Source organism: Kogia breviceps, chromosome 11 (genome assembly GCF_026419965.1).
Source record: "Kogia breviceps isolate mKogBre1 chromosome 11, mKogBre1 haplotype 1, whole genome shotgun sequence".
Taxonomy (NCBI): domain Eukaryota; kingdom Metazoa; phylum Chordata; class Mammalia; order Artiodactyla; family Physeteridae; genus Kogia; species Kogia breviceps.
The window spans coordinates 55247372-55319460 of record NC_081320.1 but is presented as its reverse complement, the minus strand read 5'-3'; the positions used below and the strand labels follow the sequence as shown (position 1 = coordinate 55319460).

At 37.8% G+C, this 72089-nt stretch overlaps 1 pseudogene; it reads left to right on the top strand.

The window, feature by feature from the left end:
• The first annotated feature begins 30531 nt into the window (after positions 1-30531).
• LOC131765197 (lethal(2) giant larvae protein homolog 1-like) lies at positions 30532-48252 on the top strand (annotated as a pseudogene).
• The last annotated feature ends 23837 nt before the right edge of the window (positions 48253-72089 follow it).

The window sequence follows — 72089 nt, the reverse complement described above, 5'->3', positions numbered from 1 at the left end:
GTCACTTTTTTCAGATGAAATATTATACTTAGAAAACTCTAAAGATTCCATCAAAAAACTGTTAAAATAAATGAATTCAGTAAATTTTCAGGATACAAAATTAATATACAGAAATCTGTTGTTTCTATACACTGACAACAAGCTATCAGAAACAGAAATTAAGAAAACAATCCCCCTTACAATTACATTGATAAGAATAAAATACACAGGAATAACCTAACCAAGAGAGTAAAAGGCCTATATTCTGAAAACTATAAGACACTGATGAAAGAAACTGAAAACAACACAAATAGAAAGATATACCATGCTCATAGAATAGAAGAATTAATATTATTAAAATATGCATGCTACTCAAGGTGATTTACAGATTCAGTACAATCCTTATCAAAATACCAATAGCATTTGTCACAGAACTAGAACAAATAATCCTAAAATTTGTATGGAACCACAAAAGACCCCACATAGCCAAAGAAATCTTAAAAAGAACAAAGCTAGAAGTATTACACTCCCTAACGTCAAACTGTAATACAAAGTTACATTCATCAAAATAGTATGGTACTGGCACAAAAACAGACACGGACACACAGATCAATGGAACAGAATAGAAAGCCCAGAAATAAACCCACTCTTATATGGTCAATTAATCTATCACAAAGGAGACAAGAATACACAATGAAGAAAAGACAGCCTCTTCAACAAATGATGGTGAAAAAACCTGGACAGCTACATGCAAAAGAATGAACCTGGACCACTTTCTCACATCATATATGAAAATAAACTCAAAATGGATTAAAGATTTTAATGTGAGACCTGATACCTTAAAACTCCTAGGAAAAATCATAAGCAGTACGCTCTTTGACATTGCTCCTAGCAATATTTTTTTGGATCTGTCTCCAAAGGCATGGGAAACAAAAGCAAGAATGAATAAATGGGACTACATCAAAATAAAACACCTTTGCACAGTGAAGAAAACCATCAACAAAATGTAGAGTCAGCCTACTGAATAGGACAAGATATTTGCAAACAACATACCTGATAAGCGGTTAATATCCAAACTATATAAAAAACTCATATAACTCAATGTTTAAAAAACAAATCTGATTAAAAAATAGACATAGGACCTAAACAGACATTTTTCCAAAGAAGATATGCAAATGGGCAACAGACACATGATAAGAAGCTCAACATCACTAATCATCAGGGAAATGCAAATCAAAACCACAATGAGATTGCACCTTATACCTATCAGAATAGCGATCCTCAAAAAGACAACAAATAAACGTGGGAAAAGATGTGGCAAAATGGGAACACCAACATCTGTGCACTGTTGGTGAGACTATAAATTGGTGCAACCACTATGGAAACCAGGATGAAGTTTCCTCAAAAGCTTAAAAATATAACTACCATATGATCCAGCAATTTCACTTCTGGTTATTTACCCAAAGAAAACAAAAACACAAATTCAAAAAGATATATGCACCCCTATGCTGACTGAGCATAATTTACAACAGCCAAGCTATGGAAGCAACCTAAGTGTCCATTGATAGATGAATGGATAAAGAAGATGTGGACTATATATGCAATGGAATATTACTCAGCCATAAAAAGAACTAAATCTTGCCATTTGCAACAACATGGGTGGACCTGGAGGGAATTAAGCTAAGTGAAATAAGTCATACAGAGAAAGACAAATACTGTATGATCTCACTTGCATGTGGAACCTTAAAAAACAAAACAAAATGAAAACAGACTCATAAATACAGAGAAAGAAAGGGTGGTTGCCAGAGGGGAGAAGCAGGGGGCATGGGCAAAATAGGTACAGGGAATTAAGAGGTACAAACTTCCAGTTATGAAACAGTCACAGGGATGTAATTACAGCACAGATGATATGGTCAATAACACTGTAATAACTGTGTATGGGGACACATGGTTACTAAACTTATCATGGTGATCATTTTGTAATGTATTTAAATGTCAAAATCACTATGTAGTACATCTGAAACTAAGAGAATATTGCTTGCCAACTATATTTCAATTTTAAAAACAAAGGAACTTACAGAAAATAAAGAAATGGGCAAAAGACCTGAAAAGGTACTGCACAGAAGAGTTTGTCCAACTGGCTAAGAAGAAAATGAAAGGGTATTCAAAATGATTAGTTATCAGAGAAACGCCAATTAAAGCCACATGCTATATAATTACACACCTATGAAAATGGCTAAAATCAAAAGGATTAGCAATATCAAGTGTTGACAGGTATGCTAAACAACTGGAACACTCAAGAACGGCAGATGGTTACATGAATATGTTCAATTTATAAAAATCTTTTGAACTATGTATTTAAGATTTATGTACTTTAACATACATATTTAAGTTATACTTAATTATAAAGGCTTATAACAATTACTTATCCATTCTCAAGTGGTTGTTTTTTAATATTAATATTTCCCATCCAAAGCATCATAAATATTTCCATTTGTTGCAAAGCTGTTTCACAATTAAGATTTTTTTCTTTCCCACAAAGGTCCTATATATTACTTACAACATTAATTTAATATAGGACACTTGCCTGAATGGAAGAGTGTCACCCCACCACAAGATGGGTTGTGGGGATCAGCATGCACCTTTAATTCATCAAATTGGTCTTCTCCTCACTTTTTCTATTTTATGCAAAAAGTAGTATAAATAACATGTAAATTTCTCACTTGAGACAATGAACAAATTTTAACATGACCTAAAAGCTGATAAAGTCCTGAATTCAGAAAACATCAATACAACTCTGATGTAATTAAATGAATTTCAAAATAGATTTAAAGCAATTAGTTTGCTCATAAACTTGATAAACAGCATTATAAATTTCCAGAAATGACTATGGGGGAGCTAATTAATTTTAGATGGTGTAGAAGCCCAAAAGTATAAAGAAAATCACCTGAGTAAAACTCCATTATGTTAAAACAGAAACAGTTAAATGACAGAGAGTGCTATTCATGTCCAACTCTAATAAACATTGAGAAGGGAAGGAAGAGAAGAGAGTTGAAGCAGCTGAATTTGACCTTGTTGTTCTGAGGGTGGAAATGTGAAAAGAGATAATATATACAGCTTAAAAAAGTGGTGCACACACAACACCATTTAAACAAGAACTTAAATTTCCAAAAGATATTTCATTAACATAAACATTACTAGAATGCTATAGACAAATACAGAAGTCAAACATGCAATAATTTTTTAATTCAAATAATTTTTTAATCAGTGGAAAAAATGCCATGTATTTCAAAGCTGATAGCTTCCCACCAAAATTTAGAAGAATCTATATATTCTATGAAGCATAATAACTGAGACCAATTCAAGAAATAGGAGATGTCACTGGGAGCTCCTCAAGGGCAAGGACCCAGTGCACACTGTAGCATATGGCACACACTAGCTGAATGAGTAAAAGGTGAGATCATAAGAAAGCAACTAAAAATGCTATGCTGGAGATGAGAAACTGTCTTCTACTGGGTAAGTTTACTACTTCCATTATTAGGCTGGAGTCCTTCCACTACTTAGGCTACCTCTTTAATCCTGCTTTTAAGAACAGGAAATCAAAACATCAAACATTGGCAAACTGATCATTCACTCAGTTCAGAGTGAATTTTTAAACATTTGTAAAAAAATTGATTTCCTTCAAATAACAACACAGAGCATAATGTGTCCCTTCCTCATGGACAAATAGGCGCCTATTAAAAGATCATGTATAGTTTGACCAGGTTTTGATTTTTAAAATCTACAATATCAGAGTTAGAGGTCTGCTTTAACATTCAGGGCTCCAAGCCCCCTTTCTTTATAGTTTACAAGATGTTCAAGTAAGAACCTTACTGAATAAAGGAATAAAATAGGAGGAAACATCCCACAGAAGCTAGTTCTCATGAAAATGCCTCAAATACCATTAACGGATTTACTGCACTAATCCCATAAACTGATTTGGGATTAGTTTTTTGGAAGGTGAATAGGGCAGATTCATATCCCAGTTGAAAGCTTCAAGCTAGGAATCCATTTGGACATACTCTGTTCTTTATTCTTTCTGAGTGTCGCAGCCACTTGAACTTGGCTCAGTGAGGATCTAGAAGAGTTGTCTTGAGTCCATGTCTCCTCCACTTGCTCTTATCTTCATATAGAAGCCACCCTCCAGGACCTCTGGTGAGCTCTGGAGATGAAGTTAGGCCACAACAGCAGCCTAAACATTCAAGATGCAATCTGCCAGGATAATTGAAGTATGTGCTTCTTTTAAGGACAACTTTTCCCTTCTTTGATATATACTATTATTCTAGGAACCAGCAAATTTGAAAAATATGAAAGTTTCAAACTTTTCTTAGCACTATAAAGTAGTGAACCCAGGCATCTCATATGTGGAAAAAGCAAAGAGAATCTCTGCAGCATTGTGGTCTGCAGGTTGCATATTTTTGTACATACATGTTCAAAAATACCAACTTGTACATTTTGCTCTTATATTTTCACCTTCTTGAGTCTGAAAGTTTCCTGATTTTTAAGACTCCTCTATGAAAATGTAAAAAATTCACTTGAATAGCAAATTTAACGCCCTTGTCAGCTAACTTCCAGGTATCATATCAGAACGCCACAGACACAGACGCAAGGAGTGTTATGTCAAGAACAAAGGAAACAAGGGGCTGGAATAAACCTGTTTATATAAATTGGAAAATAAGGTCTAATTTTTTTCTCTCCTTTACTTGAAACTGAAGTCATGTTAACGTTGATGCCAGTGAAAAGTTGGTCGCAAATACACTAATCTAGAGGTAAGGAAATAACTTTCAAAACTGGCCTTTTCCATGTTCTGCCCCCTTTCTGACTGTCTAACCTTAATGACTGCTCCATAAGAATAATGAGAAATAGCCCTATCTTACTGTTGAATAGTACATATTTGTTTATAAAAGGTTCATTTTTTTATGCTGTATGGGGAAGAAGCTCTAGTATAAAAACAAAATTCTCAAGAATTAGCATCACAAATAGTAGAACACTTCTCAATATAAAGTGAAATAAATTCAAGACTGGGGTGGTGTTATATACTCACAGTTCAAAACATAGCTGAATCACTCTATCTTCACAATTAATGAATACCTGAGGATAGAAGAGCCTTTGCAGGGATTTGCGGATAACCTCATTCAAATATGAAAATAATTTCTGCATCTTATTTAAAATAACCATTCCCATCAAACTTAAACTGTATTTCCAAATGTATATTATCTGATAGGCTGGCAATGTCTTCTCTTACGTATTGCTGCAGTAAGAATATTGGCAGGGGAAAACTATTTTGGAGGTTGTAATAGTCCTACAGGGGAAACTATCAAATACTATTTCCACACTCTATTATTTTTTGTAATGAATTCAGCCTCTTATTTAACCTATTAGTTCTTCATTCCTCATCTTTCAAGCTCTACTAATAAGAAGGCTGATGCACATTAACCACTTGAAGAACTGTTTTTAACCTATTCTTTGCTCTCTATACTCAATACCTGGATATTCTGAATTAAAGTGCAAAAGAAAACCAATCAGCAAATACTTACACTATTGTCTCCATGACCTCAGAAACCAAATAAAACACCAACTCTACACTTTAGCACTCATGGTTTATGCATTTGTGCCATGCAAAATAATTTTAACAGAGAATTTTATGGTAAACCAAAGGAGCTACAAATAGAGATAGGGAAGGCGGTCAATGATAGAAACATGAAAAGGAAACCTATGACTCAGACCTTAGAAACACATAAAAACTAAGCTAGGCAGCCACAGGACGGTTTTGTGTGGGATTATTTTTACAACAGTGATGAATTAGTATACCAAATATTCAAGTATGTCTCTACATCTTCAATTAAAGTAAACGTTTTGGAGTCCATTCTCCTATTTCTAAATGTAATTTTTTTGATATTTACAGTGCTTAATATTTACTTGGGTTAAAAATATTTATCCCTGGGCTTCCCTGGTGGCGCAGTGGTTGCCTGCCTGCCGATGCAGGGGACGTGGGTTCGTGCCCCGGTCCAGAAAGATCCCACATGCTGTGGGGCGGCTAGGCCCGTGAGCCATGGCCGCTGAGCCTGCACGTCTGGAGCCTGTGCTCGGCAACGGGAGAGGCCACAGCAGTGAGAGGCCCGCGTATCGCAAAAAAAAAAAAAAAAAAAATATATATATATATATATATATATTATCCCAAGTTAAATTGTTTTCTAATATTTTAATACATGATAACTAATTCTCATATTACTTATTATAAATTATTTTTAGATTTTGAATAATCAAAAATAAAAATAAATGTTGGCCGACATAAATTTAGGAGTCACAGTTCCGTGATTCTTATAAATCCATTCATTGTTGCTATGGAAACTGTTTACTTACTAGAGTATTCAGTTAGCTCAAACAAGGGTCAGGAAACCATGGTTCACAGGCCAAATGCAGCCTGTGGCATTTTTCTGTATGGCCTGTGAACTAAGAATGGTTTTTACATTCTTAAACAGGAAGGAGGAAAAGGTAGAGCAGTAGAAAGATGAGCAGGATGAGGAAGAGAAAAAAAAAGGAGGCAAATATTGTATGTGGCCCATAAAACCTAAAATATTTACAGAATAATGTCCTGTACAGAAAATGTAAATGTACCAAAAAATGTACCAAACCTAGATTATCACCTTCACGCAATAATCCAGAAGAAAAACAAGTCTCTGTGCTAATAACTATGAACATAACATATCCCTTTAATGTTATGTTTATGTAATACATATGTAATCTGTGTTCTCAAGGCTTTCCCATACTATTATCTCCACTCTTGCTCTCTCATGTAAATTTGTCAAACTGAATTTGTGAATGATCAGTTCTCGAGCTCCTTACTAAGTCTCCACTATTCACCCAGTTGGGTCAAAACGGTGCTGGAGAATGTGGCACCTGTAAGTCGTGCTTGGACTCGGTCACTCTCTGCCTCTCTGCTCCAGTGTCCTCTATTGGAACATCTGGTTTCAATGACTTAAGCATAAGGCTTAAAGCCTCTTGCTACCGAGAGCATCTGCAATCAACCATAGCTTTTCCCAACCCTTTGTTTAGTGGTATGTTAAACCTCTGAACCTGTCATTAAAGAACTTCCATTCTTTGTAACGCTATTTAAAACCAGATAAATTCACTTTCAGCTGCAAGTTGGTGAGATAGCAGTGTCATCCAATAGCTTGCCAGGTTACTCCCACAGATCTCATCTCTACAGATTGGTGAGCCAAGTGTCCCAATATTTAGTTCTCTTATTGAAAGGCCATTTGAATTCAAGGGAACCTAAGTTATTACTTATACTTCTTAAATTGTCAGCATACTGTCCCTTTCTTTTGCTAAAGCATATCTTAAAGTAACTTATCTTTCACTCTGGGGCCCAAGATTCAAATCTAATTCAAGTCACCATATGCATTACCCCTGACAGTTAACAGTCGAGATTCAAAACATCACAGAGATGTTTGGGACTCAAAGTCCACCCACATTATCAATTTTGATTTGCCTGTAAGCTTGTTGGAGAGGCATGAAACCAAAGTTGTCCTAAAGCCTAGGATAATGGGAAAATGGCCACCAAGTAAAAGTTTAAATATACCAATATGGACAAGTTTTTAGATGTGTAGTTGCTGTTGATTATTAGGACTTGAGGCTCTGCCAGTAATTCACTTGGGGCATCAAAAATACCATGTTTAAAGATATTTAGATATCCATTCCACCTGGCATAACAAAGATGTCTTCTCTAAAACTTTCTAAATTGATCTTTATTCATTCAAGATCTGGGCATAATGTAGAGTCATAAGTATGGTTGGTTGGAAATACATCTTTAAACCTTTTAAACATATTTTATGCATATACTATTTTATCAAATTTTCTCACACTGAATTTCTGACAAGTGACATATTCAGTAAGTTGTTATGTATCTTCTATATGCAAGTCACTCTTGTAGATATACAGAAATTCCAAATATGAGTAAAACATGACACTGTTATTAATAGATTTAAAATGTGGGCCAAATTATATATGAGCACGACTATACACAATAGAAACAATAAAACTAGTAGCTTAAAGATGATATGAAGTTCTATAACAGTTCTGAAAATAAATCAGACTTTGAACAGGAAAAGAATAGGAAATCCCTCACAGAAATGTGAAATCTGTGTTAAGGCCTGATAGACCAGTAATATTCAATAATAAACTGGATCAGAAAGAATTCTTAGACCAAGAGAATAGCGAAAAAAAGGAAGTTGAATAAGCAAAAAGCATATCTGGGAAAGTATACTTGACTACAACACAGGAAACATTAGATAAGGAAAAGAGGGATCAAATCTAATATGGAAGCTTGAATGACTCACTAAGCAGCTTAGAAATTACTCAGCGGCCAATATGATATCACTAAAGTTACCTCATAATGTAAACATATTATTTCTTCAAAATATTTGTTGGGGGCTTCCCTGGTGGCGCAGTGGTTGAGAATCCGCCTGCCGATGCAGGAGACACAGGTTCATGCCCGGGTCCGGGATGATCCCACATGCCGCGGAGCGGCTGGGCCCGTGAGCCATGGCCTCTGAGCCTGCGTGTCGGGAGCCTGTGCTCCGCAACGGGAGAGGCCACAACAGTGAGAGGCCCGCGTACCACAAAAAAAAAAAAAAAAAAATTGTTGGGTTCTTCCTCTACATCAGGGCAGACATAGCCCATGAATTTAAGGATTTTGTGGTCTAATGGAAAGACAGAAAAAACAAATACAGTGTAAGGTGATATAATTTATTATACACCCATTTATGATAAAATCTCTCCAGAAAGTGGGCATAGAGGGAACCTACCTCAACATCATAGAGGCCATATATGAGAAGCCCACAGTAAACATCATTCTCAATGGTGAAAAACTGAAAGCATTTCCTCTAAGATCAGGAACAAGACAAGGATGCCCACTCTCACCACTATTATTCAACATAGATTTTGCAAGTCCTAGCATGCAATCAGAGAAGAAAAAGAAACAAAAGGAATCCAAATTGGAAAAGAAAAAGCTATCACTGTTTGCAGATAACATGATACTATACATAGAAAATCCTAAAGATGCCACCAGAAAACTACTAGAGCTAGTCAATGAATTTGGTAAAGTTGAAGGACACAAAATAAATGCACAGAAATCTCTTGCATTCCTATACACTAACAATGAAAGATCAGAAGGAAAATTAAGGAAACAATCCCATTTGCCATGGCAACAGAAAGAATAAAATACCTAGGAAGAAACCTACCTAAGGAAACAAAAGACCTGTATGCAGAAAACTATAAGACACTGATGAAAGAAATTAAAAGTGATACAAACAGATGGAAGATATACCATGTTCTTGTATTGGAAGAATCAACATTGTGAAAATGACTGTACTACCCAAAGCAATCTACAGATTCAATGCAATCCCTATCAAACTACCAATGGTATTTTTCACACAACTAGAACAAAAAATTTCACAATTAGTATGGAAACACAAAAGACCCCAAACAGCCAAAGCAATCAAGAAAAAAAAAAAAAAAAAAAAAAACCGGAGCTGGAGGAATCAGACTCCCTGACTTCAGACTATACTACAAAGCTACAGTAATCAAGACATGGCACTGGCACAAAAACAGAAATACAGACCAAAGGAACAGGCTAGAAAACCCATAAACCCATGCACCTACAGTCAACTAATCTATGACAAAGGAGGCAAGGATATACAATGGAGAAAAGACAGTCTCTTCAATAAGTGGTGCTGAGAAAACTGGACAGCTACATATAAAAGAATGAAATTAGAACACTCGCTAACACCATCCATATACAAAAATAACTCCAAATGGATTAAAGATAAAAATGTAAGACCAGAGACTATAAAACTCTTAGAGGAAAACATAGGAATCTGACCCACCTCCTAGAGTAATGAAAATAAAAACAAAAATAAACACATGGGACCTAATGAAACTTAAAAGCTTTTGCACATGGGCTTCCCTGGTGACACAGTGATTGAGAGTCTGCTTGCCGATGCATGGAACACGGGTTCGTGCCCTGGTCCAGGAAGATCCCACATGCCTCAGAGCGGCTAGGCCCGTGAGCCATGGCCGCTGAGCCTGCGTGTCCGGAGCCTGTGCTCTGCAACAGGAGAGGCTACAACAGTGAGAGGCCCACGTACCGAAAAAAAGAAAAGAAAAAGCTTTTGCACAGCAAAGGAAACCATAAACAAGATGAAAAGACAACCCTCAGGATAGGAGAAAATATTTGCAAATGGATCAACAGACAAAGGATTCATTTCCAAAATATATGAACAGCTCATGCAACTCAATATCAAAAAAACAAACAACCCAATCCAAAAATGGGCAGAAGACCTAGATAGACATTTCTCCAAAAAAGACATACAGATGGCCAAGAGGCACTTGAAAAGAGGCTCAAAATCACTAATTATTAGAGAAATGCAAATCAAAACTACAATGAGGTATCACCTCATAACAGTCAGAATGGTCATCATCAAAAATTCTACAAACAATAAATGCTAGAGAGGGTGTGGAGAAAAGGGAACCCTCTTGCACTGTTGGTGGGACTGTAAACTGATAGAGGCACTACAGAGAACAGTATGGAGGTTCCTTAAGAAACTAAAAATAAAATTACCACATGACCCAGCAATCCCACTACTGGGCATATACCCAGAGAAAAGCATAATTCAAAAAGACACATGCATCAGAATGTTCACTGCAGCACTATCTACAATAGCCAGGACATGGAAGCAAACTAAATGCCCATCAACAGATGAATGGACAAAGAAGATGTGGTACACATATACAATGGAATATTACTCAACCATAAAAAGAAATGAAATTGGGTCATCTGTAGAGACGTGGATGAACCTAGAGATTGTCATACAGAGTGAAGTAAGTCAGAAAAATAAAAACGAATATCGTATATTAATGCATATATGTAGAATCTAGAAAAATGGTACAGATGAACCAGTTCGCAAGGCAGAAATAGAGACACAGACGTAGAGAACAAACGTATGGACCCCAAGGGGGGAAAGGAGGGGTTGGGATGAATTGGGAGATTGGGATTGACATATATATACACTAATATGTATAAAATAGATAACTAATGAGAACCTGCTGTATAGCACAGGGAACTCCACTTCACTTCGCTGTACAGTAGAAACTAACACAACATTGTAAAACAACTATACCCCAAGTTAAAAAAAAAAATTATTATTGAAGTTGGCAGAAATTGTCTTCAGTAAAATAAATCTGAAAACAACTAATTAATTATGCAGAGACAGATAAAAGGGAGAGAGGCTACAGGAATGAGAGACAATGGGGTGCCCTAGAGAAGCATCCAAAGTTTGGAACTCAATAACTCTAGATCTGAATTGCAGCACAACCACTTACTAGCTGTGTAACTTTGAACAACTTGCTTAACCTTTCTTAGGTTGATTTTCCACAACTACAGGATGAGTTAATAGTGCTTACCTCCTAGGGACTTTTGACCATTAAATGAGATAATGCATGAAAAGCACTTGGCACTAAGTAGGCAATCAGTAGTGGTAGTAATTATTACAACATCCCAGTTGAAAGGTAATGAAAGCGGCAGTGGGGTGTTGTCAATGAGAACATAAAGGTAAGAGTGGAAGGAAAGTGCACTAGAAAAGCACACTGTAGCAGTGGATCCCAGACTAGGTTGTGCCTATTTTAAACAGCACATGTTTCCTTGTCTCATCCAAATAGATTCTGATTCAAGGAGGGAAGGTTGAGAAAAACCAAGCGATTCTTGGTTTACAGTCCAGCTTATGAGAAACACTACGCTACAGGACGTGGTCGCTGGCTGGCTGAAGGAGAAAAATAAAAGGATTCAAAGATGCTCAGAGCAGGTGTTATTAATCCAAAGATAGTGATTCCTCAAAATGCTAAGGGATAGAATTCAAACAGTTTAGGAACCACCCTTGTATATATGTTTGTATAAATGTTTGCTGAGAAGAAAATCCACAGCCTTTATCAGATACTCAAAGGGATTTCTATTCCAAAAAGTTTTGTTTCATGATTTAGAGATTGTGGTTTATCCGGGATAATGTTTAGCAATAGAAATGGAAAAGTCAGAACAATTTGGTCAGTCTGGGATGCATCTTGCTGGCAATTGATTATGTGACCAGGTATTAGGTATAGACTTTGTTCTGGAAGGTAAATTAGGAAGCATCTGTGGAAGAAGGAGGAGGAACACCATAGGAATGGGGGGAAATCTTCAGAAGTTAAAATGAGGGGAGAAAATAGAAGGTGTCCAGACCTAAGAATCTGGATAACGGCTACACAGAGTAGATAAAGAATGAGTCGCCAGTGGAGGAGACCAAGAAGTAGAGATCTGAGTTCAATCCAGAAAGCCAAGGGAAGTGTAAGTTTCAAAAAATGAGAGAAAGGTCAACAGTGTTAAACTGCGCAGAAAGCAGATACTGAGAGCCAAGAGAACAGTATTAGAGTTGCTTATTCAGTCATTAGCAACATCAGGAGCACAATTTCCCAAGAGGAGACTGGGGTTGGGTTGCAAAGGGTTAATGAAGGAATGAGCGAGTATTAATTAAAATACTTGTTCTAAGTTCATAAATTACAACATTTTCTCTGAATAAGACAGGACGTAAAAGCCTCTTTGAATTCTCATCCCACTGAAATTCTGTTTAAATAGCTTACTCTAGCAGCTAAAGAACCACAACCCGGGGTGGGGGAGGGAGAAGAAAGACCACTCGGGAGCAGCCTTAGGCTTAACAACTTGAGTTTTCCATTTCCAAATGACGACTATCCCCAGTAGCCACAGAGAGTGATTCAAAAGCCAATTACTTCTGTGTGCCTCTATCCCCTTCCTGGTCTGATTTGTGGTGAAGGCTAAGCACAGAGGGAAAACGTCAAATAAAACATTTGCCGTCTCCATAAAATACCCTCACATTACAGGAGGATCATCCTGCTTCTTTGAACTAGCTAAAAACTGACCTTCCCTAGCTCAGAACTGCCTGTAAGAGTCCCAGGACAGGTTGTTCTGACATTCTTTTAACATCATCTCATCATCACAGCCAAAACTAATCACAAGAATATTACCCGTTGACAGGTGCATTTATTCTGTCAATTAAATCAGATGGTTAAATCAAAATGTGCCCCAAATCTCTCTTGTTTGCATTATCCATATTGGCGTTTCTTGGCCATGGTTCATTGCTGGCTGGAAGTCATCCAGCCCCCACAGAGTCACTTCGCAATATTGTGCCAGCAAGTTTCCATGCTCTGCAGCAGCAACTCCGGTGAGGCCAGAACAGCACTACAGGACTGACCTGGAATGTTACATTGCTTCACTAAGATTTATTAAAAAATGGAAGGAGGAAGACTTAGATCAATGTTTTTGGAATGGAAGAGGATATATCACCTCATGGCTAAGCACAGGCGACACGTGGGCAATGAAGCGAAGATGCTAAAGACAGGCAGTGAAAAAGGCTCAAGGAAGGACAAAACCAGCTGCATGCCTCCAGCTTTCAGCCACTTTTCTAAAACTCCCCTCCACCAAAGTGACCAAAGAAAAGCCTGAGGACTGACTCTTTCTGTTTTTAAGACCATTTCCCCAAGAAGACATGCAAATATACCCATGATGAGCAACGGAGCCTAAATTCCAAAACATGTTCCCATATTCCTAGAACAGGGAGTGAGTTTATGCAACATTTTGGCCACAGTCACCAATCACAATGTGGCATATGAAGGACAGGTCTAGGATTTTAGTCCCTGGTGTACAGTTGAAGTGCCAGGATATTTTGGTTCCCATTTCAAAATCCTTTGCTTTTTTCAGCCAGTGTCACCAGTGAAGCATAGCTATAAAGATGCTTGCTTTTTTGTAGGATGCATTTGAAAAGCAAATAGTTCTGCTTTGGAGAATATGAAAAGAAAACACAAAACTGAAATGGAGAGGTAACGAGTGAAAACAATCTAGGATGTGAATAAGAGGTGACCTGTCAGACTATAACAGTAGAGTCACTGGAGAATGTCATGTCTTCTAAAGGCATGTTTGGGCAAAACTGCAAATTTCATTCTGTGCATTATCTACCTGAAAGGCCCTAATGGCCTCTTGGAAACATTTCAGATTGTCAAACAAACATACATGTAGACTACCGTTTTAAAGCTCACAATTGCATTATCTCGCTGAAATGTCAGAAAGTTCTCAAGTTCCGTGAACTGTATTTAGCTTTTATGTCAACGCACATTATCTACCAAAGGACCTGAGATGATTTTCCACAATGTTTGGGCTAAATACATTCAGTGGCTTTGGGGAGGTTTGGGGGGTGTTTTGGACAAGCTTTTTAGCTTTAAAGCATGGCATGAGATTTTAGTAACTCAACTCTCATTGATTCTAACGGTTCAGTTCCTATATACCACTTAAAGAGTTTAGATCTATGATTTATTTATTTATTTATTTATTTATTTATTTATTTATTTATTTATTTATTTATTTATTGCAGCACGCGGGCCTCTCACTGTTGTGGCCTCTCCCGTTGCAGAGCACAGGCTCTGGACGCACAGGCTCCGCGGCATGTGGGATCTTCCCGGACCGGGGCACGAACCCGCGTTCCCTGCATTGGCAGGCGGACTCTTAACCACTGCACCACCAGGGAAGCCCTATGATTTATTTTTGAGGACAGTTACAGTTAATCAGATAAATATCTATTCTGGCCAATCCGTAAGGCAGTATTCTACCCACTTGACAGACGCTGTTTTGTAGATCTTTACTTGAGCACTTCTTAAAGAAAAATGTATGTTTTACACCCAAGAGAATTATTTGATCTCCAACTTAGCTAATCAGCATTTAGGACATGGATTGCATATATTAAAAACAGATATTAAGATTGTCGGGGGGGGAAAAAGCCACCAAATATGCACTCTAACCAATTTGAAGTATTTATCATCCAGGAGTTCTGTAATATCACTACAAATTCAGCAATACTAAGGTGCTCCCTGCTGAAGAGGAGAAATAGGAGAAGGATTCTAAAGGACCAGGTACAACAGGCTTCTCTGGTGGTGCAGTGGTTGAGAGTCCGCCTGCCGATGCGGGGGACACGGGTTCGTGCCCCGGTCCGGGAGGATCCCACATGCCGCGGAGCGGCTGGGCCCATGAGCCGTGGCCGCTGAGCCTGCGCGTCCGGAGCCTGTGCTCCGCAACGGGAGGGGCCACAACAGTGACAGGCCCGCATACCGTAAAAAAATAATAAATAAAGGACCAGCTGCAGAGCAAGGCTGAGTCTACATTTTACATAATTATTTCTCAAGGATGTAGTCAATAATCAAATAGGATTTATTTCCTAAAGTCTAGTATACAATTTTTTAATGTGAAAGTGATGGTAAAATTTCTCTCAGATGTTCCACTGGCCAGGCTAATATAACAGCCACAACTGAAGAACCAAATAAAGTCAGATGTGAGTGCTGTATCAAAAGGTACCATTTACTGTAGGCTTTTTGTGTTCCAGGCATTGTACGAAGTGCTCTGCATATGTTATCTTATTTAATATTTGCAACAAATTTGTGAAGTATGATAACACCCATTTAACAGATGAGGAAACTGGGACTCCAAGAGTTTCAGTAATCTGACCATAACATGTAAGTAAAGAAGCCAGGATTCAAGTTCAAGTTCTTCTGACTCCAAAGCCTAAACACTGAACCTCTATATTCTACTGTTATCCTTGACTATGCTTGGTGTATCCAGATAGGATGGAGATCAATGATTTTATAATAAATTGCCTAAAATTTTACATCCTACTAAAAGGCAGAAAGGTATAGTCCCCTTGCATGAGGAAACGATTCCTGATAATTCAAGAATTCAAATTCTAACTCTGAAAGAATCAGAAGAGGAGGGAGTAGGGGAAAGAAAAAGGAAAGAAATTAATGTTACAGTAAATTGAGACTCTTAAACTTAGCCACAGTTCTGATTTTGATCATTTTGTAGAAGACTGAGATCTACCTAATTCCTTTCTTTTTGCCATTAAAACCTTGATAATTTTCAAGATGTGTCACACATTCAAGTGGGAAAAAATGGTTGGACATGATTTCAAATCAATTAAAAATTCAGACTCTAATAAATAGTTTAATCTTTCACAAGTTCTTGGTTACTAATTTTGGGGTATTCTACTAGCATATATGTTCTACTTTATCCTACCATACTTTAATCTTTCTATATATACATTGTAATATGTTTAATTAACCGTATATAAATAATATATCTGTTAGTTGAGATGAAAATAAGAAATCCCAGGGTTGTCTCAATCTTTTAAAAGTCAACCAAAGCTACTCATTGAGAGAATCTTCTTGTTCTGGGTTCCCAGTCCTGGGTACTCCTTCATGAATATGTTCTGCTTAAGTGGATTCTAGCACTGAAGTGGATCTATCTCTAATACAACTCTCAAGAGCATTTGACTGCTGCCCTTTCCAGTTCTCACTCTTGGTGGAAACATTTTCAATTCCTCAAGGTTGACTGCATTACTTTGTAGCACACCCTTAGTTTTAAAAGGAAAAAATTCAATTCCTTTCTTCTGCTTCATTTTTTTTTTTTTTTTTTTTGGTCCATCTCCCGTGTGGAAGCCACTAACCTATTTTTTAAAGGACTCACAAATAAAACTTGCCTTATACTCATTCTAATGGTGATGGTATGATCTCATTACCAGCCAACACCATTAAGTGCTCTCCCAATTCTACACATCTAAATCTTCTCTACAGTTTAGAACTTATTTCAATTCCTACCTCTTCCATCAGTATCCTTTATAGAGACTTTCCATAATGACCTCTTTAGGTAAGTGATCTTCCATAACCTCTCCTTTTTCTAACTAGTTACGGCCATCTCTGTCTATATCAAATATTCTATTAGGACATTCAACTGGGTACAATTCAACGTCTGAAACTGCTCCTTGTTTGCATGGCTCCCCAAAATACAAATCTCTCCATGACAATCATAAACTGAGAACAGACTTTGTTTTGTATTTCTTTCTTATGCTGAATTCAATATCCTAAGGAAAAAAAAAATGTAAGTCCTTAAAAATTTACCAAATATGTTTCTGGCATGTTGTGAATACAGCAGTGACACAAAAATAGTCATTGAATTCAAATACAATCCTATCACTTTGGGTGACTTCAATTTTCAAGATTCAGCTTCTTGAAGAAATCTCTTCCATCTTCAGATTATTGGCCAACAGGGAAGAAAAATTTGTTGAAAGCAACACCTTCACATTCAAATGACCACTTTATGTAGGTATTCACACTATCAAAACCCTCTAAGAACACTGCATCCCTAGAGGTTAAGCTGTCACTAAAGAAGGTGCAGAAATGTGAGACTGGACCACTTGAAATGGGCTTCTATGTTCTGGCTCTGGTTTATCCAGTATTAGTTTCGAATGTGGTTGACAACAGACATTGGAAGCTGACTTAACTGAGTATTTATAAAACCCTTACCAGTGGTTCTAATGCTTTTGTGAGGGTTATCAGTCCCATTAAGAATTTGATGAAAGCTCATACTGACTGAAGTCAGACAGAGAAAGACAAATATCATATGATATCACTTATATGTGGAATCTAAAAAAAGGTTACAAATGAACTTATCTACAAAACAGAAATAGAGTTACAGATGTATAAAATAAACTTATGGTTACCAGGGGGTAAGGGAGCAGGGGTAGAGGGATAAGTTGGGAGATTGGGATTGACATATATACACACTACTATACATAAAATAGAAAACTAATAAGGACCTACTGTAAAGCACAGAGAACTCTACTCAATACTCTGTAATGGCCTATAGGGGAAAAGAATCTAAGAAAGAGTGGACATATGTATAACAGATTCACTTTGCTGTACACCTGAAACTAACACAACACTGTAAATCCACTATACCACAATAAAAAATTTTTTTAAAAAAACTGCATCAGCAAACCCTAAAATTCCTAAAACATGGCCCATGCTTTAATCAGTTTACATAAACCTACTCAACTCAGACTTGACTTTTATTCCTAAGGTCAACTAGGCATCACATCAATGTCAACGAACATGAAAAGAGAGAAGAGGCCCCTGGAATACAGCCAGATATTTCAGATTCCATCCCATTTGAGTCTTTTTCTTTGGGTTGAGCCTCGTTACCATTAATTAGTGACTTCACTTGGGAGTAAATGGGTATCAACCATCTGACTTCCATTTGTCAGAAGATTCCTGATAAGAGCAAAAAAAGGAATGCATGGTAAATTCTGGACTACCTGCACTCCCCCAAGGGCTTGGCATATGACTAAGCAAATATACTAGCCCAATGAATCCACCTTTCCAAATGAATGGGCCTGGGTCCAGAAAACACAAATTTTATAAGGTTGCCTGGACTGCCAGCTGCCTCAATTTTAGCACAACGATTTAATGTATTTTAAATAAATGTAACATAAGGAAAAAATGCTTTGTACAAATTGGTCATCTGTTGTTTTTCTGGCTGGCACCATGATTTATGTAATATATCAGTAGAATGACATCTCTCTATCTGTGTCTTGGATAACAAAGTACATATGCAAGTTTCTTTATAGTGCTTTAACCCTCTGATGACTAGAAAGGTCCTACTGACAATTTATTTCTTACATAGCATCTAAGTAAGTTAAAGATGCTGTCGAATATTTGAGTATTTTATTCTTTGCCTGTTCTACTCTCCTTTTCCTGGATACCATCATGTTCCCCACACTCCAGGCTGCAGAATTATTTTTCTCCTTGTGTACAGAAGTCAGCACTCAAGACTTGGGTGATATCCATCTCTACTCAAACTAGCATTAACTAAATTTTCATAATATCCCAAATTAGTCTTTATTGATTTAGTGCTAATTATAAGGGCCCCATGTGTATATTTACTTTCTGTTCCTTCTCTTCTCCTCAAGGAAAAAAGAGAAATAATATATTCCTCCAGTTTAACAAAGCATAATGCAATTCTTGTGTGTTTGGTAGAGTACCAACACCAGGGATGACATCAGCACAAATCACTGGAGCATGAACAATTGTTTTTAACCTATTTTGGATCACACATACATATTGTGAAAATCTTACGGAAACTTGGAACCCTCTCCCAAGAGCAATGTATATTTGCTCTTACATAAAATTTTGCATAAAATTTCAAGAGGTTCACAAGCCAGAAGAACATAACAATATGATTTTGTATGTCTTTCAATGATAAAGCATTGTTTTAGCTCTCTAATTAATCCCACAGGAATAACATGGTGAATTTGTGTTGTAGCTTGCTTGTAACAATTGTTTCTGGGCTAGTTAGCTTTTTTGGAGCTAATGAGGAAGGGGGTCATAGGTTCAATTCATTTAAGGGTCAGTTGGTTGTCATACAGAGAAAACGTCTTTGCCATATTGGTGGCCCACCATCTTGCAAATTTATACATTTTTCTCACCAATGAGAGAATGGATGGCTAAGAACAAATCATCATTTCTTCTGGAAGGAAAACTCACAAGTGTTCTTCCTTGCTTTGGGGATATTAATAATTATATAATTATTGAAAGCAGTAATGTGTTATAGAAAGAAGATGAGGGCCAAGGGACCAGAACCAAAGTCTGCCATGAACTAGCTGACTGTGTGACTTTAAGCAAGTTCTTTGGCTTCCCTGGGTCTGTTTTCTCCTTAAATAAGAGGGCCAGACTAGGTAATTAGAAAGATTTTGACTCAAAAATTCTAATATGAAGGATCAACGTATAAGAAAAGGATTGCATATAGTAGCAAAAATGAAAGTACATACAACATGGGGAACCCGTACCAGTATTCAAATGATTCACCAGTAAAACAAGTTTCCCAGAGTAAAGCACTCTTATCCCTGTCATTGATTATAGAGAAACTAAATTCACAACAATGCTACTTACTGATTTACTTTTATAGTTGACCTACATGAATTTACACTAATAGATACATATATTTTGTGTTGAAATCTATACTCCTTAGTGCCTAAGGAAAAAAAAAAATACACATCACCAGGAAGTTAACAAAAGAGGAGAACATGATTTTTTATGTATTTAAAACCTTCTTAGTTCAGCAGAAAGGGACAGAAGGAGATCCTGAAAGGAACCAGTCTCTTCCATCAGTCAGAAAAATCAGATGGTGTCTCTGTATAGACTGATTAAGCAAAGTACAGATTAAAGCATATATCATTTTTTATATGCAACATACCACACACACACACACACACACACACACACACACACACACACACACACACACACACCTGATAGACACTGTTAAGTCATGTTCCATGGTTTTGGAGTGGGGGAGCTTTGTAATACCAAAAAATGCCTCTATTTTCATTTGTTTTATAGTCTGCTAATTTGGCTACAGAGTTAATGCCCATTTAAGGGAATATGGTGTGGAACAACTGTGCAGCAATATTAAGTGAGGAAGCCATATGTTTCTTAGCCCCACCATACTGTCTGTGACTGCCCCTCACCCCTTGTGGATTAGCTTTTTCATCAGATAGGCCTGCAGTGGGTGGAATGCCTTTTTTTTTTTTTTTTTTTTACAGGTGTTTGGAGGAGATCACATGCAAAATAAAGATTTCTAAGGGGAGTGGGGCTGTGTAAAAACATCCAGAAATAGCAACTTGTTTTCACTTAAGATGCAATTCACAGAGGTCTGCTTCAGACTCTTAATTTATAGTATTATCTTTATATATCATAAGTGACTGCCTGCCCCTGGAGAGCTGACACAGTGTCCAGAATATTCAGAGCTGTCTGGTTTTGATCATGCTATAGTTTGTCTAGAAAAGTATTAGAAGCAAACTTATTACACCACTAGATTGTAACCAAAACTGAAAGTGTATTCCATCAAAGAGACTGCTTCACGTTAAATTCCAAGAAAGGGTACAATTTCTGGTGAAAAGATTAAAACATAATGAATTGTTAAATACACCCACAATACAAAACCACTTTTTGCAAGTTGTCACTGTAGTCTCCTGTAATCTGCTATGTTTTGGTACCATCTGAAATACTGAAGCAATAGGCAGAAACATACAATAAAGTCAAGAGGGTCCTCAACTAAGCAGAAGGTTAAACATGGACACGGACAACTCCCGCCATCTGAGATTACATTATCGTGGTTTCCTTGAGCTTGAGAGAATTCTCTTCCACTGACTCATTCGCTTCCCAAATTAAAGTGTAGGTGTGCACAGCCTCCAAGAGAAAATCAAACAAGAGAGACCGGTATAAAAACAATACAAGTGGAGAAGCATGAGGTTTATATTTTTATGCTAATATGCTGATAAGAAAAGGGCTCCATTTAGGGAGCAATAAAGAAGGGGGTGCGGGGGGGAGGCTGTGAGCAGATCTCAGTGAAAAACACAGAGGCTTTCTATGCAGATGGGGGATTTAAAAGAAGTAAAATGATAACCACATAGTCAAGAGACTAGAAAAGAGACCTTGATGTTTGATAGTTGTAATAACCTGCAGAGTGCTCTAATGGCTCGGGGATCAGGTGCAGAGCTACAGCAATAACGAGAACTGAATAATTATCTCGGCCGTATCTGTATCACCAAAGTCCCAGCGTATGAGCTATATAAGGAGGCTTCTGCTGCCTCTCCAAGATGTCCTGAAATGTTAAATCACTGATTTGGGAGCACTTCCAGCATTAGTACTGCCCAGTTAGAAAGAAATAAAGCCCAGAATTCTCCTGTGGCAGTTCTAATGTCTTTGTTAATTATGAATTATGGGTAAACATGCAGACTCACAGAGGTCACGGCTGTCAGCAACAATAGTTTTCAAGAAGGATTTTTACGAGGGTCTTTTTCACTCCACCATAATGTCCATTTTATATACATAAACAGAGCCAGGCATACAAAAAATGGTGTTTGCTTTTTAGGGGAGTTGTATTTTTTTTTTCTCTTTTTCTCCCTCCCCTCCCCTTGTGTAGAGGCATGTAAACGCAGCCAAAGCAAAGCAGTGCCTAACTAGAGTTCTCCTCTGTGACTGACAACAGCTGTACCATTCCAAGGACTAGGCAGCAAGAGTCGCTGGGGCTGAGGCTGGGCTAATGATCAGACACTGAAAACCACCTCTTCTTGTTAAGAGAGTAAGCGGCCAGTTGGGTAACCCATCTACAGTGGTCACCTTTCACATACAATGGAAAAACAAAAGCTGAATACAGTATGCTTGATTAACCTCACTTAAATGGCAATGCTGATCTCAAATCTATCCCAAGAGTGTATATAAACAGGATTAAAATTATATTGTGTGTGGATCCTGCCCAACAAAAGCAACTGGCACAAAATCATTTTAATTAGGTGGCAATGGCTGTAACTCATTCAACTTTGGCATTAATCCTTTTTGTCCCAAAGAACTTCTGGGCCTTTCTATTGACACTGTCAGTGTGGAATAAAGGAGATGATCAGTGGATAGCATATCACTCTTGTGCCTCAGCTTCGCACAGTGTGTGTCGGCATGTTGACGGTGGGTTTAAACAGTTCAACCAGATCAAAATTTGATTAGAATATTCAGAAAATCTATGACAATCTTTGTACTTGACTTTTTCCAGGTAGACAATATATCTAGAAAACTGGCTTGACAAATTTTACCATGCTGACCTTCAAACCATCAAATAATGTTAGCATTAGTGCTCACTTAGGAGGTGATTTTCTTTGCACGTGGCAAACTTAGGAAATACATGAACCTCTGGATATAGGAAAACTAGATTTCAGTGCCAGGCCCACTTCATTTCTCTTTCTGCCCTTTCTTCTCCTGGTCCCTTTAAATGACATTTTCTCATCATGGGGCCTATGAGTCCTTTCCAGGTTCTAGCTCAGAACAGATGTCATAGTGCAGCCCCCTACTGACATTTCTTGGTAAAGGTCCTTTGTTACTTGAATCGACTTTTAAGATGAAGGCCAAAGCAAGGTTAATCACACCTCAGATCACATAGAGAAGGCTCATGGTAAAAAAAAAAAAAAAAAAAAAAAACTTTTCCTCTTCAGTTTTACAGAGACCACAGAAATGAGATGAAATCAAAGGCTCAGAAAACACACTGGTAACTCCAACATCCAGAAGAGGGTTCCGCCCAGCCCAAGTGCTTACCAACAATGCAGTCTCACTGTATACACCTGAGTTACTTGCTAGCCCTTCCATTTTAAGGAACATCATCCTATTTTCAAATCTGTTTCCTAGTAGAAATACCACCCAAGAGACCCTTCTCAGTCCATTCAGAAGGGTACATAAAGAAAAGACCCACAGACATTGCTGCCAGTCGCCAGCTCCCCCTCTAAGGCCTAGATGAGCCCAACATTTCTCTCCGCCCTGCTAAAGAGAAAGGGCAACTAGAGGCACGGCACTTTTTTTTTTCTTTTTTTTTTTTTTTACGAGAACTCATAAGAAATTTATGAAACTAATGCATATTGAATATCTATCATGGAATAAGCAGTGCCTTCCCAATCACCCCATGAACCTACTACACCACAGAGTTCCTCAACCCTGGGGAGCTTTGAGATAGTACCTCTACCTGGGCCTCACCCCCAAGGATACTGATACAACTGGATATGCAGTCAACACATATCTGTCATTATTGTTATTAACAACACTATGTAGATAACAAAGTAATTAACCAATCAGTAAAAAAAAAAGGAATCTGTTCCTGGCTTTAACCGGAAATTCCTAAAATATATAGAGAGATAAATAGGTAGTTCTATTTCACTTAGAGGATAATGACCTATAGAAAATCTGACCATAAATATCTTCAAGTTCTGGGGAAGCTTAGTGAATACAAACCAGATTATTCTAAATAATAGGCAAAAATGCAGAAGTGGGAACACAGAGAAAGTCAAATTCAACGTGGAGGCCAGGGGAATGTTAAGGCAAAGTCTCTTTAAGTGACACAGGAGAAAGATGGCTTGGCTTTCTTGAAAAGCCACGTGGACAATAAAGAAGGTGGTAATGAGAGAAAGAAATCCAGTGTACTAGATAAAATGAGCTACTCTGCTAGCTGACTTTGAATAGGGAAAAAGAAACTGTTTAATAGAGTCCATAAACCAATTCTCACTTAATAATTTCTTAATTCTGTTTGGATTAAGAAACCAAACCATGTCTCCTAAGAGCAGAATAAATTTTGCAGTGTGCTAACAATAAATCTTTGCTGTATTTTTTTTTTAATTTTAACTTTAAAAAACAGCTTACGCACCAGATTACCAGGACTCAGAGAACCTCAGGAGTTAGGAGGAGAAACGTGGGGTTGATATCGAGCTTGGCAATGGCTATTGTGCAGGAGGCAGTTTGATCCACTCAAATATCTCCTTGAATCAGCTTCTATTTTCTCTCAACTCTCATTTTCACTTTTGCCTTTTAATGTTGCCTGAATCTGTTCCAAGTGTCCTTTGCCATGGCAACACCTGCAGGTGAAGTCCCTGCTCCTCCCTGCCAGCCTCACCAGTGATGAAGAGGCAACTAATCACTGCATGAGGAGAGGAATGCAATCTCCAAGACACCCATGAACAATTTACGTACGAGAGTGTCCCTGAAGCACCCTCTTCTCACAGGTGTTTAACCTCTTTAGCCATACACCAGGAAAAGGGAAAGTAAACAAAGACTCCTTCTCTCTTTGTGGTTTGCATTTCATCACTCACCTCCCCAAGACTGATGCACTACCTAAATTCGTATGAACAGTCCGAAGGTATCAAAGTTATTTCAGCAGCATGTCATAGGGTCCCAACAGTGGAGAGGGAGCTCTCTGCTTGCTCTCCTCCTCTGACAGCTCCAAGCCCACAAGGATCTGAGGTCAGCTCCAGTGCTGTCCCTTAGATGCCAAGTGACCATGGCCAGGGCCAAGATGTATGACATCCCTTTCTTCTGGGCCTCTGCCAATCATCCCCCATTTCTGAAAAGACTCTTATTCAGAGGTATTTTCAGTCACATCACCTCTGCTTCTTATTCATGCTGTCCATAAAAAATAGAATCCCAGGCACTTCTGTTTGACGTTACAGCCTTTCAATTCAGGCTCTTTAAACACTTCGTGAACCCTGTCTGGGTGCCAAGTACTGCCTTTCTCCCCCTTCTCCCAATGGACAAACAGGCAGGCATACAAGAGTCAAGAATCTGACCCAATGTCTGCTTCAAATGAGTCAACACCAAGGCTAGAAAGAGCCCTGAAGAGCCCTGAAGAGCTAATGTTCTAACCACCCACTCACCCAGCCTCTCTTTGTTGGTGATTATTTCTATAAATCTTTATACACCTTGGCAGGTCAAGGAGACCATGTGTGGCACAGCAGTACTGTTACCTGTTGAGACTTGTTGCAAAGTATGCAGGGTGAGTTAAAGTCTTTGTAAACTTGCTATTTCTTCTCTTTTACAAAGTTGACATATTATTCTCTAAAGTTTGCAATAAATGGGCCTGACTCTTACTGATTGGGAAAGACAATCAAAGGACAATTTTCAGGCCTTATGTAAGGCCTGAAAATATAAACTCCCAGCATAAAACCTCTATGTCCAATTATTCTGCTTTCAGGAAGTCCCTTCCATGAACATAGCTGTCAGTGACATTATATTAATTCCTCCATCAAATGGCAAATCAAATATTTCAAGAGGAAGTTTTGCTTTGGAAACCCCTGGGGTTGAAGGTCAGGAGTAGTAGCAGGCAATTGGCAATCATCAGTCTCATGAACCATCCTGATAGCCCAGGAAGGTTTCCAATGGCCACCGACCCCTCCCCACTCCATCCCCTGTGCCCATTAAATCAGTTTAACTATGTTCCCTCAGCTTTCTTAAGCGGTCAATTCCCTTCTTAGTTGTTGGGATGATTTTCTGTTAATGCAGGATTGATACTCCATGGGTTTTCAGATCTTATTTTAAGAATCCACGATTCCGGGCTTCCCTGGTGGCGCAGTGGTTGAGAATCTGCCTGCCCATGCAGGGGACACAGGTTCGAGCCCTGGTCTGGGAAGATCCTACATGCCGCGGAGCAACTAGGCCTGTGAGCCACAACTACTGAGCCTTCGCGTCTGGAGCCCGTGCTCCGCAACGGGAGAAGCCGCGACACTGAGAGGCCCGCGCACCGCGATGAAGAGTGGCCCTCGCTCACCGCAACTAGAGAAAGCCCTCGCACAGAAACGAAGACCCAACACAGCCATAAATAGATAAAAATAAAGTTGCTAAAAGTATAAACTTTGATGATCTAATAAATGAATTTGAGAAAACATGAACCAGGAAAAAAAAAAAAAAGAATCCACGATTCAGTCCTAACCACTAGTCCTATCAGTTCTCCTAAATATCTCACAAACCCATCAAATCCTTCCTTGTAATTATACCTGAGCTACACTAGACTTTAATCTCAAGGGCAAAGATTTTTGCCTGTTTTCTTCACTCATATTGTTGAGGCACTGAGAACAGTATCTGGTACATGGTGAGCACACAAAGACAGGTTAATGAAGAAACTAATCGAATTTCATAAATGAATGCGTGAACTAACAATTTCCATACTCTTAAAGCTGGACTCCCAGACCTCAGCTTCACAACCCTTCTCTCCAATCTCCACACCAGAGCCAGAATACAACTTCTAAAGTACACATCTGACTGTATCATCCCATCCCTTAAAGTCTCTCAGTAGCTCATTATCCTCTAGGAGTTAAAATCCACACCAAGAGGCTACTCAGGATCCTGACTCTGTTTCATTTCTTGCCTTCTATATTTCCCCAAACACAACGTGCTGAGACACTTTCAGTTTTTCAAATACATTCTCTCTCTCTCGCATTTGTTCCCTGGCTAATGCTGTCCTCTCTGTTCTGATCCCTTCCTTTTGTTAACCTGTCATTCTCTAACTCCTACTTTCGTAGTCACGTTAATATCACTTTTTCTGACATTTCCTGGCCAGTCCATGCTTTCTCTTCTGAGTTCTAATGGTTATAAGATGACACGGCTATCTTCCCAATAGACTCTGAACCTTCTTTCATTCTGATAAAATCTACATCTAGCACAATGTCTGGCATACACTAGGTGCTCAATGAATTATTAAATGAGCCCTTGGCACCACCATGGGAAATTCAATAAATTTAGAATTTAAAATTATTTTAGAAATTCTCTAACCCAAACTTCAGACTCCTGGCCTGCCAGTGCTTAGCTCTGCCATCTTGGGCAAGTTCCTTAATATGTCTTTGCTTCAGTTTCCCCATTTGTAAAATGGGGATGATTATAGTACCTTCATCATAAGGTTGTTATAAGTATCTAATGGATTAATACATTGCTTAGAAAAGTTCTTGACACATAGTAATCTTACAATAAATGTTTATTATTTAGGAGAAGGAGGAATTAGGGAAGAAAAGACACAGAATCTCAGATAGTTTAAAGGAAAAATTATTTGCTTAAGGACATGCTAACTACTGGTATAACAATACTATTTTAATTAAAGTTTCCAGACTTCTCATGCACAGTATGACCACTACCATATGTTAGTTCCCAAATGAATTAAGTAAACATCTACATGTGAGATAAAGATATAAACAGATTCCATATTAAAGACAATTTAAATGTTGAATTTAATTTTTTTAGTTTCCCAATTTATGCATTTATGCCATGTATATTAAAAAGAGAAATTTAAAATAATGAGTCTGAAAAATACATACACACAGAAGTTCCAGTATTTTCCCACAACCAATGGATTATCTTTACTCCCCATTTAGGAGATGCCAGGTATTTTTCACATAGAATTGTAGTTTTGTAATAGAATTTGTAGAATTGTCTACTTTTTCTTCTAGATTTGAGCTAGTTGAGGACAAGAACAGAGACTTGAGTAAGACTTATAAATCTCTGGATTTCAGTGGAGTTGCCTGATGTCCTCTGAGTACTTAATAAGTACACAATGGGTATCCCTTGTATTCAGTAAAAATACACCATTAGGGTGGAATGTAAGAAAGGGTAGTAGTGTCAGCTTGTATGGAAATTTGAGTTAATTCCCAAAGCCTCCAGCTGAAATATAAATTCATGCCTCCATATTTCCCAGAGTTCTAACTGTAGTACCTTATACATCAAAGATGCCCAAGTGAAAATGTGTTGATCTCTACATCTTAAGGGAATGTATTCATGGCAATTCTTTTTCTAGAAACTTGATGGATGGGATTTTAGATTAAAAGATGCAGATGACCAAAGTAGAGGTTTGGGAATTATTCAAATGTTGGTCTATACAAGCAGAGCCCACAGTCCAGAGCTATCAACACTTGCATTAAAAATCTTAAGCTAAGAAGACATCAGTCATAGAAAAACCACAGCTAATTTCACAAAACACAGCTACTAACAGTTAATATTTATCCTGTTGGAAAGAATTTAGATCCACCATTTTAGCTACATTAACACTGACAGATTAAAGATGCAATACCCCAAAGTATTTTCTTGGTAAACAGACAAGGACTAGAAAGTTTTTAACCCTAACCATAATTCCTTTAAATTTCTACAAGCCAGATTTCCACCCAGCTGTCTAGTACTGAAAGTTGAATGTTCAAAACTGGAGCTTTAGTTCAGTATTTGCTTTATTTTTTATTGCAATGCCTCTTCATGGACGTAAAATGGATGGATTTTGCTTTTAAAAAAATAAATATTTTCTTGTAGTTTTTTAAAGTGTAATTATTTTTGTGTAAGAAATATAATTGCACTCCATATTGAAAGCTAACCCAGTGGGGAAGTAATTCTGCACGATTACAGAAAGTTTTATTAAAAGACTGATAAGTAAAGTTTTGAATTTTTAATGCATTCTGCGGGCGGTTGAGTGCCTTTTGCCATCTCTGTCACTTATCATTAAAGCTGTGTGAAAGGGAGGCCTACCTGTTATACTTGACTTGAGTGGCAAAAATGTTCCCTGACAAATAAAAGTGAAAGAGACTGAAGTCAAAATGAAAAAAAAAATTAAAAACAGTCACAGTTTCATAGCTAATTTAACATTAATGCCTCCCCTTTACCCACAAAAATTTCTTTGTATTTAATATTCTGTTCTTACCTACTTATTAGCCTACCATTGTGAATGTTAAATTCCTGTATAGCATACAGCAATAACTCATTTCAACAAAAGCACATCCCATTTCCAGGCCATGCTTTTTGGCTTAATTTGAAAAAATTACCCTCGTTTGACAGAGAAAACACTTTTAAATACTCATAACCTACACATTTATGTGCGAGCGAAATCTGAAGAGTGTAATCTATCTAAGCTTTCTGTGATGAGGGCTCCGTGAGAGCCATCCTGTGAGCAGCACTGAACGCGCTCCGAGGCTACAGTGTGAAGTCTTCCGACTGGTATATGATTCTAATGTTTGTTTGTTTGTTTGCCCTAGATTCTGCCAGACCCTAAACAACCGACCAAAATCATTTTCAGTTTCTTCAAGTTGGTGTCCAGTGAGCACCGAGGGCCTGGGTTCCACTGCACTGTCCGTGGACTGGGGTGTCTGAAGGCTGTGCATCCAGCCCCCACTGCCCTCCTCAAACTGGCACGGACAGTCTCATGGCAAACATCAAACTGTCGCTTGGTTTCATGTGTCTGCTGCCTAATAAGTTTATTTTGGATCAGACTGAGTTGCCAGCATATGCTTGAGATAAAATGTTCAAATGATGCAAAGTGGTATTTTCAAATTATGATCCTGCGTACTTTTTTTTCCTTACCCACTTACATGTAATCTAAAAATAAATACTCGGCTCCACCAGGATGTGACAACTTCAGCAAACAAAATTGAAAATAGCTGCCTTACAATAGTCTCTCCCTCCAAATGAAACAGGGGAAAACATACCTTTAGAGAAAAATACAGCGCCTGTTAAGGAACAGACGAGCTACTCACAGCAGGTTTGTGAAGAGAGGCGCAAGGACATAAACAGCTCAGGATGGGTATCAAGCAAGGAAAAAACCAGCCAGCAATCACTGTGCTGAATCCCGGAAGAGGCGCGGGGAAGTGGTCACAGGTGATTGTCATGTGTGATAATTATTATTACTGTACACCTGCTCCTCCGCACTAATTAACTTTGGATATGCAAATCAATCCTATTGCATCATGCCCTGCTCTCCTCCCCTACAGATAAGAAGATGTTCAGCTGCTGGATTTAATTAGGATAATGAACGCCAGGCCCATGGTGGCTTGGCAGGGGAGGTGGGGGGGAAGCTGTGACTGACCTTTTCTCCCAAAACGTTGACATTTTCTAAGGCTTCTGAGCACTCGAAGTCACCTCCATGGCTGGGACATTGATAGGAGCGGATTGATGAGGTGTCATTAGAGGAGAGACGCCGTGGCCCCAGTGTTTGCTGGGAGAATACAGCAGGTGTTCTGACAAGGACACACACCATCACTGTTATTTGCCAAACAATTCTCTTGATTCACTAAAGTCAAGCATGCCAGCATTTCTTTATAAAAAGAAAACAAGGCTGTTTTTCATAGCCACCCAGAGGAGAGGTCATCGCTAAATTGCATTTCTGAATTACTTTTCATTTCACATCAATATAGTAAAAAGGTTTCTATTATTCCTCTCCCCTCACATCCCCCTTCCACTCTGCCCCCACCGGCCCTGCCCAGAATCCTCATGGCATGTAAGCAGAAAATGTTACATGATGGTAAGTTAAAAAGGGTTAAGTTTGTTCATATTAATCCCTATAATTCCACTCCTATAACATAAGGTAAGACAAGGGCTTCTGTGATTAAATGGAAAGAGAGGGCAGAACAGCATCTTCTTGTTTGGAAATCTGGTCTGCTTGTTTATCAAAAAATTGTTTTCAATTATGTATATATATATATATATATATAAAAGCCTTATTTGAATTTCAAATTCAAAGACATGCATACAAAATAATATCAAGGAACATAGACTGTAATACAATTCTGTTTTTCTCTCTCTCTCTGATCATTTACTCGGCTTTAACTTTTTAGCCATCTGTGTGTAGAGCCTTTCCTGTATTTTCTGTTCTGACAATAAGAGTTTTGTGTAGTAATAAAATAACACCATATTAGATCTCTCTCTTTTTTCTACTCTCTTCTTAATGTGTTAAATTATAACAGAAGAATAACTTTAGGAAACTAGCCAATTTCACAAAGAGGTGAAATAAAAGCCCTTTGGTGTAGCGGAAAAATCAAGCTGATCAGAGCTCAACAGGAAGGCAATGCTAGAGTCCTATTTCTAAAGTAAAGCAGAAAGGTTTCAAAAATTAACCAGGATTTAAAGAAGAAAGAATGAAGGATCATTTTGTTTCTCTAACCATGACACACTACACATTGCATGAGGTTTCTTCTAAGAAGTCAGAAATTTATGATAGGTTACCATTTTTTTTTTGTATCCAAGAGATGATTTATTACTTTTTTTCTCTGAAAAATTTCATTAATAACATAGGGTATTATAAATATTGCAATATATTCAAATAATATCATGCTGGGAGGCTGGAGATATTTAAATTGATCTTTTCCCTGGTGTTTAAAAAAATCAGGTAGTCAAAACTGGAACTCTAAGGTAGGATCTAGTCATCTAATATAAAAGAAAATAACAAATCCAACGGAAAAAAGTGCTGTCTTTTTTGTCCTGTGAGGTGTTACAAAGTGTTGGAATTAAGAAATCAGGTTTTGTCTCTTACAGCATGATAGGTGAAAGCTATAGGTTACAGCTGGTTGCAATATTCCTTTTTTCTGATCGTATTCCTTTCATGATAAGATTTCGGCACATACTAACAGTTAACATTTGGCAGGGTACAGCTTTAGAGATTCCACACATGGACTATCAGCATGGATCTGAGTGTGTCCTATAAAATAGGGGTGCATATCATGAGTTTGCTTGTGTGCATGTGATTTCTTTCTTTTTCCAGATCACTCATTTTACCTCTTGCTTATTAATGAGCGTTTTACTTAGACTCTCTCAATTACTTGTTCTGGTTCTTTCTCATCCGTGCTCCTTTTCTCTCAAGCATTTCTCTTCAGCCATAAAGCTCCCACAGCTGCACCTAGAACCATTTTGGGTAGCTGTCTCCTCATTTTGTCTTCAATACTCATTTCTCTGTGAAAGCTTGTGAAGCTGATTTCGTTAAGTATGAAGAGTAGGTACTTTAAAAGTAAGTACTTTTCACTCACAAGTATGTTGGCATTTATATTACAAACCTTATTTGTTGTCAATCTCAGTTCTAGAGAATAAGAGCCTTTGAACCAAGAACCTAGACTTGGCATCTCTGGGGAAGCAGATCTGACTGTGGAGAGAAGATGAGTTTAAGGCTCCTTCCTTCCCCGGCTGCAGGCTCCTCTGAGGAGTCCGGGGCCTCAGCTGTCCCACCTATCCGTGTGCTGGGTGCAAAAGGGAGAAAAGGCCACCACCACCCCAACCTCACTGCATGAAATTACGGTAGAGGTTCAGGTCTAGAGAACAGCTCTAATTTAACAGTTCTAAAGTAGAACATGAGGGGTCAGGACTCAAAAGTTTTACCCCCAAGTCACAATATTAATTTAGAAGGTTCACTTAAACTGCTCATTTCTGAGGGTTCTCTCTCTGTTATATCTTGCAGCTGTGTGTCCTTGGGCACATTCTTTTCTTGACCTCTCTTCAACCTGAGGTCATCATTTCACTTATAAAATGAGAATAATAACAGCACCCCATAGAGTTTTGGTGAATATTATATGAAATAATAATTTATATGTAGTTCACAATGCTCAGCTTTTAATAAATGCAACATTGCCAGTGTGTCCAATAACATATATATATCAGTAGTATATATATATATATATATATATATATATATATATATATGGATTAAACTGATCGGGGGCTATTTTTTAGAACTAGAGTATATATCTCATCAGGGAATCATGAGCATTGTTAAGCTATTGTTTGTAAAATCCTTTTGCACTTCTATTTGGACAGAGCACATTGTATATTTGTTGGAATAGGGTAAATAAATACTTATTTATACATAAGCATCACCTCTTTTTCCTACCAAAGAGATCATAATAGCTAGAAAGCTGGATACAAATAGAAAACTGGAATAGTAGGTCCCTGTGATCTTTGCACATGCACTTTGTCTGATTTTAAGGGCATATATCTTAAATTCTTCCATTTGAGAATTTGAGAACATGTCTACTGAACTTCCTGAATAGAAATCTATGGGTATTCTAGGCACATTTTATATATAATTTAAGCTCAGTAATACAACCTATGGATTGCTTTGATTTTTATTTTCGCTATCTGACCAAATAAAGCAGAAACAGATGGCTTTTCTGACATACTATTTTAAGCTACAAACATGTTGCCCACTTTTGAGCCTATGTAGTTAATCTGAAATCTGTCACACGATAAAATTAAACTTTCTATATTTTAAGGTGGAGACAAGTGTGGACTGGATTTAGGGTCTGAAGACCTGGGCCCTCGTCCCAGCTTAACTCTGAACACACTACAGACCTCTTGTGAATCACTTCACCTTGCTGCGTCTCAGCTCTCTTATCTACGAGGTAAGTTAGACAAGTGTGTATACTAATCACCTAAGGATCTCGGTAAAAGGAAGAGTCTGGTCAGCAGGTCTGGGGTGGAGAAAGAGATCCTGCATCTCTACCAAGCTCCTAGGGGAGGCCAGTGCTGCTGGTCCACAGTCTTTGAGGGGCAAAAGACTGGAAAATTTCTTGGACAAATGCTGTGTAATCTGGAGTTTCTATAAGATTATTCATGAGGTAGCATGTCATGATGGCCCCAAACAGGGATCAAGCAGAGACAATCACTAACATGGGTACAGTATTTTACAGTCATCAAAGTGTGTCCCATCCAGTTAGTCATGACAGCACTCCTAAGAGGAACCTAACCTCAGAAAAGCTGAATCACTGGCTCAAGATCACAAAGTCAGTATGTGGAAAAGGCCAAGATCAGACACAGTCTCCAACTAGCTGTGCTCACACACCACCAACGCCTTCCATGGTTACTTTTGCGTTCAACAGGCCCCAAAATACATGAAGGCAAAAAAGATCGAACAGCCTAATTTTGTTTCATACACAGCCATATATGTATACATTTATTTAAAGTTACCTAAGTATTGATAAAATCTTGTGTTTACCTGTCAGAGCCCATTTAAGACTTCTATATTTTTTTTCGCACCTTTCCATTATTTTTCTGCTGAATCCTATCCATCAAGTACAGAAAAGCCTCTCAGGACAGCATGTACATTTCCAGTTTCAACTGCTACAGTACAGGAGTTCTAGATCTTAAAGGCCAAAAAGCATCTATTTGACTAAAGAGCTATAAGGCAGCCATAAAAATTATGGATCACAGAAATAAGCAATTAGTGTTATCTTCAATTGCTTTATTGGCAGTATTCACTCGTTAGAATAGAGGCAGCCGTAAAACAGATTGCAACATACTGTATAACAGCATATGGGATTTTACATTATAATGCTATTCTCTGCCAAGAAGTCATATTTTCATTTGAATGCATGGAACAGATTATCACAGGGTTTCCAGCATTAGAAGTAGATGACCCTCACTTTTTTTGTGGTTGTTGTTAAAAGGCAATTCCTGAAGTTATGACTAAATCAAAATAAGTGCGATGGTGAATGGGGCTGTGTTACGTGCCTGCATTCTGGGCCACTGGAGACTGGGCATGGCGTGGAGCTACAGCAGATAATAAAGTCAATCTCTAACGTGGTGGATAGAGGGAAAGTTGAGGGTTTGCCAGTCTTCCAAACCAGCTGGCGTCAATTCTGGAGGAAGCTGTTCACCCGCCATCTCATCACAGCTGAAGCACCACAAAAGACACCACGAGCACAGGGGATAGAAATAAAACAATAGGAATAACAATATGAGAAGGAACAGAATCATTATTTAACATTGGGAGACGTCCTCCTGACATCTACTCCACCATTTTTACAGAATATGTACAGGAGCGTGTTTATATATTGCAGACAATGTAATACAGACCTTCAAATACACACACCCTGGAACAAATGTCAACAGGCCAAGCTCTCTGTAACCACCAAGAGGCCTAGAGTCTAAGAGTTTCCTCATCCCCTCACACATTTTACAGGTTTCAATATGACACACCTGGAAATAGGGCTAAATGCCCACTGTCCTGTTTCAACAGTTAAGTTGGAAAAAGAGTAGGGTAAAGTATATCTAACAGATTCTCTTTCCAAGATCAGCCTGTGCTATAGCAAATGAAAGGCTTTGAAAGGCAGGATTGCTGAAAAGGAAGCTTGTGTGGTTTCAAATTAGAAGTCATATTGTTGCACTCACAGTTGATCAAATAAATATTAATCACCAAATGTATTTATGTCACTTCTCACACGATTGCAATATATTTCAAATGTGTTTTTAAATGGTGGATAAAACACACTGGGATGGCAAAAAAAAAAAGAAATTCTCCTTTTATAGAACCTCCGATACTAGGGAGCTAGAAGCATATGTAGTAATTTACCAGAACAAAGAAATATGTTTGAATTAGTTTCTGTGTGTTTTCTGCTATCTATTCAGATCTAGTAAAATCCAAATAATTTGATAAAGTCTTTAGAACCTATGTACAATCATATCATGTTAAAAGTAGACTTTAATCTTATGTAATGTTTCAATGAATTAGTGTGTTCACTTAAGTAATTTTTCTAGTCTTAAGTCTGTAAAGTTATAAAATTGTAAAAACAATTTTTAATTGTAAAGAAAAAATCCTTATAATTTTGGAAAAAGATTACACTAAATGATTTTAAAGGCAGTAATAATGCAAAACAAAGTATAATAGAGCTGCCCCTTTCTATATCCCTTGGTTACTTGGAGTAACATTTTCAGTTCTCAATTTCTACATTTCTGTGTTTAAGGACTTTTCTTTTTATTCATAAAAGGATTTGATAAGAAGAGTAATTAGACTAAAAATGCAAGCATTTTGCAACCTAATCCTGCCTATGCTATTTACTAGCCCCTATGGCATGCATATATTTATATACTGTTTAAATTCTGTATCAGCTGTCATGGATTTATTTGTAAAGTTGCATAATAACCATAATACCTACAGCCACCTTCCAAATTGAGCTTGAAAAAGATTTTTTAAGTATTTCTCAAGTGGTCAGAGTAAATTTCTCAAGTGGTAAGAAATTTCTCAAGTAAATTTCTCAAGTGGTCATGAATGACTACCTTGTCTTAGTTTTAGAGTGAGGAAAGCTGGTAGTTTTCCAGCAGCCAAACAAGGGGCCCCTTTAAAAACCTGAACTGGAAATAGGAACCAGGAGAGTGGCTAGTTTATACTTTGAGAAAATGATGCTGACAGATTGAGGGTATTCCACCAATGTATAACATACAGTGAAACATCTGCCTTTTGGTTCAGCAGTATCTTCCTCACTAGCCCACCAATTTCCTTAATTTGGCAACTCCTGTGGCCCTGGCCTTGTGACTGAGGTAACATTATATATAAATGTTGAGAAGCAAGCTGTTCCTTGGATCTGTAAGGTAGCAAACTCAACAGACGACACATTTTTAAAATGTCAGTGAGTATATGAGTGTGTATAATTGTGTGTGTTTCACCAAATACAGTTGCACTGAGTCAGACAACAGTAACACCAAAGGCTAATGGAGAAAATGTGTTTTTTTACATATTGATCTTGTCATGCAATAATGTTACTTAATTCCGCATTGTTCAGAACAAACCAACAATGAATAGTATCTTGCTATATAATGACTAGTTTTTCCTTTCCTTGCAATAAAGTAAAAGCATTTAAGAAAAAAAAAACCCACAAGCATCTCAAATAGCCTCTGCTTTGCTGCAAAAATAGACTGTGACGACAGTAACTCTCCCAATCAATTATGCCGCATGGTTTTAAGTGAGGAAAAAAATTCAACATACGAATCACTTCAAAATATATACAGCATATATCTATATGTACAAACTGCATAAATTTTGAAGGGCTACGAAGCATATATTTTGCTACACCAAAGCTCTGACTGTTAAATTGATTGCAACAAAACTTTAATTTCTTTTTCTGAAAAACCCGAGGAATATGAATGTTACTGGAATTATTTAAATGCAGTGGTGTGTATACATCTATGTGTGTGGGTATAAACAAGATTTCTACAAATTCTCTTCAGTAGGCTCAGAAGCAACACCTCTTCTCTAACAAAAATATTGCTCTGAAATTATCTCCTTTAAAAGTGACGACTTAAAAGAATATACTTCAAAGTCCACACTCTACACATCTGCATTCTGAACCCATTCTGCATAGGGGGTCACTTAATAGTGTTCACGCCTGCTGTATACATGCAGGGTTCATTAATGGTCTCCCTTAAAAGCACCTTTTTAAAGAATGATCTGCCACATTAGCCAGAGGGATGTAATGTGTGTGTGTGTGTATGTACACACACACACATATATATATAATTCTTTTTAATTTTGGCTGAATTCAGGAATGTGTCTGGGCTAAAAGAATCGATCTGTCACACAGCAACAGATTGCAGTTAGAGACTGCCAACAAATCACAAGCAACAGTAGGTAATGACTAATTGTAACAGGAATGAGGGAACAGAGGGTGGGGATTATTTCAGAAAAGGTAACTGAAAAAATGATCCTTCCCAAATGAAATCAGTTTTGCTTTGGTGTTTGTTACTGTTAAATCAAATACAAGCACAGCACCTTCCCTCTTCTCAAGAGTTGATCCATTTGACAATTTCTAAGAGATCTGTGAATTTTCCATCACAGGTTGCCTTTTCTGTTCCTCCATTTCTATTAATATTATATTCTATGAGTCACTTTTGAGGTTTCTCAATGAATTATTACTTTAGCACACTTGTTGGAGCTCTACAACCTAAGACTTACAGGAAACCTTGACTATGACTCCCACTTTGTGGTAATGAATATACAACATGATCTTTAAAAAAAAAAAAAAGGATTTATGAAGATTTACAAGGTCCAAGAAATAGAATAGCAAGAGCAATCATATCCATCTCTTTTATTGATTAGAATGTTATGATTTTTAATTATCTATTCAATCATACCTCCTCAGATTTTCATGAAATACTTTTTTCTAATTATCAATGTACACAAACACAAACTTTTTATACCAGAAACTTAACCTTCTGAAACTTTAATCTATGAAATTACTTGGAGCTTGAGGTGCTTAAAGGATTTAAACTCTGCACTAAGGTTCAAATGCTTTGCAAAATTTCTCTAATTTTCACTCCACTGCAATGAAGAGCAACAAGATGTTCTGTGTAGTTGAAACACAAGGGTTTTGTGGCTCCCTGTAACTGTAGAGATTACAAAGCAGATTGGGTCAAATGTAATTTCATATTTTAAAGGTCACTTACTGTGTTTAAACTTAAATATTTAACTTTAACCAATATAGTGTGGTGAGACTGCTCATATACTTATTCCAAATGTAAAACTAACAATTTCCTTAAGTTGATGATATAGGCTGTTATCCCAGTCTTTAGGTAATACAACCCATTTTGTCTCACTGCTCTTTTAATTCCTAAATCCTCTGCTTTCTACAACATGTTGAACATCAGAATCCATGTCTATTTAATACCTGCATCAAATATTCTTTATCTCCTCATAATTCAAAGAAGAAATAAATGAAGGAAGCTAAAGACTGACCTTTTTTCTTAAATGGACATTGATCGATTGATGTCCCTAAACTAGTTTCTCAATAAACTCAACTCTTTCTCTGCTGAAAAAGAAAAGAGCAGTTCCAGAATGGCAAGTTAAAAAATTAGCCAGTAAGGTAAGAACATGTAAAAGAGAAAGTATCAACTGCAGAAACAGTATCAGAACCAAATTATCAATAGATGGGAAAAGGATGAAAAATAATGGTGAACAATGAACTACAGATCACTGAAGCAATGTATATGAGGGAAGGGAAGAAGCTAAGGGCAATGAGATGGCACAAGGGCAGCAGGAAACTTGTGAGTTTCCTCTTAGTATGATTTTTCCTGGAAAAATCATACTAAGAGGAAAAATGTAAAACCTTGTCAAAGAGAAGTAATGTTGTATCAGGCACCCATAAAACACTAACAGAAAATCAGAATTATACTCAGGTAAGCCCAGCCTAAATCCTAGATGATAGGGGGTCACAGGCTTGGAATTTCCTTTCTGTTCCCAAGAAGCTTGTACATATAATTGGTATGCATCTAAACCATTCTTTTGTTTCCAAGTGTCAGGATATTTGGAACAAGAAAACACACATCAACATCTTGATAACTGAAAGTCTGCTAAAGCTATTTATATTTATTATAAAACTGTTTGAACCTCCCAAGGGGTGAGCTGCAGACAGCTTCATGTTCCAGATTTCAACACAAGTGTATCAATCTCCCATTATGACCTACATCCTTTACGTCTAAACACGGGGCAAGGGCCTAGCCACCCAACAGTGGTAATCCGCCAGCCAGCATTCACATCTCAGGTGATGGCAGAGATACTATAATTAGGGCCTGCTAGCACAAAAGCCCAAGGCCAGTGTGGCAGCCAGCACCCAGTTCACTAGGCATAGCAGAAACACTGCCAATAATTTTCAGACTGATCAAACACCACCTGAGGTCAATTCATTCAATCATTTGTTATTTATTCATTCAATAAATATTTATCAAACACCAACCCACCACGTTCCAGGTACCAAACAGTCCCATAGCCTTGTGCCTTAACATTGTAATATCACACATATATTGATTCAAGTAACCCATTTCCACAGGGAACTCTACTCAATACTCTGTAATGGCCTATATGGGAAAAGAATCTTTAAAAAAAAAAACAGTGGATATATGTATAATATTCACTTTGCCTGAAACTAACGTGACACTGTAAATCAACTATACTCCAATAAAATTTTTTTTTAAAGTAACCCATTTCACAACAATAACAATTATAAAACTTGAATTACCACCTCTTTTCCCCATGTTCTATGTTTGACCTTTCATGTGGGTCATATGCATATTTGATACATCTGAGTAATTTCAGGTGGATTCTTCTACTTGTATATAACTACTTCATTACCAGTCAAGTTATAACATGTGAGCTTACACGAAGCATTGTACTATTAAAATAAAAATATCGCTGGATATATTTCACCTTAATGTGAGTGAAACAACTTTTCAACCCACCACCAAAGGAGAGAAGAGCTAGCGTGAAACCACAGGAATATATTAGGGATGGATAAAAGTGAGGCCCTGAAAAGGGTAGAGGGAGAAATTGGAAACAAGGGATGGCACCCCTACTTCATGATAGTGTCCAGGGCTATCATCACTTCTGCTCCAGGATGCATCATTTAAAATACTTAAGATGTGAGGGAATCAGTTATTCCTTGTATTTGTCTTGCCTAAGTTGCAAAGTGAGATTTTTTTTTTTTTTTTTTTTTTTTTTTTTTTTTTTTGCGGTACGCGGGCCTCTCACTGTTGTGGCCTCTCCCGTTGCGGAGCACAGGCTCCGGACGCGCAGGCCTAGCGGCCATGGCTCACGGGCTTAGTTGCTCCACGGCATGTGGGATCTTCCCGGACCAGGGCACGAACCCGTGTCTCCTGCATCGGCAGGCGGATTCTCAACCACTGCGCCACCAGGGAAGCCCAAAAGTGAGATTTTTTTCCATAATTTCATTCTGTAATTTGATGTCTAATCCTTTCAGTTCATGATTTTATGGATTTCAACCAAAACGAGGACTCTCTTCTTTTGTCTTCTGTCTCCAGACGACTCTAATTGTGTTACCAAGATGCAGGCCCAGATTATGTACTGCCCTAGGTATGCCCTTCTCTCCGTTTTCTCTAGGTTCTAGTGAATAATAATTTATTCTCTGGAGGTGTTTGAACCAGAACTGCATATTCTATTATATACACACTCAAGTTCATATATACAAATATATATCACATATTTCCAATATACAGTAAAATCATACATACGCCCACAAAAAAATGTTTTCCTCATAAAATTAACTTAAAGCTATTCAAAGAGTTTGGTCCACATCATCATTTCATGTGTTAAAATAAATAGGTAATTAATATCCTTTCTTTCCATGATATGTCAACTATGAGCAGTATCTGGCAGATTTGGGCTAATAAACTCCAAAATAACAAATACATACTTAGCAAAAACATGACTATATTAATTATTTAATGTAAATGAAGAATTCGCATGTTGGCCAATTTTTTTTTCTAAAATAAACTTGTTTATAAATGTTAGTAGTTGACTAAATAGTTGTTTAAAAAATGACCATTCTTTTGGAAGGCCCATGTAAAAACAAAACAAATAAAACTTCAGATTTAATCACTCTAGGCCAAAATTTGAACTTTCCTTTGAGCTGTATAGATTTAGACAGGATCATGGCAGAAATGAGCATTTCCTGGGAACAATTATCCAACCAAGCCCCACTGGTTTCCCTTCACCATCTCAAAATCACAGCTGGTGATTTCAAACCACAGGGAAAAGTGAGTGATGGCCTCTGGGTTGCTACTGAGATCTATTTTCAGAGTATTTGTAGGTGCCCCCTCTCTTTTCCAGAGGGCACAGTGGCTCTTGAACCAGATTTTGTGTGCGTGCGGTTCCTTCCCTGTTCGCCCTGCGGCATATCCGACTTCTCCACTCCCAGGAGCTGTCCTTAGCCACTGCGACCTCGGTTCCTGCAGGTGACAGTATGGCTTTCTGCTGATTTATTAAAAATCTCCCATTTTATGGCTCCTGTGTACTCTCTGGAGTGTGATCATGTGACCAGGATAATGACAATCTGTCTCCCTGCTAACATTTCTCTACTTTGGTTATTTGTTTGATAAAGTGAGGAGCTTCCCTTTTGTTGCCCTTCATCAGAGCTTAATGTCTTTACTTTGGGATCAATATACTTTATGAATAATTTTATTTCCTTCTATTTTTATGGTCTTTTCTCCTCATTATCATACTGAGTTTATTAGCTGGTGCTGTCAGTATCTTTACCCTGTCATATGTTCCTGAGGTACAGTAAATATCACTTGTGTTGTAATTAATATGCACACCCTCTGCAGTAATTAAAGTACAGACCCCTTCAACCAGCTGAGCTTCCTACACTAATTCCACCTTATCTTCATAATGAACTTATTGTAATCTGAAACTACTACTGAATATTGTTCAGTAAGGCTAGAAGAATGAAATCTAACGAGATGCAATAATATTTGTGCACATGTTAATATAAAAAATGAATTTAATTAGTCTAAATCTAATTAAATTTCCCATACAATTAAAAGCCTCCCCTTCCTTCCATTTTTTAAAAACTAACAAATGCCAAATTATTGCCCTTCCAGTTATTCCTATAAAGAAGCAGACTGGACAAATGCTTTTTTCCCCCCCATAAGATACACACAGCAAAATCTAGAAGAGCCAGAAGAAGGATAGGAAATAGCTAAATCCCTTTAAGGAACTACCATGTGAAATAGACGACTCGTAAGAGTAGACAAATCAAAAATCTGACCTTTGTATAAAAAAGAGAAACTCAAGGAAAATAGTTTATCAAACCAATCTGCCAATCAAAACAATAGGTTTTAAAAATATCTAATACCGGACTTCCCTGGTGGCACAGTGGTTAGGAATCTCCCTGCCAACGCAGGGGACACAGGTTCAATCCCTGGTCTGGGAAGGTCCCACATGCCACAGATCAGCTAAGCCCGTGAGCCACAACTACTGAGCCCATGTGTCTAGAGCCCATGCTCCTCAATAAGAGAAGTCACAGCAATGAGAAGCCCACGCACCGCAACGAAGAGTAGACCCCGCTCGCCACAACTAGAGAAAGCCCGCGCACAGCAACGAAGACCCAACACAGAAATAAATAAATAATAAATTTCTAAAAAAAAAAAAATCTAATACCAAATGTACATTGCAAGTGGCATTAAGGCACAGTCCCTGTCCCCAAGGAGCTTATATTTTAATGAAAGAAATACATATTTCAATTCAGAAAGATTTATTGGGCATCTACCAGAACTAGCACAGACAATGAACGTCATAGAATTTCTAAGCAGCATGGAAAAAGTAAAGTCTAGCAGTAAGCTTGCACCTTGAGAGACGCGAGAGAGAACATTTGGGGCAGGACACTAACTGATGCTGCACATATTCAATTTTGCTGGAGAAGAAGGTCTGTGTAAGTGAGGAAAAAATTGACACAAAAGACCAAATCAAGATACATAACTGGCACAAAAGAGGAACATGGTAAGGAACTGCATGTGCATTTAATATTATACTTATATCGTCAGGAAATCAGCAAGGAAACTGAGGACCTAAAGTGCAGACCCACCACAGGCAGGGAGCTGGCAAAGAAGCCTGAAAACTGGGTGAAAGGTCGGGCATGATGACCACAGCAGTGACAGGCAACGGAATTATTTCAAGGTGGAGAGAATTTACCAATAGGGTAGAGCCCTGCTTTTTAATTATTCACAGTAATGACCTGGTTCTTGGAAAGAAAGGAGTTATTTCCTAGATTGTAGATTGAACTAAATTAGCAGGCAACACAGCATGGAGGACTGATAAAACACACACACACACACACACACACACGTACATCAATTTGAGAATTTAAAAGTGATTTAGTGGTCAAAACACCTGTCAATTAGGACAACACATTTACTCCCACAGTTGTTTTCTTGTTTTCTTTAAAAACTACCTCTGTTTATGGGAGATTTATAAGACACGTTACCGAATGGATTACTTGGAAGGAAGTAACCAAGTGATGTTATCTTTGCAGTAGTGGAATCCAAACCCCACCATTACCTGGCACCTGCGCTGGCACTCTCAGAGCAATGATGGATTGGCTCTGTAAATTAACATTACATAAATAAAGCAAATCAACATCTACTCTCCTACTGGACTTGATGTGAACTTAATTGGGAAAGAACAGAGAAGCGTTCAGAGCAGCACCCATGCAACAGTCTCTGTAAAATTATCAGTGGTCTTGCTTTTAGGCATGAGGTGTCCTTTGGCAGCATTGCCTGCCTATGCCCCAACTACCACCGCTGACACCACACGTTGATTCTGTCACTGCCCTGACCCCTACTGCATCCTGAGCCTCTAGTTTGAAACTGCACTTTTTTTCTTAATGCATTAAGTACATAGAAAGTTAGGAACCTAGAATCATCTCATGCCATTCCTTAATATAATACAATGAAATTTTTAATTGTATGAAGGTTACACCAGTCAGAAGGCAATGAGTCCTAAGTAGAAACCTGATAGTCTAGGAAGTTATCCTACACAGCAAAATTCTGAGATCTCAACGTAGAGCTTCAGAGATGAAAAAAAATAATATGTTGAGACGGACTGCTAAAGCTACGCATTACAAATCAAAGGAACTAAAATAAAGTTAGGCGTTCTCTAAAAGAGTGCTCACTATATTTTAAGGAAGATTTAAATGTACTTCAAAAGGGAAACATGGAGAAAATGGAATGATAGTGATATCAAAAATAAATTACAAAGAAAATCTGGGGGGGCTTCCCTGGTGGCGCAGTGGTTGAGAGTCCGCCTGCCGATGCAGGGGACACGGGTTCGTGCCCCGGTCTGGGAGGATCCCACGTGCCGCGGAGCGGCTGGGCCCGTGAGCCATGGCCGCTGAGCCTGCGCTTCCGGAGCCTGTGCTCCGCAATGGGAGAGGCCGCAACAGTGAGAGGCCCGCATACTGTAAAAAAAAAAAAAAAAGAAAATCTGGGCTGTTCTGCTGCTAAAAAAAAATAAGACTAAAACAGATGTTGACATCTACCTGATAGCAAATATGCTTCTTAATGTTGATTCTGACCAGCAGAAGGCAACCTACTCGGAAAGAAATCTGATAGGAATGAGTGGAGATCCTAAAAGATAGACTTTTTAAATTCCTGATTGATAAAGTTTTGGTTAGGCTATGCCACTGACAATCATCGAATCCGGAATGTCAGCCCATTTTCAGTGAACACAAGGCATGTGTGTACCAACAGGTATACGTGTGACTGTGTTTGTGTGTGTGTATGCACTTGTCTATATAAGAAAGCAAAAATTCAAGCTCAGAAAATGAAGTAATGTGAAATTTCCTTTGGCATACTCTTCCAGTATATTTACTGAAAATACACTTATCTTAATTTACATGTGTTCATCTTTAAGCTTTGTGTTCAGTTCACTGTAGGACCTGAAACCTAATGCTGCAGAATGGTTTCAAAGATCAGAAAAAGTTGTAAATATTAGCAACAGTGTCGCTCATGAGCATGTCTGCATCAGTTTTAAAAATTGTTCACATTAAGGATGAGCTTGGCTTTGGAGAAAATATTTTGTGACTCATGGTTTACTCTGTACTTTCAGCATAGTTTGGGAGCAATGCTAATGTTTATGGGTTACTGCACTAACTTAGAAATTATAGTGTAATATTTGTAATGCAAAGGAACCTTTCTTGGAAAGCAGATGTACTTATATTTGCTCAATGGTGAGATTAGTGACAAGGTCTAGGAACCTAAGCAGAAGACAGATGTCAACTCAAGGCAATAGTTTTGCAACTGTGGTGAGTGTGTGGTGGAGTGGTCAATTTCAAACCACCATTTGATGATATATTCTTGATTCAATAACAGCTTTTCAGCAGGCTGTGTTCATAAGGGAAATGTCAGTAAGAAGGGTTTTGTTGTGAGCCTCATGGTGTCCTCTAGCCCCTCTGGTCAGTTTGTTTATGTACTGGACCATCGATCTCTTAACATTAGCCAGTTGAAACAAAAAAATAAAACATGGCAACTAAATGATAAATGAGGTGGGAAACAGAACATTCTAGAATGCTTTACATAAAAGACATCCTTGAAGGAAACCACTGATGAGGAAGAGAAAGTTGAAAAACTGGGAAAACTAAGCTATAAGCTATTCTCATTCTGTCTGTGTGTGTGTATACACACACACACACTGTATATATATTTGCATGTAAAATATATATTATATATTTTTAATAATTTAATACTACTGACTTCTGTAGAAAACACAAATAGCAGCATTTACACCTCTCTTATTTCCAGAATTACTGAGGGGAGTTCGATAATGTATATAAAACCTTGAATCTACTAAATGTTAGAACTGTCATAATTTTTTTCAGTTATCACTTTCCTTTGGTAATAAAAGCCCTAACTGTATCACCAGATGTAAAAGCAAAACCAAAACACCAGTTTGCCATCGTCGTTTTTCCAGCTTACTGAATGAGATTCCAAAATTAAATTTCAATGGTTTGCAAAACTCTTCTCTCAAATTAAGGCAGAAGTGACTGAAGACACTTTTAGCTACACCTGCTCAACCGCTAATTTAATGAGAAAATGACTTAGAAATTGCAAGTGGTAGATGTAACAATATTGTTGGTATGACCTAAGATGTTGCAGTACAGACAGCTCGAGTAGAATCCATCTTTAATACTCTGATCCCTCCATCTTTCTTCATACCTAGCCTGTTTCAAATAAAGAATACGCCCAACTCCTCATTGAGTGGCCCAGCATGTTTGGATATGAAATGGTATGGTTAAGGACTAGAAAAATTTTTCTCCTGTAAGTATTCAATATTAAGACAGTTTTTGTCCACTCTTACCTGTTCACCCCATGTCGCCAATGTCCCAGACAAGCTGTGGGCCCGCATCGTGAGCGCTAGGGAGCAGCAGAGCTCCCAGCCAGCCTCCTGCACCATGAGCTGGCCCATCACTGGAATTGGAACCCAGTCCAGAGCCATCGCAGCAAGAGCTGCTGCTGACTGGCCATGAGGACAGCATCATGCGGTTCTGGGACGCCTCCGCTGTGGCGCCCCAGCCATCCTGCAAGCTGAGCACTGCTGGCCTCTTCCAGACAGAGAGCACTCACGCCAACAACCTGGCCTAAGCCACAGTAGACGACTGGCCGCCCTTCCTTAAGATTGGCTGCTTCTAACCCTGCAGCGATGATCCTCTGCTCAGCGTGCAGAAGATGGCGTTCTGCAAGTACACAGCCCAGCTGGTGATATCCGGCACTGCAGGCCAGGTGCTGGTGCTGGAGCTAAGCGACGTGCCTTAAAAGCAGGCAGTCAGCATGGCCAGCGTAGACCCCCTCCAGGACTGCGAGGGCTTCACGTGGAAGTACCGTGGGCAGCTGATCCTGCGCCTGGGCCGCTAACCTGGCCTCCGGCTTCCAGCCCATGTGCTGGGTCAGTGCTGTCATCCAGTGCCATCCCTGCCGTCCTGCAGCAAGCCGAGTGCAGCCTGTGGCTTTTGGCACAAGTCATGGCTTTGGCCTCTTTGACTACCCATGCAAGAGCCCTGGTCTGGACAAGTGCACCCTTCACCCCAACGACTCCCCGGCCATGGAGAGGTCGCTATCCCAGGTGAAGCTGCTTACAAAGTTGCTGTGCTGGTCTTTCGGGCGCATGCGGAAGAGCTGAGTCTCAGGCAAGAAGTAGGATACTAATGCCAACGGCAAGTTTCAGGAAGCCAACACGCTGCTGGCAGATCAGGCCTGCCCCCAAGACCTGGGGATGATGCCACTGCAGTTCTGCATCAGCCCCGGTCGGCCGAGGACTCCCTCCCGGGCGCTGTGCACGTCTTCTATTATACTTTGCTGACATGTTCCTTGAGATGCAGCCACACACACCAACTCGGGCTCCATATATGCTATGCTCTAGCCATGCAGGCGTCAGGAAGATGCAGGAGCCGTCAGAAGGGCACAGAGGAGCGCCTGACGCCCCGCGACCTCGTGTCGGCCCTCCCAGCGTCGGACGCACGCAAACGCCCTCAGCCTGACCTATGACGCGAGGCCTCGTGGGTTCTCGCGCAGGCGCAGGACTTGTAGGGCGGACGCCGTGCTCACCGGATGGGCGGGGCTGTTCAAGGTGTTCACACTGCTCAAGGAAAGGGCCATGACAAAGTTCAGGCCGAGGGCCCACGAGGGCTGTCGCGTGCATAAGGTGGCACTGGCTACACTTGCCAGCATGGCCTGAGAGGACTATGCCAAGACGTGCCTGATCTGCCTCCCCAGCCTGGGCAATGCCCACGTCTTCTCGGTGCCTGGCCTGCGACCCCAGGTGTAGTACTCCTGTAGCCAGAAGGGGGACACAGCCGCATCACCTCCTGTGTCTTCAAGTGCCACAGCCAGTTTTTACCTGATTTCCCCATGGGAGCTTGAACGCTTCTCTGTAAGTGTCCAGAACGTCACAGAGCCCCTCGGCTCTCTGGACATTAGCTGGCCCCTACGATGCCACCCGTGCCAGCTGCAGGCTCCCAGAGTTGCCAAAGCTGAGACAGGCTAACGGGACCCTAGGCATCGTCCTGGCTCCACGGAGCCGCGATGGAAGCGTGTTCTCCCCCATGTCCACTAACTCGGCCACCAGTGACGACACTACGCTGGACACGACAGGGAACATCACGGTGGAGGACATGAAGGATTTCCTGGGCCCTGTAGAGGAATCTGAGAAGAATCGGAGGACACTGGCAGAAGACAGGGCTTGAGCCTGCGCCATCCTGATCAACTGAGGAAGGCTAGAACTACCCGACCACCTCCTACCTGCCCTGCTGGCACCTGAAACCCAGGACCCCAACCCCTTCTTGGTCTTTTACATGGACCTACACCTGCTAACCTGCAGGCTCCAGTGGGACCTGCCAACCCTGACCCCAGGTTGTGGGCCTGGACTTGGCCCAGAGCCTCTGGGGCAGATTCAGACTGACCCTTCCTACAGGTAGTTGGCTACCCTGGAGCCCAGGTGCCAAGGCGAGAGGGTAGATAGGGCTGGCAACCCAAGCTACCTCCCACTCCACACACCGTCCTTTTCCACTCCCTTTGCAGAAAGAATTTTTCTAATGTCCGTGCTGGGCTGGACAGTCATTTTAAAACTATTTTGGTACAGGGCTGGCGGTGAGCAGGTGGGCAGGATGGGTTTCCCTATAGATTGTACCTTGGGGTTTTTTCTGTCTTTTTTAAAAATTGTTTTAATATTAAAATTACTGATTTTTAATTTGGAAAAGAAAGCATTTAATATCTCTTAAAAGGGAGGAAAAAGAGAGTATCAATAGAATGAGCCAGAACAAATATTTTAATTATAATTCTATCTTACATGATTCTCTGTACCCAGCACTGTTACCCAGAATGTTTTTGAGCAATGGAAAAGGAATCAGATACTTATTTTTAGCCAAAACATTAAGGAGTTTATGCCTGAATTTCATAAGTGATAAGGTTACCCATGTGCCTTTGAGAAAATGCTGAGAAACTTTTCTGAGCCTCAGACAGAAAATATAAGTTGTGAACTTCTTTAATGGCCGTGCCTTCCAAAGTAGAACAAAGGGAAAGAGTTATTGAGGTAACTAAAACAAAGCAAGAAATACTGCAGAAAAAGAGAAAAATATTTTTCCCCAGGTCTGAATCTAGCAGCTCAGAACACATGAAGGAGATGAATGAACTGAAAAGGTATTTGCAGCCAAAGAGATAGATGCTGAGCTATTATTTCTTGTGATGCTATGAGATATTTATAACAACGAAAAAAAAACCTCTTGAACATAGAATCAGCACCCAGTTTCTCAGCAGCAAACAACCTTCAGACTGCTAGCAACATTATACCTTAAACACCAATGCATGTTTAAATATTTTAATAATGGCTTAAATAAAATTTTGTTTTATTTATCAGCTGTGCCTATATTCACATGCTGTTTTCAGAATATTTCCTTTAATAAGCTTCTTTCTCCATAAGTACAATAATAAAGGTAAACTTAGAGCAAAATATTTTGTCAGACTGCATCCTTATTCTAAAATGCTGATCAAATCATAACATATAAAAACCTATGGGCTTTCCTGGTGGCACAGTGGTTGGGGTTCCGCCGGTCCAGGAGGATCCCACATGCCGCCGAGCGGCTGGGCCTGTGAGCCATGGCCGCTGGGCCTGTGCATCCAGAGACTGTGCTCCGCAACGGGAGAGGCCACAACAGTGAGAGGCCCGTGTAACGCACAAAAAAAAAAAAAACCTTTAAGTTTTAAGTGTGGTACTTAATTCTTAAAAAGAAAATATTAAAAGTAGGTTTTTAGTAGTCAAATTTTTTATAATCCAAAAAGTATCATGAAGTCAACTTTGAAAGTGTGCTCTCTTACCTTTCTCGTTTACAAAAATAATAATATGCATATATAAAGGGCTTGATATTTCCCTTAGTGAGCTGTAAGTTCCAGAAATCAGAGGACATTACTGGAACATCTGTTATTTCACATTTTCCACCGAATGGCTTACACGGTCACATGGTCAGAAGACAATTACCACCATACTCTTAGTCATTAGGGGCTTTGCAGTTTATACCACAGGCTTTCAATGTTTCTACTCTCTCTTGGTATTAGTTCATACAAGTGAAAGAGGTGGATTAAACTGCTCTGGTGAACCAAGTGGTATCATATGGGCCTGAAATAATTCGCATATCTCACAAAGCTCTTGGAAAGAGATTTTTTGCATGTGAAATAAAACAAAACCCATTGAGTTGTAACCCTCATGCAACATTTTGGTAAAATCAAATCTAAGATGTATTCTTTGCCATAAGTCTCTGTCTTCTATACCCTATCAAAGCAACTTGTTGACAAGTGAAAAGTAAATTATTGATGTGGTAAGTTTTTGTCTTGGCTTGCCTTGGGGGATTGCTTATGTGTGTGTTTGTTTTTCTTTGTTTCACTTTGTTCTTTGTTGTTGTTATATGATACCAAAGAGTTGATCTGATAGATTAGTTTTTGGTCATGGTAGTGACTTAATTAGATATGTTATTTTATTTGCAGATGTTTAGCACACAATCTCATAGACAAAGCCTAAATGGAGACTCAACACATTAAAAGATACGAATTTATGAGAAATACCATACAAAACTGAGTAGAAATTGAGGAGTTCATAAATAATCTATACTGACTTACGATTCCAAATCCATTTCTGAAGGTTTTTTTCAGATTTCATGATATATTCCTTAAAAAAAGGCAGAAAGGAATGTTATGTAAGAACTTTATATGTCTTAAAAACTAACATCATATTCACTGCGGTGACTTAATTTTCCATAGATAGTTACAATATTACCTCCCTCCCCTATGTTCTTCTTAAATGTGACTTTGACACTACTCCCAGCAAAAGATGAGGTCTATGTGCCCTCCCTTTAAAAAGAGCTGATTTGGTAACTCTTTTGACTAACAGAGTATAGCATTTACAAAGCTATTGACTTTTGTGGCTAGGTCATAAAAGACCATGAAGCTTCTGCTTTGTTAACTTTGAAATTGTATACAAAGCCCAACTGCACAGAGGCCACCATGCCATGAGGAAGATTAACCCACCCAAGAGGAGAAACCACATGGCAGCCATGAGAATACAAGAGAGGTGTCTAAGCGGCCCCCAGCTGCTTGGCCTCCCATTTTTCTAACTCTAATGCTGACTCTAGCCCCCATCTAACTTCAGCCCCAAGAGAGACGCCGAGCCTCGACCGCCCAGCTGCACCCCTTCCAAATTCCAACCCAGTGAAACCATGAGAGATAATAAAACAATAGTTGTTTTAAAATCACAATGTTGGGTGAATTTATTTAGCAACCATTCATTTAGTAAATAAATATTTTTGAACGTCCGCTCTGTTCTGGGCAATATCTTGAGTACAGAATCCTGCAAAGATTTCTCCTCCTAGAAGGGAGTTTAATTAACCCCTTCATCCTCTGTGCTTCCATGGCTTTTTAGACTGGTAAAAGAGCACTTATTTCTTTTGTCCATATTGTATAAGTTGTATACATGTTTGGTTATACATTTATAAATTCAGGATCTGGATCACATTCGTTTTGTTTCCCTCAGCAGTGTCCGTAGTGCATACACATGTTCGCTGACTGATTTATAGCACCTATCTGGATAAGGACATTCAACACAAGGAAATGACACCATTATCCCCTAGGGTACAAATTAAAAACTGATAAAGGTTTTCAGACATAGATTGTTTAAAACAGCCGAAGTTTTCAATTCGAGGAAATTAATTACTTTTTAAAATATTTGAATATGTAATCATTGCTATTAAGCTACTTATTGTAGCAGTCAAAAAAGGAAGCATTTTTTAAATATCCTGTTCATTAATAAACAAGCCTTAAGCTATTAAAATAACTACCTTTTAAACTATTTTTTTATTTGTCAAATAGTCTGTTTCCATTTTGTTCTCATTGTAGCCTAAAACTGAAAAGGGCCCTGGGTATGATAAAAAGTAATGTCCAGGCCTCCTAGTTACAATCTTCCTTCCTACCACTAGTCTATGCTGTTGCACTAAGTACCAAATGCTCATTTAGTGTCCATAGGCATGTTGAAAGGATAACTTTTAAGATTTTCAGCTCAGATGGAAAAAAGTCAAATGCCTGATTGTTTTCTCAAATTTGAAGCAAACAATTTAAAAACAATTCTGTTCACAAAATATATATTTTAATTCATAAATTTAAGTTTTAAAAACTTTGTCAATTCAGAAAAGAAAATTCAGAGAAATCTTTTTTTTTTAATCTCTCTAATTTTGAATAGAAGCAATCCAATCATCATAGTTATGCATTCGTAAAATGTTCAGTTTTTGTTCACTTCTCCTGGTCCTTTGCCCTGGTTTGAGCTACATTTAATGGTCAAGTGAGTTTCCAAATCCCATGAATTCTACCTCAGCACTCCTTTCTCTGCCTAACCCGTTTCCTCCCCTTTCTATTAGTATAGTTCAGAACCTTAATGTCTAAAAATTAAATAACAGTACAGGCAAACATTTATTGAGGCCTTATCTGTTTGAAACCCTGTGCTAAGGGCTTCATATATGCTACCCTGTTTAAATCTTACATTAACATGGTGAAATAGATTCTAAAAGTATTCCTATTTTACAGATGAATACATCTTGGAGGGCTGGCAGAGCTAAATAATTTGCCTAAGGTCATAGTCAGGAGTGCTGGAACCAGTATGCAAATTAGAGAGCCAGAGCCCAGTTTTCTGTTCTGCTTCTCTAACTCATGGCTGGAAAGTACTTTAAAATCTAGTCCACTCCCCTTTTTTTTCTTCATTCTCCTTTAACATTCCTGCAAGTTGTCACAAGCCTGTGTTGAAACATCTCCAATGACTGTCATAATAGTCTCCTATCTCTCAACTCCAACTCACACTAATTGTACCAGACTAATTGTTATCAAAAGCTTTTCATCAAAATAACCCTCTGCTCAAATAACTCACATTTCTAAATGAAGCAAAGGTGACCACTTCAGATATCCTAAACTCCCTCCAAACCTAGCTACTCACACTCTTCAATTCACAACCTGCATCCAGAATCCACTTCTAGGGTTGTCCTCATGGGGATAATATCCTATGACTTCCATCTTAGAATATGGTCCCCACTGCCTCAATCTCTACATATCCCTATTCTTCTCATCCTTCAAGAGCCTCTTAAAATTGACACAACTTTTGCCACATTATTTTCTATGGTGTTTTATAATTACATGAAGGACAAAATTCAGAGATTGGCAGCTGTGACTTTGCCTATCCTCCACTAATCTGTTTTGAGAATAGTCACAATTTTGTCTTAATTTCTCTCTAAGAAACTTGCAGTGTTCTAATATAAAATATCAAGAAATATTTGATGGATGCGTATATGCATGCATGCATATGTGGATAGATGGATGAAAGCATTAAAAACAAATGAGCTCCATTGTTTCTGCATATAAAAGTAATGCTTCAAAAATGTCCAAATTCAAATTACTGGCTCTTAATAAACCCTTTAACTGCCTGAACACTACCATAGTGTTACTAATTCAACCAAGTGCTGTCAGACTGCACTTAACAGGTTTTTAATTAATTGACCAAATATTTGACCGGATTTAAAGCATAGTCTTTCAAAGTAGTTTTTGATAAAACCAAACTTTATGGAGTTTGTTGCTTAAACTCATTTGATATGGTATAAAGCAAACATCTCATGAACCTTAATACTGTAATCTGTTCAACATTTTAGGAAACATTTTATTACTTACAAATGCTGAAAGCACACCTAGTATTGTAAACCAAAATACAAAGATTTGTAAACTGAAGGTCATCAGGGGTCATACATGGTTGTCAAGAGGAAGACAAGCGTGCACTCTTTTCCTATAATTTGTGGTGATTTGCATTTGTAAAGAAAAAGAGTCAATAGAAATAATCAATATGAGTGTATGTGTTTTTCCTTCTTAAGAAGAGACACACATGACCCAAAATAGTACTGGTTTAAAAAAAAAAATTAAGATTCCAAATTGAAATATTTTAGAAATAATTAGCCTTTGGTAAAACTGTCAAGTGGAAATTCATTTTTATTCCCAAAATATGTTTTTTTCTGTGCTACTTTAGCTTTGTTTTAATTTGCTGTTTAGCAGTGCCCTGAAATATTAATAATTTGTTTAATAAATTCCTTCTAACTCTTAATAGATTTTTAATTAAGAAATCTATCTTAGAGATCTGTGTGAGAATTGATATTACATACTTTCTCAAAGTGTTAAATTATTGACCCCTTGAACCGTTTCATTGAACCTCTATCCTTTGTTTGCCATCATCTATGTTCAGATCTTCTTAGAAATTTTGTGAAATGTAAAAATCATTGATTCTATAAACCATAATAACAGTTATTCTAGAAATGGGAAGGAAAATATTTCATCCACAGAGTCAGTTTACAAAAAATAAAAAGTTTTCTTCCAGATTATAGTGTTAAATCATTTATAATTAGCCTGATGAGTAAAATAAGCCCATAGTACTTAAGACTTTGGATGAGGGTAGAAGAAAACAGTCCCACAGGGGGTTCCATCATTGGTCTGTTTCCTACGAAACACACACCTAGATATCCCTCCAGGGTTGCCTAAGTGTCAGGGCTGTAACAGCTCCAGATAAATCCCTTTCTCCACGCTGATTTTCAGCACACAGGAAGGTCAGCTCCGGAGTCTGATAGAGTCAAGGTGCATTTTATCAGAATTTCTGGGAGGCTGGCTCCCCTGTTTTCTTCTCTTCTGGATCACAACAATAAAACACAATGCTCAGCTTCGGAAATAGGTAAATTTGGAGATAAAGGAAATTTATGACACTTTCATACCCCAATCCATTTATGCCTCCGGGAGAAATTTATACAGGGATTATTAGCTCTGTAGATTTTGGAGACAAAGTGGTTAGTGAAAAGCCTGTGGGCTTTGCAGTCAATCAGATCTGGATTTGATCCCTGGCTCCTCAATTTACTAATTTTTTGATTTTTGATAATTTAACTTCTCTGAATCTGTTTCTTTACAATGTTACCAAACTTGTAGGATTGGGAAGAAAGATTAAATGAGATAAAGCGTATATGATTTTAAGTGTTTGTTACCAAACTCAACACATAGTAAATGCCAGTGACTATGGTGGTTAAATTCTCTGTAGGTTCCAAAGCCAATCTTCCTCTATGGACAGGGTGGAGGGCTATGAATTAAACTCATTGTGAAGTTCCCCAGGGGATGTCATCCTATTACACCTCAAGGGCTAATTCAGTGTTGAAATTAAAACTCAGATTTGGTTTTAAGTCTACCTGCCATGGCCCAGGAACAGGGAGGGTGCGACTAGCACTATTTCTCTGCCCTGAACGCCCAGTGAGAGCCAGTGTAAAATGGACACTTGGGGAATTACTGTCGACTGGGTCAGACAGACCTGGGAGTTTTTTGTACTTATTTCGTTTGTTTGGTTTTGTACTTGTTTTGTAACATTTCCCAACAGAGAAACCTTGGGAAATCTGTTTGAATTTTCTACATCTCCATTTCCTTATCAGCAAAATATGAAAATAATGACATGTCTTTAATTCACAACAACTACTTTATGCTAAGACTATGTCATGGCAATATTAGCAACATAGCTAATATTAAGGATTAAAATCCTTAGAGAGACTCTTGATCCTATACAATAAACTTTGTATGGCCCTGTGTTTCAGAGTTCCCCAAGCAGAGTTCCCAAGTCTCCCTGAACACTTGTCCTTAGAGATGTCCTGGAAAAAGAATAATCACAGTTCCATGGTCAAATATAGATGGGAGACACTAAACATTTTACCCTTTCTTGGAGAGTCACAATTAATACTGGCATATTAAAAGCCTTGAGAAATTCTTCAGTAAAGGAAATCTATACAACTCAATGGTCCCCTGAGAGTGTTTCCCAAAATATTAAATATACAGCCCCTTTCCTTTTCTTTTTCATAATATCTCTTGGCATGGGTGTTTAGCAGAACACACTTTGGGAAACATCAATTACCCTGGCCTCTTCAGATTAGCTAAAATTTTGTACTAGCTGCAAAGGATGTGAATTGTTGGGTGATGTCAACGTCACAGATGGTGCTGATACCTTCTGATGGTCACAGAAACCAGCTCTGACCAACCCACATCACTTATCAGGGGTTCTTTGGTCCCACAAAGCGAATCTCCTTTTTAACTACTAAGTGGACTTGCATTTTGTTCTTGTCTTTTAAAGTTGCCCCATCACATTGAAAGAAGTAAATACTGGGAAGAGGGAAAGTGACACATACAAGACACAGAAATCTTGATGGAGGTATTAGCAGAACTCATATGCATCCTTAAGCATGGATATTTTGCACTGATAATCACATACATTTATGGATATGATCTGGATTCTGTGAATGATTAATTCCAGGCAAACTGGACCAAAATTTGAAAACCAAATCAGACCAAAATCTGATTACTGAGGGGAGGGTCCGGGGGTGTTACTATTGTACTTCCTAGGACCTAGCCAAGCAACAAGACTTGTCATTGACGTATTACATATAAGACATAGTACTACTCACTGGATGTACAGTGATCTATACGACATATACATGTTCTGCAAAAGAATGTCTGGCACATAATAGGCCCTAGGTAAATATTTGCTAGATATATGAGCAAACGAAAGCAAAGAGTTTTACTAGGCCCTACAAAGAGGTCTGGATTTACATTACAAAATGAGGAGGAAACTATGCAGTTTTTATTAATGTTTAGTATTGACTTAAGTACACATTAAATAGTTTCAGTCAAACTTTCAGTCAGGTTCTAATTTGCCAGTTGTTTAAAAAAGAATTAAGGATGAGGCTAGCAAAAGAGCCACTCAAAGTTTTGCATTAAAAAAAAAAAGACTGCAATTTTGATGCAGGTCTATAGGAGAACAAAATATGTAACTTACCTAAAGAAGTCAGACCTCTGGGATCCTATTTGAATAAAAGGACATGGGCAACATGGAGCCCGAAGTGTCTCAGGGAAACATATCTGCATAAAAATTCTCAGTTACTGCCTGGAGTTTGGGTTAGAGTCCATCAGAGGGATGGCAATGACAGTTTCCATGAGGAAGAATTTTTTTCAATAGGCAAGACTAAAGTTTGAGGATAGAATGAAGTAACAAACCAGAATGGAAGAAGCACAGATATGGGAGAGAAGAGCAGCCCACAAGTTCAGGGGCAAAGCCCCATCTAGAACCACAGAAGAACTCAGAGAGGAGCTGAGAAGGTCATATATGTTGTACATCAAGACTGTATATATAAAGGATTCCTTATGGCTCCATTGGATATTAGTAATTTGACTAAGAGTAGTGGCTTTTGTTACAGTAATATTTTATGGCAGCCAAGTAGCTTCTGGAATACTGAAAAATTCATGGGAAATAATTCAGTCACACAAATTGCTTAGAAGGGGGCTGAGGGAGAATGCATTTACCCTTGGGGACATCCTAAGATCATCATAAAGTGGCCAGAACATTCTGGATTTGCGTAAGGAAAACTGAGTTTCAATTTTGGCCCTACCACTTATTTCCAGTTATGGGACTTTAGGTAAATCATTGAGCCTAGTGAGTTTTAAACATTCAACTGGTTAAAAAAATAGATATTTTGTAGAGATTCTGTGAAGCTTAAAAGATGTATCTATAAAAGTGATTAACTCATTGCCTACCACATAATAAGCACTAAAAAGTAGTGTTCAAAATATTGCATTGGTCAAAGATTATATCAGCAAATGATTTTATTTGATAGAACTAGGTCAACATATCCATATCTCTTTTTTCCATTTTCAGTGAAAATTTATCTGCCCACTAAATTACAAGGAAATAAAGTTGAACAAGGAGAGCAATTTGGTGGGCTAACTAGAGATCTCCCTGACTTTTTTTACTGTCCTCTCTGATCATTTATATTGCACACAAATATTTCTAAAAGTTTAAATGCACTGAAAGGTTACTATGCCATCCAGTGTTTTTGTCTGTTTGGTATATGTATATGTTTATTCTACATCAGAATATTAGGATAAGCTATTTTCACAAAATTGTACCTACTTTATTTTATTTTATTGAAGTATAGCTTATTTACAATGTTGTGTTAATTTCTGCTGTACAGCAAAATGATTCAGTTTTACATATATACATATATATGTATTCTTTATCAAATTCTTTTCCATTATGGTTTATCACAGGATATTTAATATAGTTCCCTGTGCTATACAGTAGGACCTTGTTGTTTATCCATCCTATATATAATAGTTTGTATCTACTAATCCCAAACTTCCAATGCATTCCTCCCCCCACCCACTTGTCAACCACAAATCTGTTCTCTAAGTCTATGAGTCTGTTTCTGTTTTGTAGATAAGTTCATTTGTGTCATATTTTAGATTCCACATATGAGTGATTTCATATGGTATTTGCCTTTCTCTTTTTTAAATTTTGTGATACTTCAGAGAGACATATAGAATGTTAGGATACCAAAGTGAATTGTTTTTTCATGCCAAACCATAAAATATAAAGTACATTTGCATGTGATTCTGCCTTTTATAAGACCCAGGTAGGCAAATCTTCATAATTTTCCCTTCTTATGAATTTTTCTTAAAATATTGTCTCTATATCACATTTCAATTTAGAGATGAAAGTACCTTTTAATAGTGCCCAATAATATTTCTATGTGAGCATGTAATAAAGCATTAGTTAAATGAGTCATGTTAAAATGCAACCACAAAAAGCAATGATTAGCTTACCTCTATAAATGCCAACAAAAATAGATGTCAATTTATTTTTCTCATTCCTAAGTCAAGCACAAATTGTTTAATTAAATATGTTATATCAATTTAATACATTAAAGAGAAAAAATTCCAACTTAAAAAAATATCCATTTTATTGACTACTAGTGTTTTAACAGTTAGGGAATATTTGCTTCTGAAAATGAGCATCATCTTTCCATTAGTTATGTCAAATACATGTGTACCATTAAATACATGTGTAATAGTTAAATACGTATGTGCTAAACACAAAGCCCTGAGGTCAGACAGCCCAGATCCCAACAGTTACCATCTGGGTTACTTAACCCCTATTTGGCTTCGATTCCTCACCTGAAAAAATGCGAGTAATTTCATAAAATTGCAACATAAATTGTATAAAATTCTTTAGCTCAGGACATAGCACATAGTAAGATTTCAGTTAACATTAGCTCTATAAATGGTAGTAATAATTGAACTCTATCCCAATTCTTTTTTCTAACCCATACAATTTTTAAATAACTTAAACTACCTTAAGACCTAGGCCTGGCCTAAAATAAATATCACATTATACTTAATTATAGGTGACCTCTGCTTTGAGTCTTTTATAAATGTATTTTTCACACTTGGTTTCAAGCTGGTACCTATCTCCTTAGGTAAAACTGCTTCTTCATCTAAATATCTGAAAAGATGCTAAGGTCATTTTAATTAAAGCATCAACAACAGATGTATATATGTTCATTAATAAAAGTGTAATTTGTAGCTGTGTCCCTCTGAAAGTTAAGCCAAAAAATTATAGATTATATTGAGACACAAAAAGAAACACTGTTCTCTAAGTCAGATGCTCTATTATTAAAAAATGTCATCCCTTATGAATATCATAAATAGCAAACCCAGGAACAGAGTAACCATTTTAAAAAGTCTGGAGGGGATTCCATAACAACATTTAAATGCATTACTACTCAAACAATTTGATTGGATTATAAAATATTTAAAACTGCAGCTGTAGTTGTGGTGTTTACTGTTGATTATTTTGATTTCAAGATCCTCACACAAAAAAGGTACAAGCTTACAGATGTATTTATGTTTCACTGACAAGTAACTGTATTATAAAATGAACTGTGCATAATACATATCCAGATTAAAAGGGTAAAGTTAAGAAATAGAAAAGTAAAATCATAATTCCTTAAAAGTTCTGTTTCCAAATGGGAGCAATCAGTTCAAAATCAAAAATGCCAAATACATCTTCCGGTTGAAAATGATATTAAAAACTAAGTAAAAATACATTAACGTGAATTCTGTTTATCAAGCTTTACAGTAACTCACCACACATGATTCTATATAAATCTAAAAACACTTTGTAGATATTAAAGCATTTATAACCTAAGAACTCTAAAGTAATAATTTTATTATTTTGTTTCTGAAGATGAGGCCCAGTATCACTTAAAGAGTTACTGCTTTATGGTGACAAGTTTCATTAACATATACTATCATTATATATTTAAAGAAACCCAGTCAATGGACTAAAAAATAAAGAAAAGAAATAAGAAGTATATACATATATGCTTAGTAGGATGATTTCTAAAATATGAAACTAAAAGACTACAGCTGAAAAGATTTTCACTGTACCCAATTTCACTTCCTTTCCAAGATAGAAAATGAGACAATGATGACCAAATATCCTGATGAACTAAAGTAAATGCCAGTTTCTGAAGCTTCACTGTGATAAGCTCTATTAATCCCTGGAAGTTAAAGCTGCATTGATGACTCAAACCACCAATAAGACCCCCCATTAGATGGGGAAATACCTCTACTGCAAGGTTTCAATCTTAAGACCATCCCTCAAAGAGGCATAGTCCTTTTAGCACCTGATTTTAACTCCATGCTGCCTATAAATTCTGAATATTCACTGTATCAACCCACCCTCCTCAGTCCAAGGCTGATAATAATAATAAAGCACTGTACCTAAAACTTCTGCATTTCTCATATTGTTTAATGGACAAAAAGTTTAAAAACTCTTTGTGCTCACTCTTCTTATTTGACAAATAAAAAGAAACTGACACTCAGCTAATTAAGTCTCTTGCTCAAGGTGGCACAGCACGTATCTGAGAAAGCTTAGACCTGGGTAGGATAGAACCTTTTGCTAAAGCGGGGAGCTATTCTCTGGCTTTGAAGCTGAACGCATGCAAGTTCAAATCCTCGCTCCATCACCGGAAGAAGTCACTTGAGTTTTCTGAGCCAGTGTTTCCTCGTTGTAAAATAAGGATCCCAGTAGTACCTGCTTCATAATGCTATTGTAAAGCTCAAATGAACTAATGTATGTAAAGTGTTGTTTTAGGAAGCTGAATAAATGAGGAGAAGGTGAAGCAAGCATAGGCAATGATGGTTTTTCAATGTACAATCTCCAAAGCGCATTCAACTAGTTGGCGAAGTTTTAGTTCCCAATTAGGGATATAAGCATATTCACTAAAATGAAGTTGGGGGTCATTTATGTCCTAATGTTGATTGATAATCCAGCCACCTAGATTCGAGAAAGAAAATACCAATGATGTGGGAAAGAACTGGTTGAAATACGAGCAACGATGTGCAGAGAAAAGAGTAAGGCAAAGAGATGTTAATACAGGTCTCACTCCTTGATTTATTTGATCGGCTTCCACTCTCTTGCCTCCAATTCGTCCTTTTCTGCTTTTATAATGAATACTTGTGGTATAAATGGAAGTAGCTCAGACTATGAATTCAGATAATCCAAACTGAAGACCAGTTATTCATAGGATGATCTCAAATATCGCTGAGCCTTAATATATTCACCTGCAAAACAAAATAATAACAGCTGTCTGTATGCCTCACCATGCATGTGGGAACAATGTATTACATATGTGTATATATGTGTGCATTTTATTACCTAAAACTGGGCATTCTAGATGCATACTGTGAACTTTTGGCTGGTGTCCTGCCTTGGACCAATTCATTACTGAAATTTTTGGAATCCTTGAACATTTAATTTTAGATAATGATATCTAGATTTTTCAAAACTATTTCACATTGACATACTGAATTTCTTATTTTCACACTATTTTTACATTGCCCTTTTAACAAATAGAATTTTGATATAGCTTTACTTTAATGGCTAGGAAAAGGGTTGGTTTTGAATGTTTTGGAGGTACAAGCACACCCTTTATATTTTACATGCAATCCTATAATATAGAGATCTTACATATGATAAAGTTTTCCTATAAGTAGTGAGATGGACTCATGAGTCACATATGAAAAGCAATCTTGTTATTTTATAATCACACCAGGCAACTGCTCTATATAGTCATGATCTAGAAGATATAAGTAAACAAATATAATTTGGTAAGTTTGGTAATTTCAGAAGTGAATGTAGACTTTGAGCTCTATTAACTGAAGTTGAAAATTAGACCACCAGATTTCAACTACCCAGCAGTAATTAATTCCAGCATGTGAAGCTTAATTAGGGAAAAACAAAATATATCACAAATTGTCGAAAAGGAAAGCCACCAACTGATGACACAGGACTATTTAAATATATTAAAGAAATGGTGCAGTATGTTAAGCATGTAATTCCGCCAAAATTCTCCCAGCTTTATTTTGTCTTCCTTTCCATATCCTTGGCTCTCAAAAATTCATTCTCAGTTCTTTGGCAAAAGAGACTGGAAGAGACCAGAAGGAGGAGAGGGGGAGTGGACAGCTCATGCTAATGCCACTCTTGATTTCATATTTTTGTTAAAAAATCCTACTTTGTGCATATAAAATATAGTTCATTTCTTATCCTGAGAGTTACCCTGGCATATGGCTCAATTGGAAACATCAAGGTTTTTAGTTCTTTTTTAAATGGCTTGCCTCTTTTCCAGACTTTTCTTCAGATGTATTGTCAATGCCACTTTTAGAGCCTATCACCCGTGAATTGGTAAAATCCTCTTCAATTCCTGACCAAGAAGGTCCTGACCATGAAAGTAGGTGAACAGAGAATGGAGAAAGTCTGGGAGTCCAAGCATCCATCTGAGTAGTTTCTTTTTCAGGTATGACTGATCTCATGTTCTTGGACTTTTTTGTAATGTAAAAGATGTGTTCTCTAGACCCAGAGAGAAAACTCTTTCCTACTTTCTCCTCTTCTGTTGAGTGAAATAATCCAAAGTCATCTGTTGAACTTTATAATCATGCTCCAAGGCTATGTACCCAAATGAAGTTCCATGAGTCCAATTCAATCTGAATCTTCTTGATAAAATACAATGCCAAGTAACTTACCTGCAAGAACATTCCTACATATCTGAGGCCTTTCAAAAGCAATGTTAGGGGCTTCCCTAGGGGCTTCCCTGGTGGCGCAGTGGTTGAGGGTCTGCCTGCCGATGCAGGGGACACGGGTTCGTGCCCCGGTCCGGGAAGATCCCACGTGCTGCGAAGCGGCTGGGCCTGTAAGCCATGGCCGCTGAGCCTGCACGTCCGGAGCCTGTGCTCCGCAACGTGAGAGGCCCGCGTACCAAGAAAAAAAAAAAAAAAGCAATGTTGGGCTGATGTGTAATGACTTGAGTAGAGTCGCCAATTCCTTAAAGTTGAATGTGGACCGTAGAGAAATAATAATACCTTGTAATGCTACCCATCTTGGATGAAATTTTTGGTTTCAAAAGTACGGAATTACTTATCCAATTTCATTCATCATGACTGCTCTTAGTCTGCAATAAGTACAGGCTAGAGTCATTGGAATGCATCGAATTATTGGATAATGTCAGATCCTGCCCAAAGAGGGAAAGAGAGATAGCCTAAAAGTATGTATCAAATAAGGAAGTTTTGAGTAGGAAATAAAAGGTAAAGGTAAAAGGAAACAGAAGGAGGTAGTTTGTTCTTTAAATTATTTTTCCTTAAACAGGTATAAAAACATAAGAAATATTTATTTTTTGTAATGCTAAAAAAAGTTTCAAGGGTACTTTATAAAAGTGACTTTCAACTTCTAGCTGGCTGTAATTTCTGAGGCCTGAGGCAATTGTCAGTCACTTTTTCAAATTGGAGAATACAGTAATAGTTTAAAGAGCTAGCCTTACTTCAGCTCAGTATGTATATTCTAAATCTCAATACCATTTGTAAACAATATACATAGAACTTCATGTGGCAAAAAAATTACAAGTTATAAAAATTCATTTACAATTGGAAACATATAAATGTCTGCATCCAGACTTTTTGAAGGACTATGCAAGGTTATACTTTTCCTTAGAAAACTCTTCATCTATTTTCCATTTTTCTTACCTGGCAGGCAGCTAGAGGCTACAGAGTCAAATAATGAAGTTGTCTTTCATTTAGATATAGTTTATTAATGGCAAAACACTAATCCATTAATCAACTTAAAACAAGTCAGCAAATTAAAAAAAAAATCGGTATCTCCTTTAGTAACAGAGATCACATGCCTCTTAAAACGGATCCATTATCTCCATGGGTTTCTCAGCTGAAGTTAAAAATCTAAAAATGATTTTCATTCATTTTTCATTAATATGCAAAATTATTCAAATTAGATAGTAATTAACCATCTACTCAGTAGAAAACCGTTTCATGTTAATTTATGAAAAACTCAGTTGCCGCTTTGATTGAGATTGATTTTTGGTGTTGAGACTCTATCATGAATACAAAAAAGCACCTGAAAAAATATTTTTAAACACCTAACTTATTGCTCAGCTAATTACATGGTAGCTGTGTTCACAGACTGTTCCAAAGAGAGGCTATGGAACCAAGACCAGCGCCGAGGAAGCTGTGCACACACTCTTACATGTGCTTCTGGTAAATTTCATCCTAAAACACTGTCTTTGGTTGCCTCAGTTTAGCTGATTCGTATCATTTGGGGGTTTATCATTGTTTAACGCAGCCAACTGACATAGTCTAGATCAGACTGCCTGGATAAAACAAAATTTCAATAAGTAAAGAACTATGGAAATTTTTATGTGTTCTCGAGATCAGTTCATGTCACTGGATACTTAGCTCAATGCAGTCAGTATGATTTGTAAACAGACTTCAGCTTTACTTTCTGTAGATGAGAAACAGACCTCAGTCGTAGAGGATGAAAGGGTGATTATCATGGGCTTGTCAGGCCAGTGGAAGTCATTTTCATTCTCAACAACAAAAGCTGGAGTTGAGTATCAGTGACCATAGGATATGCAACTGAATCTAACACTGAAGACTGCTATTCAAAACGTTGACCCCTGAGAGTAACAAAACCACGGGGACACAGTTAGTGACCTTCTGTTAGCACTTTTAAAGTACACAAAGGAAAACACCTACTACTTTCAGTACCTATTTGGTTGCAGAGATCAACTATGGGTGAGAATTCCTGTGGCAATAGATAAAAAGGAAAATCTAACTCCAGCTGGGTATAGATGGCTCCCTCAATCATCCATTTAAAAGCATATTATTGTGGGATCACAATAGTACACACTACATTTGGCAAGCATTTTACCTTAGGTTTATATTTGTATGCAATAAGATTTCAGACATTATATCATTTGCTCCTCTGCCAGGTATGCTGGACACATATTACACTCATCTTCCAGATAAAAGACTTGAGGCCTAAGCAGTGTAACTGTCAACAAGTTAATCATTCAGTTAGATAAGGAGGGACTGGGATTGCTGTTTCTTTTACTTTTTTTTCAGCTATCCGCTGTTTTTCAAAATGCCTCCCAAAGATGACCTACATCAGCATTACCAAGGGTGCCTCTTAAAGATGCCAGTTGCCAGACCCTTTCTCAGGTGGGCTGTGTCAGGCTCTGGAGAAGCGATCTAAGTTATTTCCATTTCTAAACTAGCTGCCCAGGTAATACACACACACACACACACACACACTTTTTTTTTTTTAACATCTTTATTGGAGTATAATTGTTTTACAATAGTGTGTTAGTTTTTCCTTTACAACGAACTGAATCAGTTATACATATACATATGTTCCCATATCTCTTCCCTCTTGCATCACCCTCTCTCCCACCCTCCCTATCCCACCCCACACACACACTTTTAAATGCACTGCCTATAACTCTTCTCTAAACAGTTGATCTCCCTCCCCTGCCAAGTGTACATTGTACCTTCAGGGAGTGGAACAAATGCAGAGTGTGATACCCTTCCATGAATCCTCCTGGGGATTTTCTGATATGGTGAAATATAAGGTAATTAGTAAAATATCCTGAAAACATTGTCCTGAATCTTTGCAGCAATGTCTGAGAAGGGTAATTATAGAATAATGAGCATAAGCCTAAACAAAAAGGAGAAAAATCTGCATGCAAAAAGCAACACCTTGAGAGTTTTTGAAAGGTATCTCTACCAAACTGAGTGGTGAAATGACTGAAATTTGAAGCATACTGCTAATTCCCATAGGCTACAGTAAGTTTCCACTCTAGATAATATACATGCACATTCGTTCTGATAGAATTCTAAAACAACACAATTAGCCATAAGCTAAGAGTTGCCATGATTTATGTTTTATAATAGCCCCTCCTTTCCATTTCCTGGTCAGCGTTCTGGATGATTGTTCCATTTAGCACATATTCTCTAGTTTGTTTCTCTCGCTTCAAGTCTATTTTACATTTTCCTGTACTGAACTGCGTTTGCCATCTGCTGATCCAATTACTTATACAATCCAAATCCTTTTGAGTCTGATTGTTTTGTTCCTCATTATTTGCTCAGCCTCCAGTTTTAGTATCCTCTGTAAACTCTAAAATCTTGTTTTCAATACCTCATCTGAATTACTTATATACAATACAAGCCAATTAGCTCAAACTTTAGGTTTTCCTAAGGCTACTTGGGTCTGAAGGGATTTAGATTAGTTGAGTGGATTTGGATCCTAAGAAAGGCCTGACAATTCACTCATCTAAGGACAGCTGATCCATCAGAAATTGAGCCATCCTCTTTAAATGGGGAGGAATCAAAAAGCAGGAAACATACAGATTCTAAAATGATACTGTATTTAATAACAATATTATCATCATTGTCATCATAATCTTTATTATTGTTACCAGTTACTATTATCTCAACTGTTTATTAATTTCCCACTGTAAGACCATCTCTGTGTAAAACAATAAATCTACTCAAAGACTAGAATTGAAGCTACAAGGCCAACATATAAGCTTTAACTGCCCAGTTTATTCCTCGTTTACATCTATTTCGGTAAATTATATTTTTTCAACCAGACCTGTCCCTTATTTGGTATCTCAACATAGTTTCTCTTGAACCCTATAGACTGATTTTTTCTAGCATGTTACCTAGCAAATAATGGTAAGTTTAGGAACATTAAGGGCTCAAAACATATTCACATGTTTAATTTTGCCTGCAAAAACCCTTACTAAACCACACAATTAGTAAGCAGTAGAGAGAAGTTCATGTTTCAATGCAAAATGAAAGAATTCAACTTTTATTCATTACTCTCTGAAATGTCATTTTTCCTTCAGTGAATACCCATCATTTTTAAGATCTAGCTCAAAGGTTACTTCCTTTGTGGACCCTTCCCTGACCCCCTCCCTGAGGTGAAAGTATGCACTCCTTTATTTCTATACCCATTGTACTTATTAATTTCTATTACAGCACATATTTTATATTGTTCCTTTCTTAGATCCCTAGAGGGGTCATTAAATATTGACTGGATGAATGAATGATTGAATGAATGACTATTAGTCACTCAATTAAAAGTTTATAAAAGTCGCTAGTTATCCAGCTCTGCCTTCCACTCTGAGGGCTTAGGTCTTGCTGAAACTCTCTGGTACTAACTGGGTTATTGCTGCCTGCTAGTCTGTTCTTTAGATTCCACACCCTGCTTTGCTTAGCTCCCTCCCCTCCCTTGATCACAGTTCTAGCAGAAGTATCTGCCCTACCCCAGTAGGGGGTGGGGAACTACAGAAGTGATAGAATTGAAAACACTCTACTGAATCTTTTAATTAGAAAAACAGAAAGTCTCGAATACTACCTTGCTTTCAGGACTCCGCATGATCTATTTTTGAATGCTGTTGGTATTTAGAAAGCCAGGAGGTAAACGGACCCAAAGGGATTTGAAGCCCATTCAAAGGTCTGTGCAGCAGATGTGGGGATGGAGGTTTCCTCTTCAGGAGTAACAGCAGACAAGTGTAAGGGATCGATACATTTTTTACTCTTCCCAACCCTGAAGGGCAACTAACTCCTGGTAGCTTCTGTACCTCCTAACAATCCCATGTGACACTTAGCAGGGGTGATGCTATCTCCTATTATTGCTTCTTTCTTTAATGTACACTTGCCAACACCAACTCAAACAGATTTTAAACCCTTGAATGTTATTCTTTTCCTCTTCCCAGGGCCTAGCAAACACTGATTTCTCCATAATAGATGTCCAACAAATGGTTATTGATAAAGTATATTTATTTTATTTCAACAAGTATTTACTGAGATGCTAAGCCTAAGCGAGGCAGTTTTCAAACTCTCTAAGGAACTTTAACTCTGTTGAAAAATTAAGTACATGGGAGCAATTGTACAAGGTGATAGGAGACTTAAAAGGAGGGAATCCAGGGTAGTTTTTGGAGTTGAAACTGCTCTTTCCAGACTACAAGCTACCACGTAATGCATCAACAGGTTGATGCTGACTACAGTAACAGCTCATTTTATTTTCTCTGAATATTAACATTTATTATAAACTTTTGTGGATTGCACTTCCTTTAGATTACCTGCATCTAGTAGCTGGAAAAGAACCTCTGTGATAGTCTTTAGCTCTAATTAAAAAGAAATTATTACATGCCCAGGAAAATATATCCAGTCAATGGAGGCAAGATGAGAGATGCATGCATATAAAGCTCAAGCTCATGGATCTCTGAGCTCTTTTTTGGAGTGGTCTTTCTTCTTCTACCTTTCAGATTTCCTTATGACTTTGCAAAAAGAACTAGCTAGCTCTCTCTCCTTCTGGGGACTGCTCCCTGGTTAAGCTAACTTTCCTTACTAATAACAATTCCTTATTCAGAGATGCAATAAGTGAGACATGATATTTCAGAAACTTTAGACCCTGAGCAACACAGGCAGTTCAGTCTGAGAACAGGCAAGAGGGAGGCCTGACACTGCACTTGCAGTGGGATCTGGAAGAGAAGTCAAGAGTGGAGAAAGGAAGAACAGAGGGGAATGCAACCTACGTTGTAACAGAGAGTGTATATGTTTGGAGCCAGTTCTCTTAGTTTTATTGGCTCATAATATTTTCAAAAACAACTTTGTACCACTTTCCCTAAGTCTCTATTTTGTGCCTTTTATTCTTGAGGGTTCATTTTCCATGAATGATTTCCAGATTTCAGTACTTTCATTGTATTTTCCAAAGTAAGGTATAATTTTTATATGAAACATGTATTGATCCCCCTCAGAATCAATTCTTGTTTTGTAAAGGGCCTCACTTCCATTTTTCCTTCAGTGCTATTATTATTCCTCTATCATCTCCTGTTGCCCTTTTTATATAATGAAACAGATTCATTATTTTCTTTACCATATATATATTTGGTATAAAAGGTATATATAGGATGTTCACATGTTCCAAATAAAAAATTAGGGCACCTGGCTCCACAGAAAAACATTTTATTTGGTTTGCAAATTTTTTTCTGTGAAGTATCACATAGTGCTGTAAAAATTAAATACTTATTTGTACATATAAAAAGTTGCCGTCATTGAAAAAGAATAAAATTATGTGAAAGTAAATACATATTTCAGCAAAAATATAAGCATATCAGTTACAATAATACTGCATTTTATTTTGTACTTCTTCAACTGTCGAAGTTGATGGCATATTTTTCTGTTCACACTTGCTTGAAATTGGGTAACACAATAATATTTAATTCTTCTTAAATGTCCGTAAACATCTCTTGGAAATGGTCAGAATAATTAATTTGGAATATCAAGAAATAGCTTACTCTTTTACTGGCTATGGGACATTGATAACTTTTTTTTAACAGATACAGTGGTTAATCAGCAAAAATGCTCACTGCTTCCTTTGTACTTGATAGTGACATGCTGAGATGTACCTTTTCTTTCTATTTGAAGAAATCATACAGGAAATAGAAATTGTACAGTACATTTGGTTATCTTACACTTTCAGAAACACATCCTATTTAGATCATTGTTCACACTGAAAGATATTCTTGTACAAAATGGAAAAAATATTGTTCAAAACTTTCCACTGAGTCCTTCTTTCTTCCCTTCTTTCCTATACTATTTTATTCATGTGTTGCTTTGAAGGAACATTATTAAGTATTTCTATTAGTTACTAGGACTAAAGAAACAAGATCAAACTTCTGCCCTCACAAGGTCTCACAGGAGACAACAAAACAAAAAAGCTAAGTAAACTACTTCACGTAGAAATTAAATTTATATCCTAGACCTCATCTGTAACCTGCTCTTAGCAAAAACAAAAACAAAACCCCCCAAAACAAAAAAAAAACCAAACTCACTAAAAGTTACCAGCAAGAAAGTCATTGATAACATTTTATACAATTTATTGTACAGATCTTAGAAACACAACCACACTATCTCACTTAAGTGTCTCCTGAGACAAAGTACTGATTCCGATTCCCTACAACAATGACTCTTAAAAGTGGAAATTGAGGTTTAATACAAAATTTTTTCCTCTAGTTAACTAGAGAAACTTCAAACTCACTCCATTGTAAGAAATCTGGTTACTGAAATGTCACAAAGCTGTGGATAACTGTCAGCCACAAGAAATGGTTCCTCTAAACTAAGAAATCAGGTAATTATATTAAATAGAGTTGTCAATGGCCTCAAATAGGGTCTGTTCCCAAATTTTAATGTTTAAAACCAAATTAAGAGTGACGTACAAGGTTTGTACTGATTTTGACAATATGTTTATTATATATCATATGATATTGGAAGCAGGATGGCTGAACTGGACAAACATTGTGTTTTAGTTTGACCTACCATGAGTGCTGAATAGAAATAATAAAAAACACTCTTGCTTTAGAAATATATGTGTAACATATCAAGAAAGGAAAGAGAATACTGAAGCTGGTCTTTCTAATACATTATAAAGGTATTTCTCAAACCACCTTTCTGACACATTTGTCTATATTGATTAGATGCTGTTAGACTGACATTGCCTGACCTGTCTAAATCCATCAATTGCTAAGCTGTTGATGCCTAATTCCCAGGATATTTTAGCACCTAGCCTAAATATGAATATTTTCATAAGCTTTTTACTGAAGAGATCAATAATTATGTGCATATTAAATTTGTATTATTGCTGTTGTTAATGGTGCCCTTTAGCTGGCCATACATTACACTCCTCTGCTTAGGTGGCCATACATGATAAACATTTCATTAGCAACACTTAGAATGTACACACGGGATACCATATCCCCGAGAGTGTATATGTGAATTTTAAGAAACCTGTTCAGTGTTAGGGTAAGTACATATTCCCTGTAGTCTTCACTGTATTTCCATTCTGGATGCCACAAACCCTACCATTAAATACGTTTTGCCCACTTAAAAACTGCTTTGTGGGGATGGCATGTCTTAATTGTTCCCAAGACAATGCATAATGCACTGCTGTGATGGGCCTTCAGTTAAACTAATAGGCAGGCCAGTTGCCGCCTGGTTTCAGCAGATTTTAAAGCACTAATGAAACTGTACTTAAAAAAAAAAAAAACTCAAAAACCTGTTATCATGGGAAGAAAAATAAGATTCCCAAAGAGCTTTTCTGTATTTTATGTCTTACAAATAAAAATAGGCAACAAATGCACTTTACTGAGTGACTGTCAAGCTTCTATTGTCTTCTGTACCTAATATATTTTAGGCCCAAGAACAGAGATATATTGGTGCCAAATTTTCCAAAGTAACTAATTTGTGCATAAAAATTATGCAGAGGAAGGCAAAATCAGCTAGTTGTTCTTCCAAATCAGGCAGTTGTGCGTGTAAAACAGGTAATGGCATATTTTGCACCAGCAATTGGCTTTCTTACACCTGTGAGTACCTGTTTTGCATATGTAAGCAGGTCCCTGTGTATTGCATTTAAAGCTGCCACCTCAGCTTCTTTAGGTAACTTTATGTTTTTTCTAAATGTCACTCTGCAACAAAAAGAGGGGAGCATTTCTATGGTGGGTTTATATGTATGTGTGCATGTGTGTGCCTGTGTGTCTGCTTTTTAAATAACTGTAAAATTGATGCTAACTTCATTTGATTTTAACTACTGTACCTTGCAGGGCCGTGTTCAGTGACGTAAAATATTTCATTTTGGTTTTACGACATAAATGTCTAAATGTCCTGCTGCTGAGATGTATCAA